At 47.1% G+C, this 63,744-nt stretch overlaps 1 protein-coding gene across 3 annotated transcripts; it reads right to left on the bottom strand.

Annotated features, from left to right (window-relative positions):
* Positions 1–26,177: 26,177 nt before the first annotated feature.
* On the bottom strand, positions 26,178–46,109 carry DET1 (DET1 partner of COP1 E3 ubiquitin ligase). Of its 3 annotated transcripts, none has more exons than XM_004763779.3 (5): positions 45,998–46,109; positions 40,413–41,505; positions 37,240–37,427; positions 29,853–30,044; positions 26,178–26,881 (listed from the first exon to the last, which is right to left on the bottom strand). In XM_004763779.3, the coding sequence occupies exons 2-5, from the start codon at positions 41,493–41,495 to the stop codon at positions 26,692–26,694; spliced, it is 1,653 nt and encodes a 550-aa protein (XP_004763836.2). In that variant the 5' UTR covers positions 41,496–41,505; positions 45,998–46,109; the 3' UTR covers positions 26,178–26,691. The 3 variants fall into 3 exon arrangements, 2 of the variants coding, with proteins under 2 accessions (XP_004763836.2, XP_044923176.1); XM_045067241.1 differs by lacking the exon at positions 45,998–46,109 and adding an exon at positions 42,978–43,117; XR_006602657.1 differs by lacking the exons at positions 26,178–26,881; positions 45,998–46,109 and adding exons at positions 31,639–31,803; positions 42,978–43,125 and having other exon boundaries at positions 29,962–30,044.
* Between the last annotated feature and the right edge of the window lie 17,635 nt (positions 46,110–63,744).

Below are 63,744 nucleotides of genomic sequence, written 5' to 3'. Positions count from 1 at the left end.
TTCGAAGGTGCGTGTTTCCTGGGGCTCCACGAGTAATGGTAAAATACTGCAACCTCAATGTGCACCCACGGCGGGCCAGTTCAAGACATTAGGGTGCTTCCATATAATGGAACGTTAGCCCTGAAACAGGCCAACAGGTACTACTAAGTGAAAAAGAAAGAGGTTGCTGGGGTGGGGATTGGGGGGGCAATGTACAAAGTACAGCCATTAATTTGTACACAAAAGACAGGATATGAGTCCATAAATATATATGCATTGAGTATCGGAAAAGATATATCCCAAAACGGTAGCATCTCTGTGGGGAGGGAAACCATAACTGGAGAGCAGACTTCACCTTTTACCTTTTCCATCCTTACAGTAGGGTGCCTTGTGACACATTGGTGTTTATGGAGATTAATTAATGAACCATCTAAAATAAAGTACAAATAGGGGCGCCTGGGTGGCTCAGTGGTATTAAAGCCTCTGCCTTTGGTTCGGACCATGATTCCAGGATCCTGGGATCGAGCCCTACATCGGGCTCTTTGCTCAGCAGGGAGCCTGCTTCCCCCCGCCCCCCGCCTGCCTCTCTGCCTACTTGTGATCTGTATCTGTCAAATAAATAAATAAAATCTTTTAAAAAAATAAAATAAAGTAAAAATAGAAATGAAGGACTGGCTTGTAAAAAAAAATGTACAACTCTGCAGAGTTGGACATTGTATAAATTATCTGCTAAAGTATGCACATAACATTTTTCAAAAGATACTTAAAAAGACCCCATAATGTCCCCCAGCCCTGTCCTGCTGGTGACTTGGCTTGGAAATTTGTTCTGGTAATTAACCTGGCTTCTCCCCTCTGCCTGCCCGGGTTCAAATTAAATTGTGCCCATGCTCTGCAATTTAGCATCGCAAGTCTTGCCAGAGAAGCCGGACTCGTCTGTATTGCTGGGCTGGAAGGAGGGGGCAGAGAGCTCACTGCTCCGTTTCCATAGTGCCCCAAGGCAGCTTAACCACCTTGGATCTGCGTAATCCTCCAGCAGGAAAGGAAATGTCAACTAAGGGGCAGCAGAGTAGGGGGCGGGGGTGGCCTGGTCAGTGCAACAATTGTCAACAAGACCGGGGGGCCTCCTTGGCTCAGTGGGTTGAGGCCTCTGCCTTTGGCTCAGGTTATGATCCCAGAGTCCTGGGATCTAGCCCCACAGTTCCGGGATCGAGCCCCCACCCCCCCACCCCAAAACTCTGCTCGGCAGGGAGCCTGCTTCCCTTCCTCTCTCTCTGCCTACCTCTCTGACTAATTGTGGTCTCTAACTGTCAAATAAAATCTTTAAAAGAAAAAAGGAAAAAAAGCAACGGCAATTGGAATGAGTTCAAATAAACCGAAAGATCTTTTTAAAAAAAAATGTCAGCAAGACCCCGTTGAGCAAAGACTCCACATGCTGGCGACAGGCCACACACCCCTTCCCCCATCAGACCTCATTTTGCCCCTCTGGTCAAAGAGGGGATGGCGTGGACTGAGGCTCTGGCCTCCCAGGAACGTGCAGGTGGCCTATGGCCAGGAGGAAAGCCCGAGGTCCTGGGACACGAGGGATCATATTTGGGGAGAGCCTTGGGGTGTGACAAAGGCCTGCCCGCGTGTCCCAGAAATGCCATGAGCTCTTCCACCCCAAGCCAGAGCCTTCCCCAGGGCTCCTCCGGTGGCCTATCCCTTCTAGCCTGGGATGGGGGAAGAGGCTTGGTGTTTGGAAACCAGCTCTGCGACCGTCCGAACCTCCGCTTCTCCCGCTCCAGGTGCTTTTAGCATTCTAGCATTTGCTAAAATGACCGGGTACTGCGCTCTGCACCACAGGTGCTCGCACAGGGGAAAGGCTCCCTTGGGCTCCGGGTTATGCGACCAGGCCACGGGGAACGGTGAGGCCCGTCTTGCCTCCCTCATCAGCATTCCTTTTCAAAAGCTTTTTTTCCCTGTGATTTTAATCAGTAAATGTTCTGTAGGAGCCAATCACCTGTCCTCCTACTCCCTTAAATCCACTCAACTGTAGATTAAGCCAGATTGTTAAAAATTTGCAGCCAAAAATTAAATCAAAAAGCCAGATGACTCAAGAGTCTATCCCTCAGGGGTCTCTCTTCCCTCCCCTCTTCCTCGAAAATCTAAAACATTCAGATACAATATGTGTGAAACCTGGTCGCTGCCCCAAGCAGCTTAGAGGCTAGTGGGAGAGACAAATTCTAGAAAAGTCCATTGTAATACACCAGTAGTACCACAGAATGGGGGCACCCAGGTATGTTTTGGGAGGTATATGTGTATCAAGGAGCACTTCCCAGAGGAGGTGACACCTGAGCTGAAAATAAGAGTGCATACAAGAAGGCAGATAGATGTTGGGGGTAAGGAGTGAAGGGGACCGTTTCCAGCAGAGGATGGCATGACCAAAGGGCAGAGATGACACAGTCTGGGCAGTAAACTGCACACAGCTCGGAGCATAAAGTGAGGTAGGGAGGCTCTAGCGGGCTGAATCACAGTCCCCAGAGGTCTCAGGGCTTAAGCCTGGAACCGGTACATGTCCACCTTACAAATAGGGTCCTTACAGATAAGACTTAACTTAAGGATCTTAGTTAAGGGAGATGGCCTTGACTATCCAGATGGGCTCTGATTGAGATCATGCGTGTCCTTTTATAAAATGGGGGCCAGGTCTGGCTGTACCACACACAGAAGAGGGGAGGCCGGGTGACCACAGAGACAGAGGGGGGCAAGGATACAGCCACAGCCAAGGATCACCTGCAGTCACCAAAAGCCTCTACCAGAGGCCAGGAACCGGCTCTCCCCGCTGCCCCCACCCCCAAAAATGAGATGAGAATGTGGAGGAGAATGGTAGCATTCAGAACTGTGGGCAGGGCCCATCCGAGACAGGTCCAGGGGGCAAAACTGCTATTTCTGGGAGGAAGAGACAGAGAAGCACCAAGGATGCCCCAGGATGCGTCTCCCAGCAGAGGTCTGGGGGGCTGCAGGTGCAGACGGGCAGAAAGGAGGGCTCCCTTCATGGTCTCTGCTTCCCTGGCCCCCTGAGAATGGTGGCTCTCCAGCCCCAGAGCTGTGTGAGCTGAGGACAAAGCTGCTTCCGGCCGAGGGCAATCAGGGGATCCTGACAGCCCGTCCCTGGGAGCAGGCACTTTCTCTCTCTTTTTTTTTTCTTGTCCTATCAGGATTGGGATAATTGGAGCATTAACGGAAATGCATTTCTCACCTATTTTCTGTCTGATTGGAAAGTACTTTGCCGTCCTTTAGAGCCCTCACAGCCCCTATAATCAGAGCTCACATTGCTCTGACGGAAGCAGGAAACTGGGTCACCATGTGGGCCCAGGGCCTCCCAGGACACCACCAGCAGAGGGCAGGCCCAGCCCCTCCCAGGCCTCCCAAGGACAGAGCCGGCTCTCGACGCTGCCCCTCGGTGAGGGACAAGTTTCCGGAACCGGCGGAACTTGAATGGAGTCTGACGGGATCCGGTTTTATTTTCCTCTCATCACTGCCTCAAATCAACCACGTCAGGCCTCCCTTTCTATGACATCAGCCCAGGAAGAGGCCGTGGCTTTGTGGTTACTTAAAATTTTTTGCATTTGTTTTTTTCATCCAGTGTAATATTAGTGTCAGGTGTACACTGTAGTGATTCAACACTCCCACGCATCGCCCGGCGCTCATCACGACAAGCGCCCTCCATCATCCCCATCCCCTATGGACTTGTAAGAATAAAGCCCATGTGGATAGTTAGCACTCTCTTTCAGGGATCCAAGATCCAGACAAACCCATAACAGGACTTCAATCTCGGGTGCCTGGGTGGCTCAGTGGGTTAAGTCACTGCCTTTGGCTCAGGTCATGATCTCAGGGTCCTGGGATCGAGTCTCACATCGGGTTCTCTGCTCGGCAGGGAGCCTGCTTCCCCCTCTCTCTCTGTCTGCCTCTCTGCCTACTTGTGATCTTTCTCTGTCAAATAAATAAATTCTTTAAAAAAAAAAAAAAAAGACTTCAATCTCATGGCTGTCCAGTGCTTCTCACTGCCCTTCTGTGGCCTCTCCCAAGCATGGCGGGAAGGTGGGGTAGAGATAGGATGGGGCTCCCTCCCCAGTGCCCACCGAGCCGCAGGAAACTTGGGGACGCCCCCACCCCACTCCAGCCCCACCAAATGCCAGCAGCATGTCTCACCCAACCCTGGCCCCGCCTCACCCCCCTCCACGGGCCTCCCTCCCCCACAGCAGGAAGCAGAGGCAGGCAGCACTGTCTGTCCATGGATGTTTTCCCAACAACTCTGTGTAGAACGTGGCCTGAGAGGGGGCTTGGAGCAGGTACACAGCTTCCCCGCAGCTGGGCACTCTCCCACGGGCACCCCAACTCTGCCAGCCCTCCCCCCATCACTTGACTTCCAAGCCCAAAGTAGTCTCAGCCCTAAATAAGGTCTCACTACATAGAAAATTTGGCAGGGGGCGCCTGGGTGGCTCAGTGGGTTAAGCCGCTGCCTTCGGCTCAGGTCATGAAATCAGGGTCCTGGGATCGAGTCCCGCATCGGGCTCTCCTGGGATCGAGTCCCGCATCGGGCTCTCTGCTCAGCAGGGAGCCTGCTTCCTCCTCTCTCTCTCTCTGCCTGCTTGTGATCTCTCTCTGTCAAATAAATAAATAAAAAATCTTTAAAAAAAAAAAAAAGAAAAGAAAAGAAAATTTGGCAGGAAGAAGAGACTATCCCCAGCCCGCTGTTTTGGCGGGGGACATGTTGGATTTTTTCCAGCTCTGCGTGTGTTGCGAGGTGATTGTGGTAAGGACACTGTCCCCAGCCTGGGGTCAAGGAGAAGCTGAAAGCTGAAAGCTCAGCCTTCCTGATGGAACAGGGGCAGCAGCTCCCCTCTGCAGGGATGTTCTGGGCCCTTCCAAGTGTTGTAAACACCTACCTTCCAGTAACAAATCCTTCTCAACTGAAAACAGCCAGAGTAGTTTCTGTTCCTGTCAACTATACACCTTTCCGAATTTCCAGTCTCTTCCTTTCCTGGGATGGGGTGGCAGTTGCCACATGTTTTGCTACCTTTCCTTGACTGTGTACACAGATCCCCAGGAGACCCTTGTTAAAATGCGGGTGTCTGATTCTGTGGGTCTTGGATAAGGCCCAGGAGTCTGCGCTTCTAACAGGTTCCTGGTAGTGCCTTTGCACTAACCCTATGACAGGCGTCCTAAGGACCACAGCCTCAGACCATGAGGGTACTTAGCATCTACTGCCCTCGGCTGTGGGCCTTTAGCTGCAAAACCGAGGCAGCAGGAAGTGGCCCCCTTACCATCCTGCACAAGCAGGGCTGGGCCAGGTGAGTAGGGGTCACAAAGGTGAGTTAGACCCACTCGGGGCCCTCTAGGATCACAGCACACAGAGCCTGGAGGGCAAGGGGGACATGGCCTCCTGCCTCCTCCACACCTTGTGACTGAAGTCTCCCTTCCCAGACAGAGGTCAGCAGTGATTTGGGGGTTTTGGGGAGCTGCACTGTAGGAGCACAGGGGAGCAAGGCAGGCATTTGGGCTGGGGCTGTGAGGGGGAAAGGGCTGTGGCTCTGGGCCTAGTGTTCACACTAGTGACAGGGTGGAGGGCATCGTGGGGGTGGGGGGCAAGGAACAGCAGAATCACTGCTGAGGGGCAGGGAAAGGGGGCTGGCCAGCCACAAGCTCTGGAAACAGCCCCCCGAGACAGGATGGGATGGGGTGAGGCGCAGTCAGGGCAGAGGCAGGCAGGGAAGGCTGAGAAGAGGATTGAAAGGGGCCCGAGGCCACGCTGGGAAAGCCACACAAAGGGGTTTGGGGTGAGCCCAAGCTCCTGAGCAGAGCTCTGTCAGAGGCATGACAACCATCCCGAGCAGAGGGAGGTGGTAGCCTCAGGCACAGGGACACAGGATAAAAAGGTTCTGAGTTCACGTGTCCTCCACTGGCCCAGGTTACAGGAGCCTGGCCTCATAGGCATTATTATGCATATTTTATAAACAGTCTATTCTATTTGGGTGCTTTCACCTGTCTTCAGAAGTTAGAATACTAAATGGATTAACAGAAGGACATGTTGTCCACTTAGATGACCTCTTAAACATGTGCCTTTGAGGGGCAGGTAGAAAATACTGAACACAGCACTCAATCAACATGGGTTGTGTGTGTCAGGGGAATGAGCGTGTAAGGCTAAAGCAAGATGCCTGGGGAGGGGGTGTTCCCGGGGGAGTCCATCAAGGCAGTGCATCCTGTCCCTTTGGGACCGTCCTGTCTGCTCCCGCACCCCCAGCCTCGAGTCCGCAAAGTGGCGACCGATCACTAGGAGATTGCAGATCTTCTCCCCGAAAGGTCTAACAGCTATCTTGACTAACACGGCCAACATAAACCCTTCCCTCTCCCCGTCTCACCCAAGGCAGCTAATTGGTTCCTGTTCCTTGCTCCGGGGCCAAATCCCTCAGCTCATCCGGATGGTCTCACCTCCAAATTAGGTCCCATTTCTGACCTCTTCTCCCCGTGTCTTCTCCCCCCTCGTCTTGCCCGGCCTGCTGCCCGGCCTCCCCGTGTCCTGCCTGCCCCACCTTCCCTGGGCAGGACCCGTTTCCCACCCAGTAGCCAGGGGGTCTTTCAAAAACCAGGGGATGTCATTGTTGCTTTTCTTGTTTAGCTTCTGCTTGTCAGCAGGAATGTAACTCCACAAAGGCGGGGCTTGTGGATTTGGGGGGCGCAGGGAGGAAGAGAGAGCGGCACATAATGAGCCTCAGCAAGCCCGGGGTGGGGGTGGGGATACCTCACCTCTGGCCTCAGTTACTCAGGGCTGCCCCCACTGGCTCCGCACTGCAGGGGAACGTACCCAGCTGCTGGCTGAGCCATTTTCCAGAAAAATACCATGAGAGTGTTGGAGGGCATTACATAAAGTGATTTTTACAATGGTTTTCTAGACTATTGCAGGAAGAAACATTCCAAAACAATAAGCAGAAAGGCTTTGGATTACCAACAACAGCAACCAATCATAAAATGATATGTAGGGGCCGATTCTAAAGTGTTACCCAGAACTCAAAACATTAGCCGGTGTCTGGTTCTGGAGGGACCCCACAGCAATGTTTCCCAAATATGACAAGAGAATTTAGAAATGAAGGTAGGGGATGTTTTTCTTCTTATCAGGTACTTAATAAATATTTACCAAGTGAATCAGCTGCTTGTGTAATACGAAAGAGAAGGTACGCCCAAAATGTGCTTCTGAGCTTTGGGGTACGAGACGGAGTGGAATGGCTGCAGAAGCCGTTGTTCTGGAAAGGGGTCACTAAGGAACCCTAGCGTTCCACACACACCTCTGGGGGCTCACACATGTATTCCCTGGCCCTGAGAGACACAAATATCTATTTTGTTGGCCTACTGTTGAGAATGTGTTTTTGGTAGCTGCTTCAAGCCCTCGGTGAAACGAAGACAGGAAAGAGAGGGACAGACAAAACAACTGGAATCAGCAGACCCAAATCGAAGGTCACAAAAAGGCCAGGGAGAGAGGGGCATTGAGAGTAGGTCAGGAGACATGGTCCGCCCCGGTTACGGACTCTGGACCCATCATCCTAGTTTTACATCTTCCTTTCTGGAAGGGAGAAGAGTCTCTGATCTAAAGCTCCCTGGCCAGCAAGAGGTAGGAGATTCCTGGCGGGAGCCACAGCCCTGTCACCTCCTGCTGCCACAGGGACAGAGATTATCAAGTGCTAAGCTCCCAGGGAGGGAGGGGCTGGCAGGGCCGGCTGGAAGGGCCCACTCCACCTGATGGTCACTGGGCCGTTGGGTACACCTAATCCAGCTGCCACCATGCACTCGCCCTACTCCGCAAACAACAGCTGGTCGGGGCTGGGCTCCACGGCTGCCCATCTGCCACTGGCCCTCCCCTGTCTGAGATTCACGGGTGTCTTTTAAGGCCCTCATCCCTTGGAGCATCTATCTCCCCTTGTGCCCCCTGGCTTGGATCTATGGCGGGGATGGGGATTTTCCATCCGTCCCACAGGGCTTTCTGCTGGCAGTGAGTCGCAGATATGCCATCTCCCCTCCTGCGTCCCACGTCCTTCCCCAGGGCCCCTCAGACCCTCAGGCCACACTGCATTCCGGTTGCGGGTATGTGACCTTCGGCAAGTTACTTTGTCTCTCTGTGCCTGGGTTCCCCCGAGAGAAGACGGAGACAGCAGGAGGCCCTCCAGAGAGCTGAGAGGATTAGTTGAGAGGGTTCAGTAAGTTAATATACACAGAGAAGCTTGCACAGTGTCTGGCCCACATGCCCAAGAAAATGCCAGGTGACCTTCCAGAAGGCACCGTGGGCAGCAGACATCCCCTTTAACTCAAGCAGGGCCTTCAGCTCTAACCGTCTGCACTCCAGTGAGGACAGCCACAGCAATAGCTTTATAACCCTCTTCACCACATGTCCTGAAACCTGGGACAGGACCTTCAGAATCCAGTGCACAGACTAGGAAGCAAAAGGCCCACCCCCTAGTTCTGGCCCTGTCTGAGACCCCCATGCTGTTTTGAGCTGCCCTCCCATTCTCTCAGATGGGTATTACTTTGCCTAAACCTCATGATTCCAGCAGTAGATTCTCGGTAATTGTTGCTCCTTCCAGATGTGAACTGTGTTTAAAAGAGGCACTTCTGACGCCAAGACCTCAGTAGCTGGGACTCACGACTGCCCTAGGAGGGGAGCTGCCCATGTGTCCCTCTTGCAGAGCTGGGCCCACACGTCTGGTGCAGGCGGGCCGGCTGGGAGAGCCTCGGTCGCGACGTCCCCTCACGGGAGCTGGTCCTGGCTCCCCATCAGAGTTCAGAAAATGTAGGATTTCCTCGAACCCAATAAGAGGTTCGAATGCTGGGGGCACCAAACAAATGCCAGTGTCCCCCGATGGTATGAAAAGCAGAGCTGTAGGAGGAGCCTACTCACATCACTCAAGAGTGAATGGAGGCCTTGGACTTGAAACTGTCAGGAGGCTCTGAATTAGGCGCCGTAGGAGACCATCCTCAGTTCTGTGACACCTGCCACGCTGAGGGGCTGAGTCCAGCCACAATTTCGTATTTTGTCTGGAGGAGACACAACCTTCCACAGCCTTCCTCTGCACGGCCACCACTCCCCCGACCAGCCAGACTTCCTGTCCTCCTGTGGTTCCCAGACACAAAGCAAGCTGTGGTTCCCAGACACAAAGCAAGCGCCTAGACGGTGCCCGCAGGCTAAGGCAAGCCAGCCTTCGCCCGCACAGTGGGGGAGCCTTGAGGTGGTGGCTTCCTATTTTCACCTCATCAATAAGCAGCAGCTGGAAGGGAAGCCAGAACCTAGAGTTGTCTTCCCCCATGGTCTCTCCAGAAATGGATAAAGCTAGGCCTTTCCTTTCATGGGAGGAAGGACCGGGAAATGCCCGGTTTACCCTTCCAGTACGAGCTCGCTCCCCAGGCCCTCAGAGGCTGTCCGCTCCCTGAGAAGTGTGTCAGGCACGCAGTCCCTCACTTCATCCTCACGACCCTGAAGTCAGTATTCTTGCGCCTATTTACCGGTGAGGAAACTGAGGCTGAGCGAGGTGACACACCGGGAGGCCAGAGACTGGGAGGGGTGGTGGCAGAATTCCAGAGGACAAACTTGCTGCTCTCACTAGACTCCCTCCCACCTCAGCCTTTCGTGGGTGGGGTCCTCACTCACCCCTTTCCCCTTCCCCAGCTGGCCGGGCCCTGCCTGAAAGCAGCTGGGGCGTCAGAACCCGAGAGGACTGGATTCACTCTCTGACGTGGCCACGCACGGCGTGTGTTATTTGGAGCAAGTTACGTCTCTGGGCCTTGACAGGCTCGTCTGGAAACGGGGATATGTTACTTCCTTCGCAGAGCTGTTCGGAAAGGTGGAGGAGGAGCATGGCAAAGCAGGACCGTTCGCAACCGAAGCTTTGGATACAGGCCACTCGGGCTCACATCTCGGCTCTTCCGCCCAGTGACCAAGGGCCAGTGGCTGAGCGACCCAGAAACGCCTCCTCGTCTCTCCTTCCCGGTCTTCCAGGTGCCGACCACAACGCAACGGCATCTGCTTCATGAGGTTGTGGATAGGATATAAGGAGCTAATGAGAGCGCAGTCTAAAATACCGTGCTTGGCACGCAGTAACTGATTGATTTTCCTTTTCAACAAAGCATTGCCTGGGGAGATCCTGGCCCTTCCTTCCTGACCTCCGGTCCAGAGCTCTGGCCCTCCAGGCTCCTTACCCAGCCTGCGTGGATGCCTCACTGGGTGTCCCTTAGCCTCCAGCCGTGTTTGATACTGTCCCTTCCATGACAGCCTCTTCCTGGGTCTCCAATCTTGGATCTTGCTATGTCCAATCTCCTCTGGAGCCAGAGTGGTCTGAAAACACAACTCTGACCAGTGGCTCCTCGGCTAACAATCTGCCTGGCTTTCTAACCCCAAGCCCTCCGCAGGCCACCCCCTTTGGTGCTCTTGGCCCAGGGACAACCCTGGTCTCTGGTCTTGTATGCCAGCCCCCAAAAGGGCCCTTGGCCGGGGTGTCCTTCTCTTCCCTCTCCCCTCCCCTCCTCAGCAGGCTAATCCCTGTCGTCCTTCGGGATTGGGCTCAGGTGGCATCTCTGCCAGAAGCTAGCCCTGACCCCCCAGTGTGTGCCAGCACCCCGGGTTTCTGCTCCCGGGGGCCCTTGTGCACCCATCTCTCAGCTGCCTTCATTGACTCTGGATCCCCACTGGGTCTGGAAAGGCAGAACTGCAAAGGTCCCACATTACAGGTCCTCTCAGCCCAACGCCTGGCTCAGGCTCTGACATTCTGAAGTAGCTAGAAATGTTTATTTGTGGAACAGATGAGTCATGACAAGGGGTCCCTGCAGGCGCAGCCTCCCTCACCACTGTGGCTGCAGCGGGGCGTGGGGCTTCCCTTCGCAACAGGCATGAAGCGGGGTTACACAAACCAAGCAAAAGGGGCCCCAACCATGGGCTGTGGGCCTCCTGATGGCGGCATGAAAAAGCAGGCTCTTTCACAAATCCTCAAAATTGTGAGAGTGCCATGTATGCCAAATAAAGCACCTCCTTGAGCGGCACCTTGCCTCAAAACGTCCAGTAGCAGCCTCTACAGAAGAAGCATCTGGGAGGACCTGGGGCCTGAAGTCAGGCCCCTTCGCTGCCGTCTCTCAGACGCCGTGAGGAATGGCAAGTTCAGGTTCAGGGTGGTGGCTGCCACTGACACCTGCCTCCCCACGCCCTCTTTCCAGAGCCTCAGGAAACCCAGAGCAGTTAGCAGGCCACTTGGGGTAAGGCTTTCCTTTTCCCCTTGTCCAAGACGGGGTGCTCCCAAGGTACTCCCAAGTCCATTCTGAAAGGCAGGTTCTGCCTCCTTTGGGGGAGATCATTCTCTCCTCCCCAAAGTCTCTCCGCTGCACTTCACAATCCCAGTAGACCTCTCAAGACCATGCTGCTCCTCTGCGTTAAAACTGGTGATGTTCTTTCTGTCTGCTCTAATCATGAACTTGAAGGAGGCATGGGATGGGCAGTTGGAAGGTCAGGAGGTTTAGGCACCATATCTGGCTCTGCAGGAATACCAGGTTCGGATCATTCACTTCTTTTAGAGAATCAGCCCTTGACCCAGGGACCCCTTGCCCGTGCTCCGACCCCAGGCTGTGACAGCAGGTGGACTGGCCACCCCCCTTGCCTGGAGAGAAGCAATCCGACGTGAGGGCTGCATGTTGCTAGGGAGCCACTGGCAACAGCTGGCTGCGAAATAAGTCGTGTCCTTGGGAAAGCATGTTCCTGGCCACTCATTAAATGCCGCTGCAGCGTCTCCTCCTTCGGGGAGCCATGGAAACGTGCTGAATTAATGCAGGCAGGCGCGGGCACGGAGCAGGGGGCGCACGAGCCCAAGAAGCACCCCCCCACCCCCATCTGTACAAAGGAGAAGCTGGGGGCGGGCAGGAATAAAATTGCTCAGCCCCTGGGGGCTGGTAAACAAGATCCTGGCCTCAGATGACACTGCTCAACAAGCCCACAGCATGCCCACCTCGGCTGCTACAGGGGAATTCATGGGCGAACTACTCTTCAAAACACTTCATTAAATCCCACTTCCGGGTCTATATCCAAGAGAACTGAAAGCAGGGTCTCCAAGATATGTTTGCATACTCATGGTCACAGAAGCACTATTCCCGACGGCCAAGAGGTAGAAGCAGCCCAAGTGCCCATGGACGGACAAACGGACAGACAAAGTGTGGGTCACCATATGATGAAATGTTATTCAGCCTTGAACATGAAGGAAATTCTGACACAGTTAAAACAAGGACAAACCCTGCGGACATTATGCTAAGTGAAATCAGCCAGTCACAAAAAGACCCAGAAAAGGATAAATACTGTATGATCCCACTGACTAAAGTAGTCAGATTCACAGAAAGCACAGTGGCAGTGACCAGGGGTTGGGTGAGGGGGACATGGGCCTTACTGTTTAATGGGTACAGAGTTTCAGATCTGCAAGATAAGAAGTTGTGGAGATTGGCCGCGCAGCAATGTGAATACATTTAACAATACTGAACTGTACGTAAAGAGATAAGCTGGTACATTTTATGGTTTGTGCTTTATACCACATTTTTTTTTTAAAGACTTTATTTATTTATTTGACAGAGAGAGATCACAAGTAGGCAGAGAGGCAGGCAGAGAGAGGAGGAAACAGGCTCCCTGCTGAGCAGAGAGCCCGATGCGGGACTCGATCCCAGGACCCTGAGATCATGACCTGAGCCGAAGGCAGCGGCTCAACCCACTGAGCCACCCAGGCGCCCTATACCACAATTTTTAAAAAACTCATTAAAAATGCTAAGTAATATGTGACATTAAAGAATTACAAAGATAAAGGAAATAAGCTAAGAAGTAAACGCCCACCTTCCCTGGCTCCCAGGTCTGCTTTCCAGAGGTAACTACTATTAAAAGCATCTTCCGTATGTTTTCCAAAGTGTTCCACAACTCGACAAGAATGTGTATATTTCCAAATACACTGACTTCAATTTCAGTACATATTGTAGTTTTGGTGTTTTTTTTTTTTTTTAATTTTTACAAAAAATGGCATGACACTAAACACAGTTGCTCAATTACTTGTAATGGCTCACAGGGCTTTCCAAATCAGTATGTACAGACCTGCCCCGTTATTTTTAGCAGCTGTATCAGATCCAATTTTCTGGACATCTTATCATTTATTTTGTCTGTCCTCTATTGATGCACAGTTAGTAGTTTCTACTTTCTTATAATGAAAAAGCTGCCATGAAATAGCTTGTCCATAGTCTTGCTCATGTGTGCTTAATACATAGAATTTAACTGGGTTTAAAAAATATGAGGATTTATGAAGACACTGCTCTCTTGTGCTTCAGGAAGTCTGAGTCAGCTTACTCGCCCACCAGCAGTGTGGGGAGAGCACGCTACGTTCTTGACAACATGGAGTCATCAAACATTTAACCTTCGCTGATCTGATGGGTGAAAAATAAATGTCACAAACATTTTCATATAGCTCTGGATCATGTGTATTTCTTTTTTCTGTGAACACCCTGCTAACAAGATTCTTTGCCCATCAGAAGATATGAACAGACACTTCTCCAATGAAGACATACAAATGGCTATCAGACACATGAAAAAATATTCATCATCACTAGCCATCAGGGAGATTCAAATTAAAACCACATTTAGATACCACCTTACACCAGTTAGAATGGCCAAAATTAGCAAGACAAGAAACAATATGTGTTGGAGAGGATGTGGAGAAAGGGGAACCCTCTTACTGCTATTGGTGGGAATGCAAGTTGGTGCAGCCTCTTTGGAGAACAGTGTGGAGATTCCTCAAGAAATTAAAAATAGAGCTTCCCTATGACCCTGCAATTGTACTCCTGGGTATTTACCCCAAAGATGCAGATGTAGTGAAAAGAAGGACCATCTGTACCCCAATGTTTAGAGAAGCAATGGCCACAGTCACCAAACTGTGGAAAGAACCAAGATGCCCTTCAACAGACAAATGGATAAGGAAGATGTGGTCCATATACACTATGGAGTATTATGCCTCCATCAGAAATGACAAATACCCAACTTTTGTAGCAGCATGGACGGGACTGGAAGAGATTATGCTGAGTGAAATAAGTCAAGCAGAGAGAGTCAACTATCATATGGTTTCACTTATTTTTGGAGCATAACAAATAGCATGGAGGACAAGGGGAGATGGAGAGGAGAAGGGAGTTGAGGGAAATTGGAAGGGGAGGTGAATCACGAGAGACTATGGACTCTGAAAAACATCTGAGGGCTCTGAAGGGGTGGGGGGGTGGGAGGTTGGGGGAACCAGGTGGTGAGTATTGGAGAGGGCACCGATTGCATGGAACACTGGGTATGATGCAAAAACAATGAATACTGTTACGCTGAAAAAAAAAATTAATAGAAAAAAACAGTAAAAAAAAAGATTCTTTGCCCATTTTTCACTTGGGATTGTTTGTCTTTTCATTATATATTTTAAAAATGTTTTATACTAAGGTAATCAATCCTTTGGTAAATGTGTTGTCATTTGTGATTTGATTTTTGATAATTTTTGTTATGCACAAGTTTCCTTTTTTTTTTTTTAAGATTGATTGATTGTTTTTTTGTGGGGGTCTTTTGTTTGTTTGTTTGTTTTTAAGATTGATTGAACAGAGAGAGAGCACACAGATGGAGAGGGAGAAGCAGGCTCCCCACTGGGCAGGGAGCCCGATATGGGGCTTAATCCCAGAATTCGGGAGCTGAAGGCAGACACGTAACCGACTGAGCTGCCCATAAGTTTCCCTTTGTATAGATTCAACTTCACTGACTTATTCCGCCCCCCATTCTGAAATAAACCGAAATCGAGACAAGAGCACCTTGGCAATCACGGGTTCACTTTGTGAGGGTCCCTGTCTTTCTCTGACCTTGGCCTGCCCTTCCCAGAACCCATTCTTTGCAAGACCCACAGAAATGTACCTAAGTTCCACTCTAGCTTTTCCATCTGCCTTTTCAAAAAATCAGTTTTCCTAACACGACACTTTCAACCTTCTAAAACTCACCCCTCCTATTTGACAGCCACGACAATCTCATGTCCCTCCAAGATTTTGAGATGTGTCTCCATTATCAATCTGTGTCTTCTGCATAACCTCATCAGAAAATTTTTAACTCTCTGCAATTTGTAATGTGAAAACTTACACATTTTTTTCATTCTCCCAATAAAAATATCAACTTGTCTTTTCAAAAGAAACTTTCCTCAAGATTCTAAGATACCCACTACCTCAATTTTATCTGTAACTTACCCTGAGTTGACAATCATTTTTCAGATAAGCTTTATTCTTAAAAAGTTGAACCAGATTGGCATTTTAAAAAAGAATTTTTAACAAGTGACTTTGGAAAACAATCTAGAGGCAATTTATTCTGAGTAATACATTCTTCCTTAAGGACAGATTTAAAACCTCAAAACCACCCCCGCCAAAAAAAACCTTTAAAGACAAGGGAGAAGAAACTGAATTTGAAAAATCACCTTTACTTTTCCTTCTGCATTCCCCCATTCAGAATATTTCCAATCCCTTCTCTTCTTCCTTTTAGTAGAAACACAGACCCCTCTCTGTTCTTTCAACAATTAATTAAAGCTAAGTGACAGTCTCCTCTCCTAACCCTGGGAAGTTAATTCCTAAGTTTGGAAGAAAAACAGTAGCCGACGCCCCGGAGATCTCCGGTCTTGGGAAGATGGAGGGGATGTGCAGCACAGGGCCCAGGAAGCCCACTGCCAGTGGCAGCCAGACCTTCATCAGAGTCAGTAAACAAGAAGCAGAGAAACGTGGGCTCCCACAGCACAGCTGTCCACCCCTCGGCTCCTTCCTCTGGCTCTACGGTCGGACTCTGGCTACCCAGCAGCGTCACTGAAGGAGCGATGGGTGAGCCAGGGTGACGACGGGGCACCTATCTCTCTGCCAGGGAGAGGTGCGGGCATACCTCCCATTCTGCTACTTCTCAGATATCGCATTTTCACACGGCAGCCCCGTGTCTAGCAAGTTTATTGGCACCACGGTTCTAACAGCTTTTGCTCACTTTGAGTCTCTGTGTCACATTTGGTAATTCGTGCAATATTTTAAAGTTTCTCATTATTATTATATTAGGGTGATCTGGGACCAGTGACCTTTGATGCGATTTAACTGTTTTGCATGTGTTCTGACGGCTCCGCCCACCAGCAGTTCCCCTCTCTCTCTCTCTCCTCAGGCCTCCCCATCCCTGAGACACAGCTATATTGAAAGCAGGGCAGTTAATAACCCGATGATGGCTTCTAAGTGTCCAAGTGAAAGGAAGAGTCCCACGTCTCTCACTTTACATCAAAAGCTAGAAATGATTAGGCTCAGTGAGAGGAAGGTGTATTGAAAGTCTAGATAAGCCCAAAGCCCGGCTGCCCGCCCCAAACAGACAAGTTGTGAATGCAGAGTAATGGTTCTGGAAGGACCTTACAAGTGCTACTCCAGTGAACATACGAATGACGAGGAAGTGAAACCGTCTTACTGCTGATAAGGACAAAGTCTCAGTGGTCTGGACGGAAGATTCGACAGCCACAACATTCCATTAAGCCAAAGGCCTAAACCGGAGCAAGGCTCTCACGCTCTTCAGCTCTGGGAAGGCGGAGAGGACGAAGCTACAGAAGGCAAGTCTGAACCTAGCAGGGTTGGTTCATGAGGTTGGTTCATGAGGACAGACCCTGTCCCGGTACATCAAACTGCAAGGTCAAGCCACAAGGGCTGATGGAGAAGCTGCAGCGAGTTCTCCAGAAGATCTAGCGGAGGTCATTCACGAAGGGGGCTCCACAGTCCTACACCACGGCTTTGCAGTGTGGACGAAACAGCCTTCTCGCAGAGGAAGATGCCATCTAGGACTTTCACAGCTAGAGAGGGAAGGGCAGGGCCTGGCTTCAAAGCTTCGAAGGACTGGCTGGCTGTCTTGTCAAGTCAGCAGCTGCTGACTTCACGCTGATGAAGCCTGTGTTTGCTGAAAATCCTAGGGACCTGCAGAATTACGCTACATCCACTCTGCCTGTGATCTACCCATGGAATGACAAAGCCTGGACAGTACATATGTTTACAACATGGTGTAATTAACATTTCAAGCTGGCTGTTGAAGCCTACTGCTCAGAAGATTCCCATCAAAACATTACTGCTCATTGAGCATGCACCTGGTCCCCCACGAGCTCTGATGGAGATGTACAAGGAGAGTGCTGTGGTTTGCACACCTGCTGATACACATCCATTCTGCAGCCCATGCAACCAGGAGTGATTTCAAGTCTTATTATTTACAAAACACATTTTATAAGACTACAGCTGCCATAGATAGTAATTCCTCTGGTGCATCTGGACAGGATAAGTTGAAAAACCTTCTGGAAAGGATTCACCATTCTGGATGCCATTAAGAACATTCATGGTTTATAGAAAGAGATCAAAATACCAATATTATCAATATTAACAGGAATTTGGAAGTTGATTCCAACCCTCATGGATGACTTTGAAGGGTTCCTGACATCAGTGGAGACAGTCACTGCAGATGTGAACAGCAAGAAAACGAGAATTAGAACTGGAGCTTCCAGATGGAACTGAACTGCCGTGATATAGTGATCTCGTGATCAAACCTGAACGGAGGAGTTGCTTCTTGTGGGTGAGCAAAGAAAGTGGTTTCTTGAGATGGGATTGACCCCTGGTGGAGATGCTGTGGAGACTGTTGGGATGACAACAAATGACTGAGAATATTACATACACTTAGTTGAAAAAGCAGCTGCAGGGTTTGAGAGGACAGACTCCAATGTTAAAAAGAAGTTCAACTACAGGAAAACGACTATCAAATGGCATTGTACGCTACAGAGAAATCGTTCATAATAGGAAGAGTCGAATCACAGCACACTTCATTGCCTTATTTTAAGAAATTGCCCCAACCTTCGGCACCCACCAGTCCAAGGCAAGACCCTCCACCAGCAAAAACATTACAACTCACTCAAAGCACACACGATCCCATTTTTTTTTAGCAATACTTCGCACACTTAACAGACTATAGCCTAGTGTAAACATAGCCTGTATATGCACAGGTAGGCAAAAACATTCATTTGACTTGCTTTTTTGGAACACTCATTTTCTTGCCATGCTGTGCAAGGGATCGGTGGCTTCTCTGAAGGGTAGCTGTATTTGGAAACATTTTCAGAAACTCAAAGGTTAGGGCTTATGACTTACAAATTCTTATGTTCCTAGTTCCTGGCACTTCACAGGTTCTCAATAAATTTGAAATACATAAATGAACAAATAAGCCAACCTACACACTAGTGTGAAAAGGGAGAAATGTGTGGAATATATTTTCAACCTCTAATAAAAGATATCTTTGTTGGTCGTGTCCCCTGTAAAGGAAGGAGTGGCACAAAAACATCAGAATTCCCTACTGTTACTGGTAATCAGTAAAATACCAGATGAGACCTATATAAATCCAGGAGTTGAATGGCTTCTGACACAGGCTGGATTACAGTTCTAACTGCCATTAACTAGTGATGATGAGCAAATCACTTAGTCTCTCTGAGATTAGTTTCCTTATTTATAAAATGAGGATAATATGGCATTTTTCAAATACAAGGTGTTATACTGCAAAACATACCATCATTTATGTGTGTTAATTATATATTGTTATGTGCAAATTAGCCCTCAAATTCAGCAGCATAAAACAACATCGACCTCACACAATTTCTGGAAGTGTCTTGGCTGGGTGACTTTTTTTGTTTGTTTTTGTTTTTGTAAGATTTATTTATTTTAGAGAGAATGCACGCATGAGTGAGAGGAGCAGAGGGAGAAAGAGAAATTTTTTTTCAAGATTTATTTATTTAATTTAAGAGGGGAATGGGGGAGGCATAGAGGGACAGAATCCCAAGCAGACTCCGCTGAGTGTGGCTTGGCTGGGCGGTTCTTCTCGAGGGTTTCCCATGAGACTGCAATCATCCATTGGCTTGATTGAGGCTGAAGGATCCACTTCCAAACGTCTCTCTCACACGGCCAAGTGGGTCTCTCCAAAAGGTTACCTGAATGTCCCCATGACAGCTGGTTTCCCCGAGGGAGGGATTCAAGGGGGAGTGGGGTGAGGAGTAGAGTGAATGTATGAGCTTAGCCCTGAAATGCCTTTTATAACCTGGGCTTGAAAGGGACCCACTCATACTTCTGCTGTGTTGTATTGGTCACACAGACCAACCAGATCCTGTGTGGGAGGGAACGACACAGGAGCATGAATCTAGGAGGTGCGACCATGATGGGCCATCTGGGAGGCTGGCTACCAACAAACAAAACATACCAAAACATAGTGTCTGTGTCACTAACAAACAAAAAAGAACCCAGATAATTATACCATGACAACACTTCCTTATTACTTAGAATCATGGCTTTCATTTTTTGATGCTTTGACATGTTAGGACATCATTGACCCTATAGGGACTGCCCCTCCCAGGGTTAGCTAATTCCTCAAGATAGCAAACAACTTACTTGGGAGTGTGCCTTTATTTGCACATCAACCAATCCACAGCCAATACCCCAACCACCTCCTTCATGCTGCTCTTACACACTGGGCCACTATCTGGTTGCTCTAATAACCTCAGAGCCAGGTATCTGACAACTAGGGACAGTCCCTATGTCCCAGAGCCCACCAAAATTATTCCCATTAGCCAATCCCAAACCTACTCAGCTTGCCTTGCCTGTTCCTTCTTACAGAAACCACAATAAAAGGAGCCTGGGTGGCTCAGTCAGTTAAGTATCTGCCTTTGGCTCAGGTCTTGAACCCAGAGTCATGGGATCGAGTCCCACATCGGGTTCCCGGCTCAGTGGGGAGCCTGACTCTCTTTCTCCCTCTACCCCCCAACCTCTCCCTGCGTGTGCTCTTTCTCTCAAATAAATAAGATTTTTAAAAAATTTCTTAAAAAAAAAAAAAAAGAAAGAAAAAAGAAACCACAATCAAGGTTCTCGCCTACATCTTCCCTGGCTCCCCTACCTCCTGAAAGACCCAGCTGCTTCCCCATGGAAGCAAGGTACACCGTGGCTCCTGTATCCAGAGCCCTGTAAGCAAAACAGATTCCTTCATGATAGTCACTTCCATGTTAAAACATACACTTACCCAAAGAGCATTACAGGCCTTTTTATGGATTTAGAGGCATTGGGGGCATGCAGAAGAACAGCCAGTGTCAGCATTTCTCATTTGCCTTCATCTCGAGTGTCACCTTCCTCCTATTTGCCATCACGTGGCCCCTAGAAGTTAATCAGCTTCTGTTCAAAGTCAGCATGAAGTTTCTGACAAATTGGTTCACACCTTAGTGGTAAGTCCTGTGCTTTGCATGAATTGGTCACACCAGGCCTCTTGCTGCATTAAAACTTCTTCCATGTATTCCAAGGCATGTGATAGCTTTCCCTTCATTCATGGGCCCTGTTTGGTGTTTGACAGGCAATCCCTGTGCACGAATCTCAGCATGCCAATAAAACCTCATTTGCCAGCAGTCATCTTGCTTGCCTTCTTAGTTCCAGAAGCCCTTGGTTGCTGCTTTGTAAGAAATATATGGCCCTGCATTTGTTCCTTCGGTGGCAAACCTCTGCTTCAATGATACCAAAAGTAACACCACTACTCTGCGTCTGTATCTTTCTGTATACCAAATAACCTTTCATTTCAATACCAAATCACAGCACAGTCTTTCTGAAGACATTATAAATAGCATGTGCATTTAACACACGTGGTATCCCCAATGCCTATTACTCAACAGGGCTAACGAGAATGTGAAGAGCACACCCAGCGTGTACCTGCACAGGTGACAGCAGCGGTGACATCACGGTCACTGTCTAGCACCACTGATAAGACATTGATATCAGACACACTCCGATCCTGAAAAACGCATCCCCGAATTGATATAATGAAGGAACACCTCCAATGTACAGGCTCCCATAGCTTCCAGCCCCACAGTAAACACTTAATACATGTTCAAAATTAACAACAAACTCTCAGCAAACAAGGCTCCTTTTAATCCAATGTGTTTGGCTGCAAAGAGGGTCAGGGATGTTCTGGTCTTCTCAGACATGGGTATGCCAGGGACAGAGGCTGTGGCAGCAGAATGGCACCACCTCAGAAGCCACCGGTCTCCTGTGCAGGGGTTGGGCCTGGAGAAGGGACAAGCTCATGTTTCTCGATCAGCTAGGAAGGAAGAGGTACTCTCAGGGCTGGGCACGGGCTCTGTGACATAAAAGAGGCATGAGCCTACCGCACAGACCAGGAAATCTAGAGAAGGGTAAGCTAGCATTAAGTACTTACTGTATTTGGAGCTTTAATTAATACTCATTTAGTGCTCATATCATCCCTGCAAAGTAGACATTAGCCCCATTTTATAGAGAAACTGGAACCAGTTTTATGAAGCCCAGAGTTGTTTAAACTGAGCTGTTTCTGGAGTTCTGTTGGGACACCTGGGTAAAGAATGAGCCCCACTGCGTATCACTCTCCTGAATCTGTTCGGCCTCTGATAATCAAATGTCGTGTGATGGAGAGAGTCTTCAGAATTTGTCTTTTTTTTTTTTTTTTTTTTTTAAAAGAACAGAGGGGTATAGCTGCAAAGCATATACACCAAGCAGATGAAATGTTGTAAATAAAATTGCCCTCTGGAACATCAAAATCACTTAATATGCTCAATTCCTTTTGAAGCACGTAGTGCAGAGACCTGTTATGCTGATTACCAATAATTATAATCCATTCATTAAGGAAAGTCTCTAAGGGCTTCTATAAAGGAACACTTCATGGCTGAGATGGAGTTACTCGGTGTACTTGAAAATAATGAAGCTACCGTTCTTTTAAAAATTATCTAATTTAGGCTTTTCACTGATTTACACTGTGCTTCTCCACAAGGACTCTGAATTAAAGAGGTTTTGCTAAAACCAAATGGAGCCTTTCAAAGAGCCAGAGCAGCTTTGGCACTGATCACTGACATGCCACCCCTGCAGAGCAGGGATGAGAGGAGAGAGTTGCAGGGAAGAATCGAAATCTGAAAGCCATATCCCTGAAAGTCTCTGCTTTTCTTAAACATTTTAGTTCCGAAGAATTTGTTTCTCTAAAGATTCTTGAGATTCACTGGACATCTGTAGAGAGAAGGCACTAGAATTTACTGAGAGCAGCCTTACATCTCTTAGAAACAAAGTTAATATGAACACACAGGGGTTGCAAACTTCATATGTCTCAAGTGCTCCATGAGCTGAATGCTTTCTCATTTGAGTTACATCCTTTCAGGTACAAGAGACCATCAGAGGTATGGATGCAGAGGGCTATAGGAGAGCCAGAAATCTTACAGAAATCCAAGAACAGGAATCGTAATTGGGCCTTTTCAAACCCAATCTAAGAAGGTACCCAGCCAACAGGAATTTCATGACTTTTTCCACAGAGGACCTGCCTTCCTCTTTGCATTCATTAATTTGCTTTCAATAATAAGAAACAAAAAACCCAATTCAAAGTGGCTTAAACAGCAGGTAAAACTTTTTGTCTCACAGAACTGGAAATCCAGCTGTAAGCTGGGTTTCAAGCTGTGTGATCCAGTCAAGCAACTAGGTCATCTATGATCTGGGTTCTTTCCTCTCCACTCGCCCAGAGGTCAGCGTCCTCCTCAGGCTGATTCTTTTTGAATAGGATCATAGGTGACGGACAGTTGAACTATGGGCTACATAGTTTCTCAGTGACATTCTCTTTTTTTTTTTTTTTTAAGATTTTATTTATTGGACAGAGAGAGAGAAATCACAAGTAGGTAGAGAGGCAGGTAGAAAGAGGGAGAAGCAGGCTCCCCACTGAGCAGAGAGCCTGATGCGGGGCTTGATCCCAGGACCTGAGCTAAACGCAGAGGCTTAACCCACTGAGCCACCCAGGCGCCCCTCTCAGTGACATTTTCAAAAGAGAAATGTTCCCCCAGAAGTTCTAGAAACCTCATAGTATCAGTGACTTGCTGTAAATCACATGACATTCCTAACTAATCCCTTCAGCCGACTGCTCTTCTCCTAGTTCTAGTTCTGGTCACTAACAAGGAGTATGGGATTACCACAACTGGTAATCGTGGTAATTCACCACTTCACCTACTGGGTGAAGTCAGAGGTGTGGGTGGTGTGGGGAGAGGAAGGGGATGGAAAAAAGAAAGACTGGAAACAGCTCCGAGTTACTGCCTGAAGTAAATGGGTAGACACCGAAGCCATATGGTAATTCTTAAGGAAAAACAGGTTGGGGGAGGGGCGGCGGGCCCCAAGAGTACTGTTTAGGATGTGCTGGTTTTGAAATGCCCTATTAGGTCTACGGCCATACCACCCTGAACGCGCCTGATCTCGTCTGAAATGCCTATTAGATATTCAAATGAAGACGCCATGTAAATCATGGGATATATGAAGCGGTCAGGGCTGAAGTTATAATTTTGAGACTCATCAGCATATAGCTAGAATTTAAAACCTGGGGAATGGAAGAAATCAATTAAAGAAATTACATAAAGAGGAAATGAAGCGAGGATCCAAGGCCAAGTTTTGGGGCATTTAGTGTCTACACGTAGAATCGAAGAGGGGAACCCAGCAAAGGGACAATGAAGCAACAATCAGCAAGGCAGAAAGAAAACCAGAAACATGTACTGTCCTGGAAACCAAGAGAAGCGAGTGTTTCTTGATAAGAGAGAGAGGAGTTACAACCAATGTCGGGAGGCTGACAAACAAGAGGGCCAAGAGGTGAGCACACAGCCGGCACCATGGGGGCACCGGAGCCGAGTTAAGCAGTTTTAGTGGAGTGGAAGCACTGAGCCCACCCAGAGTGGGAGGAAGAAAAACGGAACGTGACATTTTTGTTAGCACTTAATTTAGACAACTCTCCTGAGATGTTCTTCTGTGAAGGGTAACATAGAGATGGGCAGTAACTAACAGGGAAGAGGCCAAAGCAGGAGGTTTTATTTTTTTAAAGATTTTTATTTATTTGACAGAGAGAGAAAAGGAACATAAGCAGGGGGAGTGGGTGAGGGAGAAGCAGGCTTCCCGATGAGAAGAGAGCCAAATGCGGGGCTCGATCCCAGCACCCCGGGATCATGACTCGAGCTGAAGGCAGACACTTAACCACTGAGCCACCCAGGCGCTCTGAAAGCAGGAGGTTTTAAAGAAAAATCCTAAAGGGCATCTAACATGCTGACAGCATGATTACCAAGAGGAAGATGGCCAAAAGAATCATTGTGGGGGCGAAGACATGGAGAAGTCATGGAAAGAAGAGACAGGATTCAGGGGACAGGTGGAGGAAGTGACCTTCTGTGGAAGCAGGGCTATTTTACCCAGGAGGAAAGGCGGGGAAGGAGAGCACATGCCAAGTCACGTGGCTGTTATGGTGCAAGAGAAGGGATTTCTCACCTCATTGTTTTTATTTCTGTCACAGAGTTGGGGGCAAGGTGATTATGAGAAATGGAGAAGAGTCGTGAAGAGAAAAGAAGGTGTCAAGCAGCAATTCTAGGGGACAGGAGAGGAAACAGACAAGGAAGGTGTATGAGGATTGCTCGGTAGTCACATGTGATGAAAGACAGGACCAGGGGAGTGGATGAGGAAGGTGGAGGGAAGTAGAGACTGAGCTTCAAAAAGGCTAGGAAACGGCCCCAGGTCACACCACTAATGAGCAGAAAGGCGGGGATTCACACCAAGGTCCGAGTGACTTCACACTCCATGCTCTTTCCACGCTGCAAGTCCCTCCGGAACAATCCATCGACCAGTACAAAGACAAAGCTGCAGGTAAAGTGCGTCTATGAAGATTCGTTGAGCCCCACAAACGTCTGACTGCCATGGGACCCTGACTTTGTGATGACCTATGAGGAATCTAGGAGGACGCTTGAGTATTTCACCCTTCCCAAGGCCCAGGGATGTCATCCCAACCCTCCCTTTCTCCTCTGAATTACCAGCGACTGGCTTGTCGGCCTATCTCCAGTCTCTAGCGCCCCCCAACCATCTTCCCGAATGCTCAACTCGGTCTCCGTGAAATTCAGATGAGGTCTTCCACTGCACAAAACCCTACACAGCACCACACACAAGACTCTTCCTCTTGGTTGGGCCTCATTCCCCTGGCCTCCCGCACAGCTGGTGCCGCAGCCTTGGTAGGGACCATTCCACAACCCTGACAGCCCTTACCATGCTTCTACGCCTTTAGGCATGCCGGGGCTCTCCTTGACATGACTGGCCTCGGCCCTGGTTCACACGACACTCTCCCATTTATCCAGTTCCAGTCCCTTCCCCAGGAGAGCTTTCCTTCTCCACCTCTCCTTCATCACCTCCACTGTTCTCAGACAACTGCTACGGGGGTTTTGGCCATTCCGCGTTAGAATTCTCTTTGCCTATTTCTCTCCTTATCTTCCACATCGTAGCACATCTCCCTCTCGTACTAGGTGCTCAAATCCTGTGTTGAATGCTGAATGAGAATGAATTTAGCTGTTCAATACTGAAGGTGATGAAGTGAGCTGAACTGCTTTGAGTGGGATTCAGTGTCTCACACCGCATTTATCACATTCCCAAGGGATGTCAGAGGGATACAGAATCCAATTGTTTGCATCCATGGCATCTTTCACAACCTGCTCTGAAACCCAACATTTCGAGATGGCTTTCAAAGTCAGACGTTACTGAACAAGCTTACTACATAAACGGTTTATACATTATGCAGATGAAACCTAAACAGCCTGACGGGGCCGCTGGAGATCACGGGCTGAGACCATACGGAAGGAGGTGGGCTGGGGGCCAGAAGGTGTCTGTAGGAGCTGTGATGGCTTAGCCATCCAGGAACAACCAGTCTGATCTCTTTAGAGACGCCAGGAGCCTGCCAGCTCTCACTCCCCGAATGCTGTACGTGCTACACAGTGTTTGTATCTGCTGTGGCCAAAGAGAACCACTCACTCCTCCACCCGCATGACACAGATGGTACAGATGGGAACGTGCTTCCTCATGACAATGTGCAATTATGCCCAGTTCTCCAGCTATAACAATTACCAGGAGAGAAAACCCCAGGGAAGGAAACAGTCCTGGCCGAGAACACCCTTGCACGCTGGCACACACCGCTAAGTTCTCCCAAGGGTGGCCCCTGGAGTCATGGCCCCTGACCCCTTTCATAGTCCCTCCTAGAACCCATAAGGTGAAAAGCATTTGGTGAGGTAGGACATAAGGCAATCAACAAATGGGATACATTTAAGTAAGAAAATAGCAAGGCTTTATTCTTCTTCTTTTCTTTTTTTTTTTTTTAATAAAGACAGCCCCATTGTCGGCCACAGGGAAAGGATATACACAGTTCCCATGAGTCAGTAAGACTTCCCTGCTTCAGACTGCCATAATGCCAAAACAGATCATAATGTCAAAGAACAAAGAGCAAAGGGAACGGGGTAATGCTTTCATCTTCAAAGCAATAAAATGCAAAATAAGACAACAATTAAATGGACGTAATTAATGCTGGATATTCCCACTGGGGAAAGACCAGGGGACTTTCAATCCATCAGTATTTGGATACAATAACAATTCCGTGTCCATTGGGATACGTATTCCGTTAGACTGAGCCACCCTCGCTCCTCTCCCTGGCTCTCCCCTCTCGGGTACAACAGTCTGGATCAGACAAAGCTGCAGCCAGGAGCTTCTGCTTCGGAGTCCACCGACACAAGCAGGGGGCAATGTCTTGGAAGACCAGATAACTGGGCTTTGGTGAGGCACCTACGTGCAGCAGTGTCGCATATGGAAGTTGACAACATACTCAGCATTAGTCCTCTGCACTGAAATAGCAAAAGGCTCAAAAGGGTGAAAGGTGAAGGCAACAAGGCGTCGCACGGTGTGGTTGATGGGGCGGCCCAGTAAGCCTGCCTGGATCTCAAACTTGAGCAGACCAGAGTCCCGGGCATAGAACCTACACAGAAGAAGGAGAGAAAGAGAAGATGGTACAGAGAGTCACGACCATCTTGTAATCTGCACAGCACGAGGACGCGGCAACTCATCTAATCCTACCATATCGCCTTTTACATCGGCCCCAGGTTATCAGAAATGCAAAACCACCTTTGTCTGAGCAGCTCATTTTATGGCCAGGGGGACTATGAATTTTCCTAAGCTGTCCTGAGTCACTGGGTCATCTCTTTCCCAAAATGACCCTCAGTTAAAGCCTTAACTACAGCCACACCTTTTCCAGAAAAACTGCCCCAAGACTGCCTAGGCTAGGGCTAGAAATGAAATGCAAGCCACATGAATACTTTTAAATTTCCAGGTAGGCACATTAAAAAAGGTAAGAAGAGAAAGGCGAAATTAATTTTAGTGATATATTTTTTATTTAACCCAATACTGGTATCCAAAATATTATCATTTCCACCTATAATCCAGGTAAAAAAATATTAATGAGGTATTTCACATTCCTTTTTTTGTTGTATTAAGCCTTTGAAATCAGATGTGTGACACACAAGCACGTCTCAGCATGGACTAGTCACATTTTAAGTGCTCAACCACATGTGGTGAGTGGCTATACCCAGGAAAGCGCAGATCTTGGCCCGTGTTTGAGTTTTTCATTTTTAAGAAAAAATTCTCTTGGAAGGCTCTTTTTCACACACAAAAACAAAATACTAAGTAGTTTTTCATTTTTCAACTAATACTTCCATTCATCCCCACAATTAAAGACATTTTCCCATACACATGATAAACATCTTCGGGTACGGGGAACTAGAGATATTCAGTGGGGCTGGGGCTGAACGAGGTAGAGGAAGTCCTAGAAAATGAAGTGCTCTGAATTACGAAGCTCTATGACTTCCCTTTTGGAAAGCAAACATATGGTAGACATAAAGATATTCATAGCCTCTGACTCAATAATCCCACTTCCACGAATTTGTATCCTCAGAACTTAATTTAAAGGGAGGACATAGTGATATGAATAAAGATGGCAACTCTAGCACAGCTCCAATGTAAAAATGCAAGCCAGAATAAAGGTTCAGTGACGGGACTACTTCAGTCAACTGTGGTACATCTAACTGAGGGAGTGACAGGCCATCATTGGATGGGAACTCTGAGGACTACGGAATAACATCAAGAAACGTTTCTAAAATAAAAGCAGGCTACACAGGACAATGCTAACCAGGACTACAACAACATACATGTGAACATGCGTCCTGACAAAGACTAGAATGGAACACACAGTACAGGTGTTCAAGTCATGGCATCTCCTCTTCTAATGCCTTTCATAGCCTCACATTTCTCACTTTAAATTAAAAGTAAGTGAAAAACCCCTCTGGTCAGAGGCAATAGCCATTTCCAAATTGTAACTTAGGTTACTCCCTTTTCGTTTTAGAAAAACAAGTCAGAAAGGAGAGGAATGGATCTCATGCTACCTTGACAATATCAAATGAGGCCCATGATAGGCTTTTCTGTGTGAAAACCACATTCACCTCACCCACACATTCTCCAACACACAAAGAGCTTATAAGGTAAAGTGAGTTGTTTGAGCTTCTAAATCGAACTATCAGTTCACAGGAAATGTACACGAATGAGAAAAATTGTAAGCACTATTCCGGGGATGCACAAGCAGACTCCAAATGTGGGCAATACTACGGGACAATTTCACTGCAAGGAAGGTAAGAGGGAAGCAGAACCTTCAGAATAAAATGGATTTAAGGGAGTAGCAACTAATGCCATGTGTAAACCTTGTTTAGATCCTGATAGGAACAAATGGAACCATAAAAAGAATATTTACAAGACAACGGGAAAATGTGAAAACTAGGTACTTGGTGGTCGTCTTAGGACAGAGTAATGGTATGGAGGATATATTTTTCTAAGTCTTTACCTTTTAGAAATTCATGCTGAAATATATATGAGTAAAAAATGCTATAAAATCTGGGATTTGCTTCAGAAAAATCAAGAGTGGCAGTTTGGTGGGGTGTGGGGGTAGAAAGAGATGACAACATTGACCATGGACCTGATAACTGTTAAAACTGGGTGGCTGGTACGTGCAGGTTCATTATACTCTTCCACATTTTATATGTTTAAAGCTTTCTAGAATTTAAAAAAAAAAAAAATCAACTGGTTTTTGGAACTTGACTACAACTTCCTAAAGGAAATACTATGAGTGATGATTAACTGTTCAGAATGTGTTACACAAGTCTATTTAGCACAGAATGAAGCTGGACAGTGAAACTCTACCTAACACTGCTTCCATGTGAAAAAGGCCTTCCACTCTCCAGCTAAGGGTTCCAGAACACCCCTCCGCTGAAATCCCCCCACGGGTGGTGATGGTACCAGTCCCTCTCCCTAGTATCTAACACAGCACACAAAACACAAGCTCCCCACATGGAGAAAACGGGGCGGGGGGGGGGTGGTCTGTGGAGTGGAAGTCTGTGAGGGAAGGACTGGCTTAGTTTTCCAGGTTCTAGCAATAACACAGTAGTCCACATTCTAAAATTTCTCATGTGAGAACGCATGTGTTTCTCCAAAACCTGCCTGTTTCCCAAATTATCTCTGCTATCTTTTCTACTAGGTAACATGAGGGGATAAAATAATTTGAGTGAAATAAAATTAGAAAGTCTCAACTATAAAGACTATTATGAAACGGTATGTGGTTTCCTACCCTGGGTACCTTTAAAGGGGAACAACACTTACCTGAATTGGATGTTTTGATGAGAAGCAAAGAGCAGAACTACTTAATGTATGAGACTAGTACCGACATGATCAAAAGCACTCACCACATTATAAAAACAGCCTGTCCTTCCAAACAACCCATGAGTCCCAGTGGGCATGGTCGCAGTGAAATGAGGTTCAAGGGGAGAAAGAGAGAGAGAGAGAGAGAAAGAGAGAGAAGGCCATCTTTAGCCCGTGGGCAGTTAGCCACTGGAGCAGTGATCGTGTACCTGATAGGATGATCTCCACAAGTCTTGGGTCTCTCCATGACAGACACCCACTTGTCATCGTAGCTGAAGAGAGACAAATCGAGGTAGGGGCTCCCGCTGTAAGACTGAGCACTGATGGGGAGCTGACCCAGCAGACGGCGCACTGCCTCTGTGTGCCCTCCATACTTGGCATTTACAATAGTGTCTTTAAACCTAAAACAAAGCACCAGGGAGGAAGGCTGCATTAGCAGGCACGCAAAGCTGCCTTGGAGCTCAGATCGATAAAACATGTCTAAAAACAACTCATTCTGTAAATAGAAATCCAGATAATGAAGGACGTCAGGACTCCCACACATCACAAGTCTGCCTGGCTATAAACATTCTCAAAAACCAGAAAACAGAACTTGAAGTAAGAACACTGAATCACTTTAGAAAAGTTAACACAGACTCTCTAAACAAGTTTCCAATGAGGAAACTATTCTATGACAACACTTCTACTCAAATCTACTTCCCCAAACAGCAGTCTCAGCTTGCATTAAAAAGGAGCTACAGAGAGCAGGGAATGCATGGAGATGAGGAGCCTCTCTCCAACTTCTTGGGATCAGTTGTAAGTCAACTTTCATCAAAACTTTCGAAAAAACACTCATCCCTTGTTTCAAGTCTGGGGGCTCGCTGCCTGTACTCCCACAAAAACATCGGTACCTAAAGAATAGTAACATGGACACAGAGTCACAAATCTCATTTACTTTGAGTAATAGTAACAACGGAGCAATTACAACTGCCAAGAATACTAAATTTAATACCCTTTGACCAAGTATTTCCACTCTTCTAGAAATTTACCCTAAGGAAGCAATCCCACACGCAGAAAAATCTCTGTGCACATTCAATACAGTATTGTTTATGATAATGAAAAACTGACAGAAAATTAAAAACCTAATGGAAAACTACAATATCCAAGGATTACATGGTTACAGAGGAAATGTTTATCATAATGGTAAGTAAAAGAAACAGGCTACAGTCTGTACCCACAGTATGATTAAAAAAACAAAGAAAAAGGGGCGCCTAGGTGGCTCAATCAGTTAAGCATCTGCCTTTGGCTCAGGGCATGAGCTTAAAAAAAAAAAAATTAGGCCTAAAAAAAGACGTAGAAATGTATCTAAATGATAACTGCATTTGTGTGATCATTTTGATTTTTTTTCTTCTTTTTCACTGTCCCATTGTTTCTTAGAAAAAACGTCAACTATCAGTAATGCAGTTTTAAAAATCTCTGTATCAATCTCTGCATATCATATATTTTTTAAAAGATTTTATTCATTTGACAGAGAGACAGCGAGAGAGGGAACACAAAAGGGGGGAGTGGGAGAGGGAGAAGCAAGCCTCCTGCTGAGCCAGGAACCCCATGTGGGGATCGATCCCAGGATGCTGGGATCACCACCTGAGCCGAAGGGAGATGCTTAACAACCGAGTCACCCAGGCAGACGCCCCTATCATACGGTTTAAAACTTAAAGGGAAATAATTTTTTTAGTCCAGGGAGAAAATAGAAATGGGATCGGATTTTTGCCTTCACCATTAACCTGTGATGCTGGACGGACATCAACAGATCTCAGTTTCCCCAGAAGAAAGCTTAGCTCTCGATACTGCTTTTCTGTTACTCCTCTTGACAGTAATTTTCACAGCCTCAGTGTGAATCACAAAATTAAATCTTGGGCCAAAGAGAACTTCTTTCTTTCCCTTTTGAATGGGCTAAAATCAAAGACTCTGGGCTCTCGGGTTTGCAGCTCCTTTCCAGCCGAGGTCTAGTACTACCTTTCATAATCCACACTCTGCCTTGCCTGGCTCACTGGCTTCAGATGCTGGGGGCTGGCCCACGGCTGCATGACGATCCTAAGTCACAGCCTCCACGACGGTTTCTTGGCTGAAGCAGCTCGTCTTCCCCAGCGGCACCACTGGCTCCACTCTCCGGGCTTTCCACTGACAAAAGGATGAAGCAGTTATCCCTGGGACGTCTTCTGGCGTTTAACTCCTGGTTCACTGTCACTCTGCCCAGTTATGCCTCTCCCAGTTCACGGGACTTCTAAATTCACAGAGATTTTCCTTCCAGCACTATGGCCTCCTAGGTCCTGAACCTCCAGTACTATGTCCCACAACCTCTCCTGCACTTAATCAATTCTTCCCCACCTTTTCCTAAACCATCAGTTCCCCCCGAACTACAGTTTCAGACTACTTCCTGTACCATACTTTTGTGGTTTATGTGGAAAATACAATTTCCAGAGGCTTCCTTAGAAAAGGTACATGAGAGGCAATTTTGTTTGAGAACTTTCATGTCTGAAAATGTCTTATTCCAACTTATTGGATATAAAGTTCTAGACTGGAAATCATTTTTTTCACAGAATTCTGGAGGCACGATTTTACTGGCTTCAAGCTTTCAGTGTTATTACTTCTAAGTCCAACACTATTTGATGACTTATTTTTTACCATGTGAAATATATGTTCTTTCTGCAAGTTTTTACCATCTTCTCTTTATCCCCAATGTTCCCAAACCTCATTTTAAAAGATTTATTTATTTGTGAGAGAGAGGGAAAGCGTGAGTGGAGAGGGGCAGAGGGAGAAAGAGAATCCTAACAGGTTCCACATGGAACCCAATGTGGGGCTTGATCCCATAACCCCAAGACCATGACTTGAGCCAAAATCAAGAGTTGGATACCCAAATGACTGAGCTGTCTAGGTGTCCCCGCAATGTTCCAAAATTTTATGATGATATGCCTCGGTATGGGTCTTTTTTTGTGAGGCACTTGATGGAGCTAGATAATTATTTATCTGGGGACATGAGCCATGTTTTGCAGCACTTGCCAATTTCTGTGCTGTAAATCCTCCTGCTGTAAAAGGTACTTCTAGGTAACTTTTAGATCAACTTCAAGGTACCAAGGTGACACTGCTGAATGTGGAGCTGTCTCAAGATGAGCAGTAGCACATCACCAGGTAATACTTTCATCATGCAGATAAAACAGATACAAATACACTCAAAAACGTAAGTAGTAAAATAACTACAAAATATTTTTAAATTAAAGACAAGATTTTTTAGAAAGATTTTATTTGAGAGAGAGCAAAAGAGAGAGAACATGAGCAGGGGAGGAAAAGAGGGAAAGGGAGAAGCAGACTCCTCACTGAGCAGGGCACCCGACATGGGGCTCAATTATAGGACTCCAGGATCATGACCTGAGCCAAAGGCAGATGCTTAACCGAATGAGCCACGCAGGCACCCCCAAAATAATTAGTTTTCAATAATGACCACATTTAGCAATAGCTTGCAAAAATTCCTGAAAGCTTAACAAACAGACTCTCATGAGCCAGCCTGAGCCAGTCCTAGCACACCACTGAAAGGTCCTGCAAATTTCGAAATTGATGTTCTTCAGGCCTGGAAAACTATATTTACATTATTTCCTTCCTATCATTTTCTCTACTGCGCCTTGTGGAAATAACCAGATATTGGATGTCCTCGGCAAATTCTCTTAATTTCTTTTCTTCATTTCTCTCCCATTTTCCTATTTTTTATCAGTTTACTCTATTTTTTTGGAGAATTCCTCAACTCTTCCTAACAAAATTTAAGTTTCTGTTCTAGGAATGTTTCTTTTTTTATAGCATCAATTATTTCAGTGATTGCAGTGTTATTCCTTTATTCTTTCTACTGTTTGTTTTATTTTGGTCTCTTTCAAAATAAAGATTTTCCTTAAGTAACTCACGAACCTTGGTGTCCCATTTTACTTGAACATTCATCTAACCTATAATAGATCCACATTCATTTATTTTTACTAAAAGATGACTGGAGACTATAAAATTGATCATTTTAGAGCCCTGTGTTCACCAAGAAATAAAAAATAATTCCAACTTATATAAACATTATATTTTCAATATAATGACAAGATGCTTAATGAAATGTTACATTATGATACAGTTCTGTGGGGGAGATAAAACAGATATATGAATTTGAACATAAAAAGAAACAATGTAGGGGCGCCTGGGTGGCTCAGTGGGTTGAGCCTCTGCTATTGGCTCAGGTCATGAACTCAGAGTCCTGGGATCGAGCCCCCGCATGCATCAGGCTCTGCTCCTCGGGGAGCCTGCTTCACCCCCCCACCTCTCTCTGCCTGCCTCTCTGCCTACTTGTGATCTCTGTCAAATAAATAAAGTCTTTAAAAAAAAAAAAAAGAGGAAACAATGTAAAATTTCAAAGAGTACTGGTATAATCTGCTCCCTCTTTTATATCAAATACTGAATACCAAACTACTATGGCATCTGGATTCCCCAGGTTATGTTTAAAAGCATTGAGTTGGAGCACCTGGGTGGCTCAGTGGGTTAAGCATCTGCCTTCAACTCAGGTCATGATCCCAGGGTCCTGGGATGGAACCCTGCATCTGCCTCCGTGCCCAGCAGGAAGCATGCTTTTCCCTCCTCCCTCTGCCTGCCTCTTCCCCTTCTGTGCTCATGCTTTCTCTGTCAAATGAATAAATAAAACTTTTAATTAATTAATTAATTAATTAAAATAAAAGTGCCAGGTTATACATCATCAACTTATGCAATGTTATATGCCAGTTTGAGAGAGAGATCATGACCCACAGTGACGGCAGACACTGAACCGACTGAGCCACCCAGGTAGTGATATATATAATTCTCAATATAATTGGCTAGGGAAAAAAGACCTGTAATAATTTTATCTTAAAAACCAATTTTTTTAAAAAAAGATTTTATTTATTTATTTGACAGAGAAAGACATAGCAAGAGAGAGAACACAAGCAGGGGGAGTGGGAGAGGGAGAAGCAGGTTTCCCATGGAGCAGGGAGCCCGATGTGGGGCTCGATCCCAGGACTCCAGGATCATGACCTGAGCCAAAGGCAGACGCTTAACAACTAAGCCACCCGGCGCCCCTAAAAACCAATATTAAATATACACTGAAAATTGCATTTTTCTGCAATTATTACAACTTACCAGCAAAAGAATTTTAAGATCAACTAAAAAATTGAAGCATGAGGGTATCTGCAGTTGTCAAAATCTTCCAGTGGTATGATACAAAACTCCGAGGATCACAAAGCTGGAACTCCGCCTTTCTTTTCAACTTTTATTTTCTCCTCCTGAGACTTCCTACAATTCACTTAATTCTAGATGCATTCTGAAAGAACTCTCAAAAAAACAGCCTCCTCTAATTACTGGGTGAGTTCATTCCTTCAACAAACACCTAATAAGCTTATTCCACATGAAAGACACTAGCCTGGGTGCTACAGGTACAGCAGTGAATGTAACAGACTAAAATCCCTACCCTCATGGGAGTTTACCTTCCATTCCAGTGACTTTTATACTTTCTCTCAGCCAGCTGTACCCAACTTTGTAATCAGTTGATAATGATCTGCCTGATTTTAAAGCTCACTTAAAAGAAAATTCAGGGATGCCTGGGTGGCTCAGTCAGTTCAGTGTCCGCTGTCGCCACGGGTCATGAACTCAAGAGTTCTGAGATCGAGTCCTGGTTCAGGTTCCTGCTTGGCGGGGAGACTGCTTCTCCCTCTCTGCCTCCTCTGCCTGCTCTGCCCTGCCACTTCCCCTGCTTTGCTCTCTCTCTGACAAATAAGTAGATAAAATCTTTTTAAAAAAGAAGAAGGAAAAAAGTCAGTGGCATCTTGGTTTTGGCTCAGGTCCTGATCTCAGGGTTGTGGGATCCAGCCCCTCACTGGGCTCCACACTCAGTGTAAAGTCTGCTTAAGAGTCTCTCTCTCCCTTTGCCCCTCCACCACACTCAAATTAAATAAATATTTAAAAAAATAATAAAAAAAAAAAAGAAGAAAATACACTCCAAGATGAAAAAAGCGAATTCTGATCCAGGTCCTGCCTCCAAAAATCCTTCTATACTGAAAAGAAATGCTTGTAAGGCAGAAAGTTTTTGTGAACCAGAGAAAAAGGAAAAGGCAAGTAACTTGTCTGAAAACCAATATCCATCTATTTCTAACTGAGTACTACCCTTTTATATAAAGATGAGGCCACTACATTAGTGTATTTTTGTTCATTTTTTCCAGCGGCAGTAATGCTTACTCTGAGTCATCTGTTCACTCTGGTCTGACCTATCTTGAAACCTAAAGCAGATATTTTCCCTAACTGTCTAGAGTTGGGGGAGCAATTTAGTATGTGGTGTCCAATAAGGCACTGACTGACTAGAGTAGGATTCAGCTTGGGCCAACGGCCCAAGGTAACCATTCATTTCACAATAATGTACTCAGATAATTACATTTGAAACTGGTTCACGGGAAGACCTGGCTGAGGGGGGGTATTAATTTAGGGTGAGCCAGCTGTTGGTGGAGGGACTCTAAGTATGAGTATCTGAAGGTCTCTTCTTTGGGTTGGTCAGTTTCCCAAGGAAAAAATCTCGAACATCCTCCCTGAGGAGTATAAGCCTGGCTGTCCAGTCTGATAAAGGGGACAGGAATCTCACCTTCAGTTCTGTTGGTTTTCACTTAATTCTTGTTTTTATCATGACGAATCTCATCCCTACCTCCACTGTGCCTCATGAACATGAAACCAGAGCCTACATGGTTCAGTTTCTCCAGTGAATAAAGCTCCAGCCTTCTGATGTGGTGGTGAAGAGACAGGCTTAGAAAAGGGGGCTAGAGGGCCTGGTTACTTCTTTCCAGACCCTCACCCAATCCTCCTATTGAAGCCTACCCATCAGAGGTATCTTCAGACGTACCTAGGGCTTCCAATTCCCCAACCCCTTCCAGATTTCTCTGGCAAGGCAAGTTGTTTCTTGATGGCTGAGCTCTTTAGTCTTAAGCTTTTGTTCTCTGAAGCGTGCCAAGTTGGTGTCAAGTTACTGGTGATCAATTAGCTTCTCAGCTCCCAGCACCGATTCAGATCTCTCTCCCATTGATAATCATCTCCTGTCTCCAGTGCCTTTCCTCTCCCATTTTCTTTGGCTCTTGTGATATCTATACCTCTTCCTCCTTTATTGTCATTTTGGTAGGGTGACAGGATGGAGCAGAGATAAATGCACGTGTTCAACACATCATGTTTAACCAAAAGTTCTACAATTATTTCCCTGGTCATTCACTCAAAAAATACTTAAATGCTTGACAGTACATCATGAGCATACAGCAATAAATAATAAAGACGCGGTCTCTCTTTCTGCAGCTCTCACAGCTCTCCTTCCTCTAGGACGAATCAGAGATAACGCACAAGTAATTCCACAGGTGCTGACAGACAAGACAGAAGTTCAGGATGACCCGAGGGGTTAAAACAGGCAGACCAAACCAAAGCGAGAAGGGCACAGAGAATACAGGAACGGTTTTTGGAGGAAATGACTACTGGCCTAACACCGGTGAATTGGCTAAAGAAAAATTAACGCCAGTTAAGCCTGGTGGAAGAGCTTACCGGCGCTGGATCTGCCTTGCAAAATTGTTGCTGGAAGCTGAACAGGGAAACTGGACTTCACTATGGAGGGTAGCATTACGGAAGAGGTCACAGAAGTTCTCAAAGAGCTCTAGAAGCTCATCTGATGTATTCTCAAACACGGCAATCACCTCTGTTGTCACCATATTGTATACCACGAAGAAAGATGCCTGCAGAAGAACAGAGAGACCTATGAGCCAGCTGGATATACTGCCATGCCTTGGAAGCTTACCACTTGGTTGAAAATTCCAACAAGTACAACAAGCAAACACTTCTGCTCCCACACTAGCTTAAAACATGGCTCCAGGTGGTTCTGGGAGAGGAGGAAGCCTCAATGCACTTCATCAATCAAGGGCCATCAGTCATGGCCAATACTGCAGGGTCTCCCACCACATCTGTACTGTTAGGATTACTGAGCTAGCCTGTGTGTATGTGTAGAAAGGTTTCCAATCTTCCACTTCGGACTCTGCAAATTCAACACTTTTTCTTCCTAGTATTTATTCCTGACTTGTTCCCTAACCCAACCTGAAATAAAAAGCACTTTTTTAAAATGCCAGATTTAATTTTCCTCCCTGCTGAGAAAGTGATTGGTAGCTGTAGCCGCCTGTTGACAAATTATTTTCTCTTGTATATGTACAGTTGAAAGTTCAATATAGGGACATTTATTTTTCCTCTTAAGATTTCTATCATGCAGAGAGACACCTGAAGTACACTGTGTCCTAAAACTGCCCAGGCAAGTTGCAACCAAGCAGGGAACTGCTGCTGAACAAATGAAAAATCAGGGAGGCATTTTCCTTTTCTTTCTTCGTAAATATTCTTTCGGCCAAGAGCATTTGGAAGATACATTCGAGATTTGTAGCAATTAAGATCAGAGGGGGGAACTGAAAAGCATTCAAATACCGTAGGTGGCAGAGTCACTACTTTCTCTGCCTTGGCCCCCGGGGAACCAGCCCTCTACACCACCAGTGCTGTGCCCTGCCTAACAAGAAAGCTGCAGGAATCCCTGGTTTTTGTCCCAATGAATGTGGCAATGTGAACCAATCTGCAAGCTTTCAACAGGACTCCAGAAGTTTTCAGAACGTTAGGATTAGTACTTCCCCCTCCTACAACGGAGTTAAAGTCATCAGTTCCTGGAGCCACATGGCCCACCTGTTTTACTACTCATCAGTCCTTCCCAGAGCTTTCATTACATGACTTTTGCGGTCACCTGGAAATTAAATATGGCTGGAAATTAAAGAGGCTGCAGAGTAACCTGAGAATAAGACTCATATTAGCAAGGCTTTGTGTGTAGATGCACTTTTCCTCATTAACCTTATTGGAACCTATCATATTAAACTGGGGAATGGGGCGGGAGGACAACTGGGGCAAACTGGGTTTAAAGTTACAAGCTCTGTAAGCAAAACAGTGAGCACCAGTACTGCGTCTAGCCACAATTTATGAGAACTACCAGAAATAAGTGGGTCATGTTTTAGCAAAGGGAAGAAGGATAATCTCAAATGTGGCTATCAGAGACCATTTATTCCCTCCAAATGACAAAGGTAATTATAGCTCAAACCTAAATAAAAGATTGACTCATGTCCTTTCTATAGACCTGGACAACATTTTGACCCTATCAGGGCTCCACCAGGATGCACCATAATTACGTGAATATAAAATTATACAAACGTTACTAGCCTTTCCTCCGGGGCAGACTGGGAAATACAGAAGGGGACAGAAGTCAAGGGTGTCACTGCCAATCTTCTATGACACATAAGATGGACTAGACTCTCATATGTAATGGCTCAATGGGCAATTTCGTCATTAACAGGAAAGAAAATAACCCAGAAAATCTAATCTCCAACCATATTATTCCCACCACCCACCTTTTTTAGAATATACAACCTATGATTCAGAAGAAAGATACTGGAAAGCCTTTTACTGTGGACGGCTGGTAAGGTCTTAGGAACAGTCTCCTGCACAGTCTCTCTTAGAACCAAATGCAAGTCAGTGAGAGATACAAGACAGCCTTCTTTGTAGCTGACTGGTTTGCTCTCGATTCTGAATCCCCAAACTCCTATCTAAGGAGACATTCTGGAAACAGGAGAACAGGGGGCAAGAGTAGAGAAAGGTAGGTCTCTTACTCGACCAACACTAAAGTGGAGAGCTTCTCAAAGAGAAATGCCCCAAAACAGCCTGAATTTCAACATGGTGTTCCAACCCAAGAGTCTTGTGAGCTTTCTGTGCCCTTAACACCACTTGATTCCCATTTGTGGAACAGCTCTCTCCTCTCCAAGATCTTACATCCAAACTGAAATACCCTAGAATCTGCAGTCCTGATGATTCACTTGGGAGATCAGAAGTATGGGCTTTCTTTTAATCTTTTCACTGCTCTACAGCCTATGGTCCAGCACATGGGCAAGGTCAGTGTAAAGTCATAAAACTTAACTGCCAGATGAACTTACTTATTAGTTACCTCCTAAGGATTCTGTGAAGAAGTATAATGAAATTAACCACTTAAGCACGGAAGGCCAAATTTTTAGAAAATTTTTTGGCAGGGGTGGCACCTGGATGGCTCAGTCAATAAGCGTCTGCCTTCAGCTCAGGTCATGATCCCAGAGTCCTGGGATCAAGTCCTGCATCAGGCTCCCTGCTCAGTGGAGAGCCTGCTTCTCCCTCTCCCACTCCCCTGCTTGTGTTCCCTCTCTCGCTGTGTCTCTGTCAAATAAATAAATAAAATCTTTAAAAAAAAAGAAAAAGAAAAATTTTTTGGTATGGTGGGCTCATTCTCATTCCTAGAACTAAAGCAGACCAACTAGCACAGTATCACAAAGTCAAGGCCGGATTACCCACTTTGGCCGGATTAGTCCAAACTTTGACTTTGTAGCACTTGGGCTTCTTTCTCAAGAGAAGTGAAAATGCTCTGCAGGATAATTAGGGTACTAATCACGGAGCTGACCACTCTCGTGTCAATGACTTGAGATCTGGCTCCCATTTGTCCAAATACATACAGGTGGCCAGAGAAAATTGGAGCTATTTTAAGACTGAGGCCTAGGCTACCAAAAATTCAAGAGCATGGAAAATGGGAATTCCTGAGAGGCTGGCCATAGGCAAAGGGAGAAACCTTCCCACTTTCCCGAGGGGCTGGAGGCAATAAAGGGCCTGAGAGCACTTCACACCTGTGATGGGTCTGTGACCCGCAGGGTTACCACGTCCTCACTGGTGTACTTGATAAACAGATGGTTTTCATCCAGAAGCTGCATTTTCCACATGCGCAGCTGCCGCAGCTGGTCAAAATATTGGAAGAAGCGCCTCTTGGCCGTCGCGCTCCCATCCTGCTCTGCCCGGCGCCACAGGTACACGAGCAGCCGGTGTTTCAGCGAGTTGATGAAAGGGTCTCTGAAAGGATTGGCCATGCCCGTCTGACTGTCCCGCTGCACCTCCGGGAAAACGGCCGACACCGTGAGAAGGTCATCCTCGTAGCAGAAGCGGCCGATGGTCCTCACATCAATGAAAGTGCCTTCAGGAGTCACCTGGAAGACGTGGATTGTCTGCTGCTGCACCGACAAGATGGCCAGGATGTTTTTGTACAAGTACAGCCCTTGGTTGTGTGACAGGACCACCTTGTCACACTTGAAGGTGCGGGTGTCGCACAGGCGGCCCGTGTGAAGGTCGATGATATGAAGGGAATAGTCCTCCAGGGGGGACCGGGGGTTAGGGGTCACGGATTCACTATTCCGATAAACCTCGTAAAAAGGGGGGTGCGGCTCATCCGGGAGGTAGGCAGCTGAGCCCACGATGACACAGCGGCAGTCGTCGGTGAAGAGGCTGCACTCCCGGTTCAGGTGCTCCCCGTTGGCGGCCACGTTGGTAATATGCAGCAGGACAAAAAAACGTTCAAAGAGCCGGCCGCGGATGTTGACTGACCGCTGGTCGTTGCCATTGGACAGGATCTCCCCCTCAGAGCCCTGCAGTAAGTCCTCAGCTGCCTGGCAGCCCTGGTACTCATAGATCTCAAGAGAGGTCTGGTCTGAGGAGAAAGCAATAAAGTAGCGCCCATCAGGCGAGAATTTACGCAAGAAACACGGAGGCTTTTCAACATTGACAACCGTGAAGTTGGGGAAGACATTCTGGTGGAACACTCGGACCTGATGCCAGTGGGTGCCTGCCTTGCCTGAGCTGATTCGCCGCCGTTCCAAGCGGTGAATGACATTTTGGTTCTGGATTCTTCGAGGTTTGATGGTGGAAACATGATGATCCATTATCACATCTCTGCATGGAAAAGTGAAGAAGTCAAGAAAGCAAAACAAAATTGACCCAAACATAAATATCCAGAAGTCAAAGCGATTTTCCTCCTGATAGCCGGGACCTAAGAGCTCGCAGGGTGCCAGCGATCAGCACTTCTCCTTCCCAGATCGCAGTCAGAAAACAGTCCTGAGATTTCGGATTCTAAAAACAGGTTTGAAGGAAGGACCTAATTCACTAGGAACACCTTCAAAGCACTCTTAGCTGTTGGGAATATTCAACAGAATAAACACAGAAATACATCAAATTCGTTCAGTGTAAGAGTAACATCTTGTGCACGTTCATTAAAGAAATGTATTTACTAGCCCTTAAGATGTCCATACTACCTGGGGCACCTGCGTGGCTCATTTAGTTAAGTGGTTGCCTTCAGCTCAGGTCACAATCTCAGGGTGCTGCAGTCGACCCCACATTGGGCTCTCTGCTCAGTCAGCAGTGAATCTGCTTCTCCCTCTCCCCCCTCTGTGATCTCTCTCACCTACTCTCTCAAATAAATAAATAAAATCTTAAAAAAGCGGGGGGGATGTTCATACTACCTAAAGCAATCTATAAACTCAATGCAATCCCTAACAAAATCCCAACGGTGGTTTTTGAAAAAAAAAATAGAAAAATTTATCCTAAAATGCACATGCAAACTCAAGGAACCCCAAACAGCCAAAATAATTTTGCAAAAGAACAAAGTTGGAAGACTCAGTCTTCCAGATTTCAAAACACATTACAAAGCCAAATAATTAAAAAAAAAATTGTGGTACTGGCATAAAAACAAATATACCAATGGAATAGAGTAGAGAATCCAGAAACAAACCCTCACAGATGTAAACCCAAGATTCAGGAGGTTCAGAGAACCCCAAATGCGATAAACCCAAAGAAATCCATGCCCAGACACACTATAGTCAAACTTAAAAACTAAAACACAAAGTAGAAATCTTAGAAGCAACCAGGTAGATGAGGTATATTACCTTGAGGGGAACAATTCAAATGTCTGGATTTCTTGAGAAACTATGGAGACCAGAAGGAAGCAGAACAACGGTTTTTTCAACTGTTGCCTCTGGGTCAACAATCAAATCTCAGCTAAAAATCAACTCTTCAGATTTTTCCCTATCTTCCCATTCATATCAACTCTCATTCTACCCTATTTTACTTCCTTTAGCCCTCATCATGTTTTGAAATTATCTCAATTACCTTACAAGTACCTGTCAGCACACACCAGCCCCAGGGGCCCTGCCCAACTCTAGGTGAATCCCACCACCTGGGGCAGTACCTGAGGCACAGTAAGGGCTCAGCAACATGGTAAATGAATGAATGGAGCAACATTCCAACAGGCGCCTTGAAGGATCAAGAATTCACTAGGCAAAATAAAAGAGGAGCACTTCAGAAAGAAGGAAGCTGTACTACCATACTTTGAAGACTACATATACTTTTAAAGTATTATTTGAACTTACTCAGAGTTGTTTTTTTTTTCTTTTATTAGGAAATAATTATCGTGAAGAAAATACTAATGCAGGAGAGTAAGATGAAGCCAGATGTACAGAGAAATGCGTACCATGTAGACTTGAAGAACTGCCAAGCTTCTAATTTGGCCTTGATTTTTCCAAGCAAAGCAAAAAGGAAAAACCAATCAGTTACAGAATGTGCACAGCCAATAAGATAGAAACTTAACAGAGGCCTGGAAGAAGCACAGCTCTTCCCGGCACGGGAGTTTAAAAGCAATCCCTCTCCTAAGTTTTCTCAAAGGACCTAGGCATGATAGAGTGAGCAATGTTCTCCATACCCGAACAACAAATCCTGAATTTCACACAGCTACTCCTTGTTAAAAGTGACATTGTTGCTGTGGCTATTGTAATACAGCCTAAAAAACACACTATTAAGGTTTAAGCATTTCAAAATACCAAACAGCATACAAAACTGCCTCACTCAATCCCTGCCAAGGGTAACCCTGCCAACCTAAGATGAGGGCTGGAGTCAGGGTGACCGGAATGGGAAGACAAAAGCAGATAAGGCCCAGGCACGGGAGGACTAGGCACAAGACACCATCTAGCAAACAAACTGCTGAGTGGGATCAAGTATACTACAGCTGTTCAACTTAGAAAGAGCCACTGATCATACTAAGCAAAACAGATCCTTAATTCTAAGAAAACTGATGCACACTTTGTATAGCCCAATCTTAAATTCTCTGATTTGTCTTCTTAAGGGAAAGACACCAGGGGCGCCTGGGTGGCTCAGTTGGTTAAGCGACTGCCTTCGGCTCAGGTCATGATCCCAGAGTCCCAGGATCAAGTCCCCTATGGGGCTTCCAGCTCCATGGGGAGTCTGCTTCTCCCTCTGACCTCCTCCTGTCTCGTGATCTCTCTCTCTCTCTCAAATAAATAAGTAAAATCTTAAAAAAAAAAAAAAAAGGCAAAGACACCAGAAACTGGTATGAAAGGTGTGAGGGGGTAGGCTAAGTGGAGTTGAGGACCTGTTAACTTCAGCTCCAAATTACACAGAAAATCCTCACTGAATTTCCGAATACTTCTCTCAGCATGCACGCTCTCTCTCCCTCTCCCTCCACACACACTCTATTTCATATCACACAACTGTGATTTTTAGAGATATGGTGAAGTTATTTAAGGCTTTTTCAACTTCTTCTCTTATTGTTCTGATTAAAAAAACAATACAGGCTCATAAAAATTCAAACACTGTAGAAAAAGTATGAAATGAAACTCCCTTTAGGGTGCCTGGGTGGCTCAGTCAGGCAAGCTCCTGCCTTTGGCTCAGGTCATAATCCTGGGGTCCTGAGATCGAGCCCCTTTGCGGGCTCCCTGCTCAGTGGGGGAGTCTGCTTCCCCCCCTGCCTCTCCACCTCGCTTGTGCTCTCTCTCTTATTCTCTCTCTCTCCAAAATTATTTCCAGAAAGAAAGAAAGAAAGTCAGTCCCTTCTAGTCAGGGTGAGAACTATTATAAAAAGAGTCAGAGTAACTGGTGTTATTTCCCCAAAAGCTGGCCCTCTCCCAGCTCCCCTAGACCAGTGAATGGCCCAGCTACTCTCCCACTTCTCGGGAACCAGACACCTGACGTCTTCCTTGACACCTCTTTCCCTCGGCCCCCTGATCAGTCATCAAACTCTGGAGGTTTTCTCTCCTACTAAATAGCCCTCTCATCTTCCACTTACCTCTATCACAACCTGCCGTACCCTTATCCCAACTTTTATAATCTCACGCCTGCGACACCGCATCAGCTTCCTACCTAAGCCCACTCCTTGCAACAGCCAATGATCTTTCCAAAAATGCTTTTGTGACCACACCCTTTCCACTACGGATTAAAAACAGGAAAGCATCTTCCCACTGCTCTTTATGATCAGAATCAAAATTTTTTAACACGACAGCCAGGTGCTCAAAGATCTCAGCTCTGCCTCTCCAACCCCATCAGTTCCCACTAACTCCAACCACTTCTTCAACGGGGATCCCACCTCCTGCCTCGGAAGCTTGGCACCTGCTATTAACTGAAATCTAAAAAAGCTCTTCTGCTCCCGTTGCTAACTCCGATTTCAGACATCAACCTAATTATCTCCTCCTCAGAGAAGTCTTCAAATACCAACTAGAGAGCCACATCTCGCCTTCACAACACTGGTCATCCTTCAACTCTGTCTCTGCACTTCACTCCTACCTGTGGCACTAAGGGTGAGCTCCTGACCAGTACACATATTCTGCCCACCCCATCACCCTCCTGGACACAGCTTAAGCCTCCTTTCCTGTACGCTGGACCTGCCTCACGTCAAGTTCTTTGCCAACTCAGACATCCACAGGAGCTGTCCCCTCTGCCTAGGACGTCTTTCCCCGGGGCCCTCGCATAGTTTCTCAAGTTGCAGCCCAAGTGTCATCTCCTCTCTGATCTTTCTCTCTACAGCAGGCCTCCATTACTTCTCCGTCTGTCTTCTCCATAGTAGCGGCCACAATGCGCGCACCTGCCTCTACCTGCACGGCTGTGTGCTTAATGACGGACTCCCCACTACACCGTACTCCCTAGACGGGAAGCAACCAGGTATGCTTCGGTCACCTCAGTGTTCTCAGTGCCCAGCAAGGGGACTGGCCCCTCGTACGCCTTCGGTACGTTATTTATGAATGAAAGCAGCAAGCCTGGCTGAATGGGGCCACTCGCTCCTCGTGTGGCACTAGGAGTCCTTTTCCCCTTGCTGCCTCTCAGCTTCCCCACAAGGGCTGGCGCACACACCCCTCAAGTCGCCGTGACGGCTTCCAAAGCGGTAAGGGGATACCAAGGGGCGGGCACACACCCCCAAGGGGGCGCCCCCGGAAAGAGAAGCCCGGGGCGGGGCCTCCATGGGAAGGGACCGCTCAGGGAGGGCGGGAGCCACGGGGCCTCGGCGTATTGCGGGGAGGGGGCCGCCCCACAGCGGGAACGCGGGAAAGCCTCGGGGAAGGCCTGACGGGTTTGGAAGCTGGGCCAAGAAAGGAGAAGTCCTCACCTGTACGGTCCTCGTTCAAAGGGCCGGGGAGAAGAACTCCCCGGCCTGCTCGGCACGCGCCTCCCCCAGCCCCGCCCCCGCCATGCCTCCGGCCCCGGCCCCCGCGGCTGTGAGCCCCCGCTTCCGCTTGCCACCGGAAGTGCGGTGCAGCGAGAAGGTGTGGGGAGAGCGCGGCGGCGTCAGCGCACACTGAGAGTGTTCCAGCGCACCCTGGTGTCCGGAGGGGGAATCGAAGCCACAGGAGCCCAGTAGCTGGGAGGGAAAAAATTAACCTAGAGCCCTAACGTGGGCATGTCAGTGATCTCTTAAGGTAATGCCGCTGAGCCTGCTGGACACGTTTGCAAAAACACAAATAAAAATTGTTTCACCTCTTGATTAGATGCGCCCTTCCATCGGCGGGGGATCGATCCGCCCTGTGTTGTCCGCTCCTGCGCAGTGAGCCCTTGGACCACCAGAATGTACCCCGCCCCCGCCCCGAACATTCTGCCCCAATACAGTTGCTGGCCCATAGTGGAAGTGCAGAAAAGCTTCTTGGGTTAACCTAGTCCCATAACCTTTACCGTCGGCCTCCTTCGGATCATTCAGTTCTCAGCGCATGTGACTGCTTCGGATTGTTCTCATTCCACTGCCACTTCATGCTACTTTTTGTTTTTTGGTTTTGTTTTTTTTTAAGATTTTATCTATCTACTTGTCAGAGAGCGAGACAGAGAACACAGCAGGGGGAGCAGCAGGTAGAAGGAGAAGCAGGCTTCCTGCTGAGCAAGGGAGCCCAATGGGGGACTCGATCCCAGGACCCTGGGATCCTGACCCCAGACGAAAGCTGGCAGACGCTTAACCGACTGAGCTACCTAGGCGTCCCTCACGCTATTTTTTGTTAGCATTCATCACTATATGATATTACCCAGTGTGTGTGTGCGTGGGCATGCGCACAAGTGTCTTTGTTTTGTTCCCTTCCCCCTTCTAGAAAGTCAAGTCCGTGAGGGCAGGGATTTTGTCTTGTCCTCTATCTTCGCCTGCAATAGGGTTTGGCATCTTGTCGGTGCTCTACAGTAAGGATTCCATCCACGAGTGAGGGTCTCCGTCCACATTGTTCACAGCAATCCTAGGTGGAAGGAATGCTAATTAGCCTTTACAGGTGAGGACACAGACTCAGGAAGGGTACTTGGCTAAGAGGAAACAGGGTGGGTTCTTGGAACGGTCTTGACATTTCCAGGCTGATTGTTCTCGGGTACTGACTGCAGAGTCTTCATTTTCTCTTCTGGGAAATGAAGATTTGCTGCCTAGTGAGGTCATTGAAAAAAATTCGAGGTGTTATCCTTAAAGCACCTGGCACAGCCTGGAATGCTGTAGATGCTCAGTAAAGTGTTACTGCAGTTACTCAAGATCAAATCCCTTAACCCACCTATGATGAAATTGAGACCCCGAGAAGTATATGACTAGTACAACTTCATAGGAACACAAGCGGCAGAATTGAGACTGTGACCAGGACTTCCATCTCCCCTTTTCAAGGCTTCTCTCCCACAGTATCAAGTTCTGACTCTGCCATTTGTGTTCCTACATGATGTTAGGTAACTCACTCACCCTCTCCAAGTCTGTTTTCTTATATCTGAAATTGGGTAATTATCTGATTTGATTACTAGAGAGATCACACAAGAGGATATCATTTAAATTATCAAATGCTACCCCAGATGGAAATGTTTGGGGACTGCTATCTCTGTGCTGAGCCTGGTAATTAAAATCGGGAGCTTTACTGGTACCAGAAGAATAACTGAAAAGAAACTCTACCCCGATCTCACACCATGTACAATTCCAGGGGTGCCTGGGTGGCTCAGTCGCTAAGCATTTGCCTTCAGCTCAGATCATGATCCCAAGGTCCTGGGATTGAGCCCCACATTGGGCTCCATGCTAGGTGGGGAGCCTGCTTCTCCCTCTCCCTCTGCCCACTATTCCCCCCACCTCTATCAAATGAACAAATAAAATCTTTAAAAAAAATTCTCTCTCTCTCTCTTTCTCTCCCTCTGCCGCTCCCCCCTCTAAAAAAACAGGCCAAAGGCCTAAATGTAAAAGGACCACCTATGACACTCTTAGAAAGAAACATAAACATAATTCTTTATGACCTTGGATTAGGCAACAGTTTCTTAGATATGACACTAAAAGTATAAGCAACCAGAAGGAAAAATAGATTAAACTGAACTTCATTAAAATTTTTAAATGTTGGGGCACCTGGGTGGTTCAGTCAGTGAAGTGTCTGTCTTTGGCTCAAATCATCTCAGGGTCCTGGTAATTAAAATTGGGAGCTTTACTGGTACCAGAAGAATAACTGAAACACGGAGCTGGGATCCAGCTCCGTGTTGGGCTCCCCACTCAGCAGGAAATCTGCTTCTCCCTGTCCCTGTGTTCCTCCCCACCATTCGTGTTATCTCTTGCAGTCTCTCTCAAATAAACAAACAAACAAACAAACAAACAAATGAGTTTGTGCTTTAAAAGACACAAGAAAGTGAAAAGACAACCCACAGAATGGGAGAAAATATTTGCAAATCATATATCTGATAAGGGTGTAGTATCAAGAATATTTTTTTTTAACTCCTGCAACTCAACAACAAAAAGACCAATTGAAAAATTGGCAGAGGATCATATACATACATGGCCAATAAACACATGAAAAGGTGTTCGACATCATTAGTCAACAGGGAAACAAATTCAAAAGCATAGTGAGATACCCTTTCACAGCCACTAAGACAGCTATGACTTTCAAAAAGGAAAATAATAAATATTAGTGAAGATATAGAAAACTGGGGTTTTCCTGCATTGCTGGTGGGCATGGCATAGTCATTGTGGAACATAGTTTAGCAGATTTTGTCTGCCTTCTATTTTTTTAGAGGGAGGAGGGAAGACAGAGGGAGAGGGGAGAGAAAGAGAGAGAGTCTTAAGCAGGCTCAACGCCCAATGCAGAGACTGATGGGAGGGGTTCAGACTCACGACCCTGAGATCAAGAGCTGAGCTGAGATCAAGAGTTGGAAGCTTAACCGACTGAGCCACCCAGGTAAGTTTCTATTCAACTTACATTTATAAGGATGTCTTTAAAATCCTCTGACTTGCCATATTGTTCTTGCTATTTGTAGATCTACTGCAGAGTCCAACATGGGGAGGCTGTCACACTGTGTCACACTGTGCTTCCTGGAAAATCTGCTAGCTGTGGAGGAGGCCTGGGGTTGTCTTTTCTCCAGCCATTCCCAGGAAGTGGAATTCAATTTGCTGCTCACAGAGTCTGATGCTATAGAGGTGACCAGAGGCAAGACTATGCCTGCCTGGGAGGTCTTTACAAGAACTTTGCCTTCAATTCAGAATAAAATAAGGGGCGACAGGAAGGATCGGAGCAGAGGAATAGCATAAGAAGACTTATGTTTTAGAAACTTCACTCTGGCTGACACGGAGAGAGGGAACTCTTGAGAGTCCAGCTGGGAGGCTACTGTAATAGTCCAGGCAAAAGATGATGGTCACCCGGATTTGAATAATAAAGGTAAAGGTGGTAAGAAGTGGTCAGATTTGAAACATACATTAAAGGTGTATCACCAATGGCTTGGATAAGCAGTGTGGGAGAGAGAAAGAGAAGAGGCAAGTATGTTCCAAAGTATTTGGTCTAAGTAACTATGAATGCTTCAGCTCAGGAAGTAATTGTATCTTGAATTGGGTGATGTTTAAAGTCATCTCCTGGGGCACCTGGGTGGCTCAGTGGGTGAACCCTCTGCCTTTGGCTCAGGTCATGATCTCAGGGTCCTGGGTTTGAGCCCCACATGGGGCTCTCTGCTCAGCAGGGAACCTGCTTCCCCCTCTCTCTCTGCCTGCCTCTCTGCCTACTTGTGATCTCTGTCAAATAAATAAATAAAATCTTAAATAAAATAATATAAAATAAAGTCATCTCCACAAGAACAGGCGCCCCTTCGGTTTTGCACCTACTGATCCCAGAGGCCTAACGCCATGCCAGGGACAGAGGCACCAAAGAAAGATTTGCTGAATGCTGATACCAGCCTCTTGTGCAAGCAGGGCAGCACCTCAGATGACACCTGTGATTCCAGAACACTTCAGCCTGCCTCTCCCAGATGTCCCAACTTCTAATTGCCCACCGCCCCCCTCCCACTGTGCTCCTAGCCCTGGGAAGAACATTGAGTCCTGACCCCCTCTGCATCTCGTGCTCCTCTGTCCCTCTCAGGAGTCCCAGGGCACACTGGGTCCCCAAGTGACTGGGCTGATGGGGAGTCTGAACCCCTCCCATCAGGGAGGGGGACCTGGAGGCTTTGAGAGCTTTCTCTCCTCTCATTCCATCTTCCTGTGGCTCTTCTGCCAAGGCTTTTAGCAACTCTTCTCTGTTTGTGCATTAGCCACGAGAGGAGAAGATGGGAACAAAAGCAGGATGAGAGGCTCTTGTTCCTTCTCCCATTCTAGAAGAGGCTGGCTGAGCTCTTTTCACCTCTGCATTCACTGGCGGACATTTCTTACCCTAAGTAATACACCACGGCTGCCCCACCATCCCCATCCTCCCCAGCACCAACATCATCATCATCACCATCATCGCCAACACCATGGCCAGTGTCACCACCCATCCTTCGGTGAAAATCATCACAAGCACCATTGAGTACCTATTTCCTGTACTCCAGACCCTGTGCCGATCATTTCAGCTACATTAAGTCACTTAATCCCGTGAGTTCAGCATCATGGTCCCACTTTACAGATGCTGAACTGAGGCTCCGTTTCCCTTGGCCCTCATTTAGACACCCCCCCACACACACTCTATTCCCCTTCTACAAGGCTCATTTCCTTAGAGTAAGTCCTGCATGGCTAACTGCAGGAAATGCTCGGTTTCTGCTTGTAGTTGCTCAGCCTTCAGATTCCGAATCCAGATCCTTACCAACTGTTTGAAGATGTACCTTCCCGCCATTCTCTCCGCTAAAGGCTTCCTGCCCCCACAATGGTTTTTCTTTGTCATTGGTGATCCTGCAGCCGCTAGTCTTTCTTGAACAATCTTCCCACTGCCCTGGGCACCTATGCTCAGGCAACAGAGTGAGGTTTGCTCTTGCCAAAAAGCATGGGCGCACGCGCGCATTTTCTTCGGGTTTGGAAATGTTTCTGGAGAATTGCTCCCATTCACGTGGCACAGAAAAAGAGTACAGGCTTCAGAATGAGGACTGACCTGGGTTTAAACAGGCCATCCCTTGCTGTGTCTGAGCTGGGACGCCCGGGCAGCACGCACAGGGCTGGAATCTCGTCCTTGCTGGCTCGGCCAAGCTGGGACCTTGGCTCAGTGCTCCATCAGCCAGCACTTTGCCTTCATGGGAGAAAAGAGTGCTTTTCCCTGCAGCTAAGATTTTTCATGTTCTCTGGACTTTGCCTTCTTGGAGGCAAAGGAGGATCTTTTTCTCACTGGTCCACACAGAAGACTTGCCTTTTTTGCAGTCAGTCCACCCAGAGGAAGAGCTTTGTTCTAATGGACACGACGGTGCCTTAGGGTAGTAGCAACCAAGGTTCCAATCTCATTTTTCCCCTATGCTTAGTGAGGCTTCAGACAAGGGACTTCACTTGTCTGTTATTTTCAGCCAATTCTTTTAGAACGCTGGCTCTGTGCCAAGCTCTGTGCTGGTGCGGCAGGACAAAGGTGAGTAAGTCATGATTTCCTGCTTCTAGTTGGAAAGACACTCAGGAACAGCTAATTCTATCAGAAGTGGTGAGCCCTCAATTAGAGGTCTGGGCGAGGTGGAGAGACCAGCACCCAGCTCCGCACTCAAAGAGCAAATGCTACAGAAGGTGCCAAAGGGGAAGGTCCGCCTGCGGTTCCAGGCAGCAGGGACCACGGGCCAAGGTACAGAGAACCAAGTGCCGGCTGGCATTACCGAATCACAAAGGGTAAAGCAGGCAGGGACAGCACAGAGGGCTAAAGCCTCTGAGGGGGGCGGCACCTGGGTAGCTCAGTGGGTTAAAGCCTCTGCCTTCAGCTCAGGTCATGATCTCAGAGCCCCGAATCTGGCTCTCTGCTCAGCGGGAAGCCTGCTCCCCCCCCACCCCACCCCCCCGGCCTGCCTCTCTGTCTACTTGTGATCTCTCTCTCTGTGTCAAATAAATAAATAAAATCTTTAAAAAAGAAAGACTCTGAGGTTCACTTAGCTCCTCTTTAAAATGGGAATAACAGGATTACCTCAAACAGTGCTGGATCCGATTAGGTATCCAATCAACGATCACTTCTATGCCCAGGCAGATTTGAAACTTCTTGTCTTAAGATTACGTCTATGGCCTCATCAATCTGCATTAAATAACTAGTTTTTGATTGTCTAGTGCTTAGTACCCGTTAGAGGCCTAACAAGGATTTGTTAAAATACTGAATGAATGAATGAATGAATGGGTTAAGCCAAACCTAAAGTCTCCTCCTTCTAGAGGTGCCTGAGATCTGGGGTCAGAAGAAGGTGGGAGGGGGAGGCGAGGGGGGAAGAGAAGAAGGAAACCATCAGCACCTTCTTTCCTGGGGCGGTAGCTGTTTTAACCACAGAGCGGTGCCCCCTGGAGGGTTTCCCTTAAACTGGGGGACCCGGAGGTGACCGAGGGCCATCCTGCTCCACCCTCCTCTCTGGGGGCAGGACGAGGGGGAACAGCTGAGGTGTGAATGGCCGGGGTCGGGTGCAGGCAGAGCTCTGGAGGCAAGGATTGCTCTTGCTGCTTGCTGGAAATGAAAAGAGGCTGGGGACCAAGAAGGCAAAGTCCAGAGAACAGGAAAAATCTCAGCTGCAGGGAAAAGCACTCTTTCTCCCATGAAGGCAATGAAATTACAGGCAATTGTGAGACACAGAGATTCGATAAATCCTGGGGAGGTTATCAGGTGAGGGGACAGGACTGGCTGCGGAGATGGAACAGCTGGTCCTCCCCTCCAGCGCCGATAAGCGCCCCTCTGTTACGCAGACTGAACAAACAGTCCTTCGGGGCCCCTGTTATGGGGGCCACTGGGAAGGCTGGAAGAGCGTGGGGGCGGGGCTGGCTTCCTCCCAACCACCACCAGGGTGCTGGGGGTCTGGCAGACCCAGCACTATGGAGCGGGGACCTGTTCTGAGGGCAAGAGTGACAGGAGTGGCTGAGTAGAATGACCTCCTGTCCCACAGACCACCAGAGGGCCGTCTGTGAGAGAGGGACTGGGCGCCCCTTTTTTCCCTATGCATCCCCCAACCCCTGTGGTCCTCCCTGTCATCCACAGAGGACCCAGGAGTGAGTAACTCCCACTGTAGAACGGAACGGGTGTGGAACATGTTTCTGAGGGAAGCACAGAGCCGCGTGGACACACACAGAGGTGACAGCCAGCCCAGGCGCCCCATCGTTAGGGAAGGTCTTCAAGAAGAAGGAATCTCTAACTAGGTCTGGTGCACAGCGGTTTGGGGAGAAAGCCACAGAAGGGGAGAGTAGGTGAGAGACACCTTCTAGAACATGTACTGCACTCTGAGAGGCAGGTTTCAAAGGCAGGTTACGGAAGGAATAGAACAAGCCATCACTCTGACCAGGAATTACCATTCCGGTTCTTAAGGGAGGAGAACCATCCACGCCAGACTATTCGTTATAACCAAAATGTCCCCCAGCAACGGCTGCGAAACTGAACGGCCCCACTCCAGGACTAGAAAGCAGCTTCCAAAGCCAACAATAAGGACAGCTGACTCATAACATTGTGTAAGTTTATGGTGAAGGAAGCGTCAGAGTAGGACCCAAACTGTATATGCCAAGTCTAAAATGTTTTAGCAAAACCATACGGGAAGAACAATGCTGGGACATAATGATGGCACAGTGGGTGGGCTTGGGTGAGAGACGGAACGCTCTTTCTTTTGTTCCCATTTTTTTCATGAGTCAATTCGATAATTTACTTTTCCGCAAACTAAAAATGTTACAGCACGAGTTGGGAATGACGTAGCCCAGCTACCGAGAGGGGACCCCGGTTCAACAAATGGAAGGGGACCTATGAGCCAGTGTAGCCTAGAGAACACAGTCATGACTACTGTTCGTGGAGAAAGCAGTATGTGGGGGAGAAAAGTTTCCCCGGGTAATAAAAAGTCAGCAAGTTTCAACACTGATCTGTTGACAATGGCTACTTCTGGGAAGGGTCCTGGAGAGATTCACTTTCTACTTCATACACTTCTCTGGTGTTTTCCATTTGTAAGGACCATGTTTTATTTTAATGATTGGCAACCTCAGTACAGATTTTTTTTTTAAGATTTTATTTATTTATTTGACAGGCAGAGATCACAAGTATGTGGAGAGGCAGGCAGAGAGAGAGGAGGAAGCAGGCTCTCTGCTGAGCAGAGAGCCCAATGCGGGGCTCGATCCCAGGACCCTGGGATCATGACCTGAGCTGAAGGCAGAGGCTTTAACCCACTGAGCCACCCAAGTGCCCCCCTCAGTACAGATTTTTATACTGTAAGTATTCAAAATAAAACACCAGCAATGGCATAAAATGGTAAGTTGCGGCAAATGCTGAGTTTTCAAGCTGCTTGTAATCCCCCTTTGACCCTCAGAACAGGCCACCCATGGCCAGAGCAGCTCAGCGAGGACAAATGAGGTTTCCTTCATTCTACGGCCCTGAGACACTGCACTTGGCTAAGCTCGGTTCAGCAAAACAAGTCCTCCCTGTGCACATCTCTTATACACAGATCACGTGGCTATAGCCGGCACTGGGGGTGGTGAGGGGACACAAGAAGACTAAGGTGGGCCCTTCATTGGATCAGAGTATAGGGCCAGGGGAGGAAATTCAGCTAGAAGGAAAAGCATGGGAATCTTCTGGAGAGTCTCCACGGCCTGGGCTTGGTCTGCAGCGGAGGGCATCGGTCTGATAGGATTTGCATCAAACCCTAGGAAGATCATCTGGGGACTGTGGAAGACAGAGACAGGGACATGCAGGAGGGAGACACGGGGTCACCTTTCCAGGGGATGAGGGCCTAGGCTAGGGAGTGTATCCAGGAAGTCCCCCACTAGCGACCAGCAGGCTTCTCTTTGGGGTAGCAGGCAGCGAATGCGCTGACTTACCCCTCCCCCCAATTCCCAAACCAAGTGTGTCCTCTTAACGAGCAGTTCCCAGCCGTGGGTGCCAAGTGAATGCCGTAGGGAGCTTTAGAGCTTCTGAATCCTAATTTAATTGATCAGGCGTACACCCTGGGCCTGGTGTATTCCAGAACTTTCTGAGGATTCCAGAAGATAGTGGGGTTTGAGAGCCACTGCTCCAGAACACCGTCAAACACAGCAGGAGCCCCAGGGGCCTGTGCCCAGAAGAGCTCTCCCACCTCCTCCCAGAACAGACATCAAGCAGCTGGCCACTCTTTTTGGCAGACTCTGAGTTTGGAGCTTTTCTGGGGAAGAGACAGCCCTGTCCTCCGCGGCACTGAGGGTGTTCAGCTACTTCTGCTTAGTACTACCCATTACGATCTTCCTTCTGGAAATCTGCTAATCATTTAATGCACGGTTGACCCCTCTTCCTGTTTCCCGCATCATTACGGGGCTATACATTTGGACCATGGGTCCTTCTGTACATCACTGACTTCGCCATGGGATTTTGGGAAGGCAGGTGGAGAACACGTGTGTTCAGGGAGCCACCTTGACCCTTTCTTTCTTTCTTTTTTTTTTTTTAAGATTTTATTTATTTATTTGACAGAGAGAGAGATCACGAGTAGGCAGAGGGGGAGGGGGAAGCAGGCTCCCCGCTGAGCAGAGAGCCTGATGCGGGGCTCAACCCTAGTACCCTGAGATCATGACCTGAGCCGAAGGCAGAGGCTCAACCCACTGAGCCACCCAGGTGCCCCTGGATACTCCTTTCTATCTTTTGTAGGAGCTGGTGTGCTGGGAAGGATTGTGATCCTGGGGACATCCATCCTCCCTAGTCTCCAAAGGACTATAGGAATATAGGAAAAGGACATCATTTTAAGTATCATCATAAAGAACTGGGCTCTGTCCCAAGATGCTGGGGGTGGGCACTTGCAATTGAAAAGGGACATTTGCGATATGGAACCGATAGCCACAGTAGCTGGGAGGTGAAGCTTGGCCACTTCTTCCAGGGTGAGGTCACCCAGTGTTCCTCTCTCCTTCCATCCACCCCACTGGCAAAAGCTAAAGGCTGCAAGCCCAGGGTGCACAGGAGGGCAGAGCAGCTAGGATGTGGCTGTCCAGGGATGCCAAAACCCTCCACATGACCGTAGTAGGACAAGTCACCTTCCACTCCAACAGGAATCTTACCTCACAGTCCACCAGGGCACGATTTTCCCCTCCCTTTTGCCAGTCCACGATTGGTGAGTTTGGGAGACAGCCAAGGTCCCTCAAGGGACCTGGCCCACAGCCTCTGCCAGGGATCTGGAATAAGGGAGACAGAGGGACAGCGAGCTGCTAAGAACCAATGGGTGGTCTTCTGACTAACATGGGACAGGTTCAAGAGATGGCAAGAGGGAAAGGAAAAGTGGGGATACCTTCCCCTGCTGCCTTCACAAAACATCACTCTCTGCTGAGGGCTGGGCCCCTCGGGACATCTGATAAGGTTGTTAAGTCAGCTGGAACACCTGCCCAGCCATCTGGCACTTTCATCCTCCACACAGGGCCACCCAGGCCTCCTTGCTCACCTCCTCAAAACCAGGGGGCTGAGGGGTCCCCCACACCTGCCAGGGAGAATGAAATCCCTCATGCCCCAAGGGCTATAAGGTAGCGTTCTTGGCTTCCCAGGTGACACCTGAGAAATTCCTCTTTGACTTTGTTAAGAGATGGGTTTCTATCAGTGACCCACTTTCTTTAAGGCTCCCAGTAGCTTAAACAAGGGTTAATTCTGACTTTGCTGAGATAACAGAGAAGCATGGTTGGGGGTGGGGGGTTGGGGGGAGGGCTGGAACAGGGAGAGTTTAAACAAGGCTGCCCTCTGTCCATATCAGACTGGAAGAAAGCTGTAGCCCAGGGACCATTAATCATCTCAAATGCTGGGCTTCCGGATCTTATCTGCTGTACCATCACCGCATCCCCTCCACTTCTGGGCTCTGGAAACCATAGCATTTGCAGAGAAAACACAGTACCTGTGTTAGCAAATCTTGTTAGGCTCTATCTAGTGGCACATGACCCATTAATGTATATATTTAGCTGTTCCAATAGCGTTCTGATTTGTGTGAAGGAAAGCATTGGGGCTGCTGGGAATGTTCTGTATCCTGGTCTGGGCGATGATTGTACAGATGCACGCATTTGTAAAACGTCACGCAGCTGTCCGCCCAAGTGCCCTTTATGCACGTACTTGCTCTCTGTTAGCCCTCTACTTATTTTTTTAAAAGAAAAATCTATTAAAAAAAAAAGAATGCACAACCGAGAGATGTTAAACTCTCAGGTGTAACACTCCCAGCACCAAGGGACCCAGGCTGTGTGTGTGCAGCCCCCGCCTTAGTCCCTGGATTCCCCACCCGTTGTGGGGTGGGGGCGGGGGGCAGCAGCAAGGCGGAAAGAGAGCAATTTGAAGAAGACACATCTGTATTTGATGCTGACTCTGCTGTTTCCTAAGTCAGTCAGGGCAAGTCACTTGGCTGCCCTGTGCCTCAGTTTCCTCACCTGTAAAGTGGGGATAATATTCTCTGCTTTGATGACTGGAGACAGTGAAATGGAAAGCACCTGGCTCATCAGACACACACCAAATCTTGTGAAATAGCAGGTCCCTCGAGATCCTGCTTCTCCCGCTTCATTGTCCTTACCATAGCTTGACGCACTCAAAGACTGAATCGAGCTTTGATCCTTTGGCATCAACTCCTCCCTTTCCCACCTCCTCTCAAGGACTCCATGATCTTCCCATCCCCCTTCCAACAGCAAAGTCCCACTTATAACCCTTGCCTTGTCCCCTGCCCACACTGCCACCTGTTTCAGCAAGCATGGGCCAATCCTTTCCACCATCGGTTCCACGAGATCGCCCCGCCCCTCACTCCGTGTTCATCGCCCCCAGCAGCAACCACGGCCACAGCCGCTATGGCTCCAACCTTACCCATGGATTCAGGAGACCTTGGGCTGAAATGCCCACCGTGTGTGAAGAGGATGTCCACAACATGCCCACCACTGGCTGACGGAGCCTGGAGGATGGCCAGTTCTCCGAACTCAAGGTACAGGGAGGGGAGACTCCGAGCCCACAAGCGGAGCCACCTGCGTCCACTCAGGAATGGAGACCTGTCCAAGACGAGATGTCACAGAAGCGTCAGTGCTCACCTGTACACACCCTCTCCCCAGAATGCGTGCCTGTGCTGCTGGGAATTCACACCCCTGCCTCCAAAGCAAACCCTCTCCTCTATGGACCAGCAGACTCCCCACTTAGCAGGGAGCCCAGCTCGGGGCTCGATCCCAGGACCCTGAGATCATGACCTGAGCCCAAGGCAGACGCTTAACCCACTGAGCCACTCGGGCGCCCCTTGCTTACAAATATTTAAAGACGTCCATGTCTCTGGTCCTTGAAATGATACTTCTCCAGATGAAAGGTGGCCCATTCCATCAGCCATAGTTCAGACTCGAGCCAAAGGAGTGCCCCCTTGCTAAGCCTGCCCTGGGTTCCATCCCGCAGGCAGCAAGAGGTAAAATTAGGAAATGGTGGCTCTTTTCACGCCGGCACCCAAGTGCCCATTCCAGGCCCTCCTCTGAGCTTTTCACACCCTTTTACCATCCCACACCATGGCTCCCAAGCCCTCCGTGATTGATTCCCAGTTCACAATAATTAGGCCTTGCTTGCACTGTGACAGGAGAGAGAGCTCTGCCATTTTCTTTAAGGAAACCATGTGCGAGGCCAACCTGCTGGTGGTTGCCAGGCAACCTTGATGATCCTGCAGGAGAGACGAACTGCGGAGAGACCGCGCTGGACAGCCTAGTTAGCAGCTCCTCTGAGAGGTGTGAGAAAGGCCTCGGTGGTGGCCGTTGCTCCAGCTGTCTTTTTAAATGGAGCTGGGTGTGTGCATGAGTGTGTGTGCGTGCGTGTGTGTGCATGCGTGTGTATGCATGTGCGTGTGTGTGTGTGTGTGTGTGTGTGTGCTGGGGTGCACAAGCAAAGTGAGCTGGGTCAGAATAAAGTAGCATCAGTCTTTCAGGGGGAATCATAATGGCAGATACCGTGGTTGGATAATTTATAATAAATTATGAAACATCGCACTATCTTTTTACACTTAAATGTTCCTTCCTGTCTCCTCACCTCTAGGAGCCAAGTAGGACTTGGAATTTCTGAATATGACAGAAAGCAGACAGAGCCCGTAGGCAAAGGCCTTTCTGCTTTTATAAACTATGAAGCGGCAGACTGAGGGATAAGGTGAGGAGTCTTGGAAGGGGCAAGGGAAGAGGGGTGATGTGGGGAAGGGGGATTTCCTGGGGTCTTGGAAGGAGACAGAGAGGCCAGTGACCCTTCTTCGATTCAAGGACCTGACACACTCCTCAGGTGATGATAAAACTTCGGGTGGGTCAGGGCACCTGCACACCCAACCACACAAAGGGCTCCTTAACCTACACCTGGCACAGGCCTCCCGACTAGAAGGAAGCACGCAGGTGCCGTGGGCACAGTGCAAGGCTCCAGGGAAACCCATTCGAGCCAGAAGCCAATGCCTTCGCGTTTCCAACAACCCAGAACCTTCACAGGGTCCTGATGGAGGCAGAGGACACCCTGGCTCGGAGTTCCCTCCCTCTTAGGCCCCATGCTGGCTGTAGAGGTTATTTAGTGAATAAATAAACTTAAAAAAAAAAAGAAAACAAAACACCTTTCCAAGTGAACAACTTGGTTAACATCTACCAAACTTTGAAATGTCACAACCAGTATCTGAAGTTGTTTTGTTTTGTTTTTTAAGATTTTATTTATTTATTTGACAGACAGAGGTTACAAGTAGGCAGAGAGGCAGGCAGAGAGAGAGGAAGGGAAGTAAGTTCCCTGCTGAGCAGAGAGCCCGCTGTGGGGCTGGATCCCAGAAACCCGAGTTCATGACCTGAGCTGAAGGCAGAGCTTTAACCCACTGAGCCATCCAGGCACCCCCAGTAACAAGTCACATTTCTTGTATCTCTACCACTCCCCGGACCATGCTCTAGGACCTGTCCCAGGGGCACACTCACCCATGACAGGGCTCACTATGGGCTGTTACCAATTTTTTTTTTGTTAAGGTTTTATTTATTTATTTATTTGAGAGAGAGTGAGGGAGAAGCAGGGAGCCCAATGTGGGGCTCGATCTGAAGACCCTGGGATCATGACCTGAGCCAAAGACACTTAACTGACCGAGCCATCCAGGCGCCCTGGAATGTTACCAATCTTTTAAAACTGTTGCCGTTCTGTTGTTGAGAAAATGGTATCTCATTGCTGCTTTAATGTAATAATGCTGAGTAGTGATTTTCAACTCGACTTCTGTTTGTTTGCATTTTTAACAATGAGACACATCTGTGTATTAACTAGTGATAAAATTAAATAAAAATCATGATTCTTTAGGCTTTTCAGAGCATGGCTTTGGAAGACAGAGAGCAACAGTGGATAGAAAAACAAGGTGAAACTGATAAAACCACGTGGTGGAAGGTTTGGGCCACATCCTTTAGGTACTAGGTAAAAGTAAGTGATTTGATAACATAATTAAACTTGATCATATGTAAATGTATATTACATATGGGCATACACAATACACATAAACACACAAATACATACAAAATCTAATGAAATTACGTGCACATAAAGCATACATGTGACAATCTCCAAAGAATGACCCTGCCTTGAGCTACAAAGGTAAACTAGACAAATTCTAAAAATCAAAAATCATAAAGAGGCCACGGTCTCTGAACACAATGAAACAATATTCAAGATTAATAATTTTTAAAGGATAACCAAAATATTATCTGCCCAGAAAAATCATTAAAATGTTCTCTTAAATACTCTGAGGTTAAGAAAAAAGAAAAAAAAATCAAATTGCAATGTGTTTAGAAATGAAAGACAACAAATTGGTTTAAAGATTTAAATTTAAACAAAAACTAGACAATTTATGAGTAATTAAGAACTAATCTTGGGGCACCTGGGTGGCTCAGTGGGTTAAGCCTCTGTCTTTGGCTTAGGTCATGATCTCAGGGTCCTGGGATCAAGCCCCACATTAGGCTCTCTGCTCAGCGGGGAGCCTGCTCCCCCCCCCAGCCCCCACCTGCCTCTCTGCCTACTTGTGATCTCTGTCTGTCAAATAAATAAATAAAATCTTTTAAAAAAACAACTAATCTTGGGATAGGAAAGGCCCTTCTAAATTTGACAGCAAGGGGCATCGGGGTGGCTCAGTTGCTTAAACCTCTGTCTTCAGCTCAAGTCAGAATCCATGGGGTGCTGAGATGGAGGCCCACACTGGGCTCCTCCCTCAGCAGGAAGCCTACTTCTTCTCCCTTTGCCTGCTGCTCCCCCTGCTTGTGCACTCTCTCTCTCTTTCTCTCTCTCTCATCAAATAAAATAAACATAATCTTCCTTAAAAAAAAAAAAATGACAACAAGCTTCAGAAACCCCAAAAGACTAACACATTCAACCACCTCAGATTTAAAAAAAACAAAAAACAAAAAAACCTATGTGATAAACACAATGGGCAAAATCAAATGATAAACTAGGAAAGAATATTTGCAACTTAAATCACAAAGGGCTAATTTCCTAATCTATAAAGATCTTCCATAAACCAGTAAGAACAAATACTAATTGGGGCACCTGGATTACTCAGGCCATTAAATGGCTGCCTTTGGCTCAGGTCATGATCCCAGCCAGGGTCCTGAGTCAGAGTCCGCCATCAGGCTCTCAAATCAGCGAGGAATCTGTTTCTCATTCTCCCTCTGCCCCTCTCCCCACTTGTGTACTCTTTCTTGTTCTCCCTCCCTCTCTCCCAAATAAATTAAATTAAATTTTAAAAAGAATAAAGACTAATAGCCCAAGAGAAAAATGCCCAAAGGATATAACCAAGAGTTCACATGGGGCGCCTGGGTGGCTCAGAGGGTTGGACCTCTGCCTTCGGCTCAGGTCATGGTCTCAGAGTCCTGGGATTGATCCCCGCATCGGGCTCTCTGCTCGGCAGGGAGCCTGCTTCCTCCTCTCTCTCTGCCTGCCTCTCTCCATACTTGTGATCTCTCTCTCTGTGTCAAATAAATAAATAAAATCTAAAAAAAAAAAAAGAGTTCATAGAAAAAGGAATTTAAGAAATGACTTTTAAAACATACAATGTGATATTCCATTGCACATACAATATATTTAACTGCAAAATAAGACTACATTGAGATATCGGGTTAAAGAAAAGGACACAGTAGATAATGACTGTTACATTGTTACACGAAGTTCAAAAACAGGCAAAACTAATTGAAGGTGTTAGAAGCTAGTGTCCGTCTTAAGCGGTAGGGAGCTGGAGATATGATGGGGGCTGCTGGAATTCTATTTCTTGACCTGGGTGCTATTATGCAGATGAATTCACTTTGTGAACCTGAATGGAGCTGTATATTTATGATTTCCACATACGTCTGCATGTATGTTAAATGTCAATAAAATTTACTTCAAAATACTACACTGAATATAACATTTTACTTATGAGTTTAGCCAAGATCAAATCATTTGATGATGCATTATGCTAATAAGGGTGAGGAAAAGGGGGCGCTCCTATGTATTGCTAATGGGAATACAGACTCACAAAGCTTTGACGGGAAGATGATTTATTAATATCTGTGGAAATTATCAATGCACGTGCCCTCTACCTAGCATTTGCACCTCTAGGAATTTACCTTATAGATAACACTTGCATCAATATGAAGATGAAATGCATTGCCACATTCCTGAGAGATCAAAAGATTGAAGGCTCCCTAAAGAGCCATCAACAGGAGATTAATTAAATAGTCCTTATAATGGAATCCTTACAACAAAATGCTCTACCATCATTAGCTCTAAGGAGGAGATTTTTTATGTACCAATATAGAATGATCTCCAAGGTGAATTTTTTTTTTTAGATTTTATTTGTTTATTTGACAGACAGAGATCAGAAGTAGGCAGAGAGGCAAGCAGAGAGAGAGAGAGAGGAGGAGGAAGCAGGCTCCCCCTGAGCAGAGAGCCCGATGCGGAGCTCCATCCCAGGACCCTGAGATCATGACCTGAGCTGAAGGCAGAGGCTTACCCCACTGGGCCATCCAGGCACCCCCATCTATGTAATTTTTAAAAATGTTTTAAGAAACAACGTGTCTGCCGTAATAGTTGTTGCAGACAAGATAGAAGCTAAAATCAGGGGACAAAACTTTGGGAAGAAGCAAGTAGAAGCATCATTTCGGAATAGCTCCCCTAAGATATTTATCAATTACAAAGGGAAAAATAATATTATAGTGGCAAAACCTGTCAACCACCACTTCATTAACATCACTAGGAGTAAGAAAACATCATGTACCCTCAGATACAATGCACTGGGAAGGATACAATATCTCTTCTGTAGTATTCTCCCCAGTAATGCGTGACCTCCATCCCATCAATGAGAAAACACCACATAAAGTCAAACTGAGAGATTTTCTACAAAGTTACTGACCAATGTTCTTCAAAAGTGTCAAGGATGTGAAAGTCAAGGAAAAAATGAGGAACTGCTACAGATCAGAGAAGACTAGGGAGTGATGTCAACCAAACAAGGTGTGAGATCCTAGAACAAGAAAAAGGGGCATTAGGAGGAAAACTGGTGAAACTCAAACCAAGTCTGTAGTTTCATTAGTAGTATTGTAAAGATGTTAATTTTCTGGACTTGATAATT

This window comes from Mustela putorius, unplaced genomic scaffold (assembly GCF_011764305.1).
Source record: "Mustela putorius furo isolate JIRA1106 unplaced genomic scaffold, ASM1176430v1.1 tig00003875_pilon_pilon_pilon, whole genome shotgun sequence".
In the NCBI taxonomy this organism is placed as follows: Eukaryota; Metazoa; Chordata; class Mammalia; order Carnivora; family Mustelidae; genus Mustela; species Mustela putorius.
The sequence above is the reverse complement of the archived record's forward strand: the minus strand, read 5'-3'. Positions and strand labels throughout refer to the sequence as shown.

Coding starts and splice junctions, on each gene's coding strand:
- DET1 (XM_004763779.3), bottom strand. CDS start 41,495: ATGGATCATCATGTTTCCACCATCAAACCTCGAAGAATCCAGAACCAA. Junction 37,428..40,412: donor GGGTCACAGACCCATCACAG/GTGTGAAGTGCT, acceptor GTTCTTCTGCAG/GCATCTTTCTTCGTGGTATA. Junction 30,045..37,239: donor GCAAGGCAGATCCAGCGCCG/GTAAGCTCTTCC, acceptor GCTTTGTTTTAG/GTTTAAAGACACTATTGTAA.